This window comes from Malaclemys terrapin, chromosome 6, assembly GCF_027887155.1.
Source record: "Malaclemys terrapin pileata isolate rMalTer1 chromosome 6, rMalTer1.hap1, whole genome shotgun sequence".
NCBI lineage: Eukaryota > Metazoa > Chordata > Testudines > Emydidae > Malaclemys > Malaclemys terrapin.
In genome coordinates this window covers 8,311,511-8,374,767 of record NC_071510.1, presented here as the reverse complement: position 1 = coordinate 8,374,767, position 63,257 = coordinate 8,311,511, and the positions used below count along the sequence as shown (strand labels likewise).

Genomic DNA, 63,257 nt, shown 5'->3' with positions numbered 1-63,257 from the left:
CCTGGGACTTCGAGTAGTATCAGGAGTTGTTAAACAAGCCATGCTCATTCCATGGTACATGAAATCCACCTGGAGCATCAGACAATAAATTGGGAATGTTTGCATTTAATCCTCACATATTATAAAATAGTTTAATGGATGTATTTATGGCAGTGACCAAATTCTATAAAGACAAAACTATGCAAATGCCAAATCACTAAGTGGAGCAACAAGCTATTAATCAGATATTTTTATTGTCCATAATATTACCAGCTCTGGTGACAGTGAATGAACACTTTGAAAATAACTGAACCGTTACAAGAACAAAGCACCACGTGGTGTTTCTTTCTGACGACAAGGAATTCTGCTACTAACCATTTTAGTAGCTTAAAACTGCAGACACATTCAGACATGAAAGCATTGGTTGGAGTCAGATAATAGTTAGGCGTGCAGGAATTCTGCCTGGTCCAGCTCATCTTCCCCTTTCCTTACACAGGTGCTTAGGGAGAGGCCGATTAGCAGACAGAGTAGGGGGAGAAGGTTGCTGCCCCTGGTCCCTCTTCTGTGGGTAAATAGGATGACATTACTCTGAGCTGCCACTGGCACCTACAGAAGCATAAAAAGAAAACATTGTGACAACCTTTTCCCCTGGAAGTCTCCTCCTCTGTCCCCGCTTGTGGATTTATCAGACATTCTGAGAAGTCTGTGTTGTTTTATTTCCTTTTGAAGGGGGAAGATACCTGTTATCTGGATCATTCAATCATACGAAAGGCCCAGTGCGGGAGCTCCACAAAGACTGAGGTCCATGGAAGGGCACAGGCACATTTGTCCCCTGCTTTATCCTCCTCCCTCCAACCCCACAAGACTGCGGTGACTCGGTTTGCATTAACCCTGTCAGGAGTGACTCAGCCACTCCCCTTCTCCAGTGTGGAATCCCCACCAACAGCACCGGCCATATTGCCATGCCAATGGGGGAGGAGCTGCAGGTTACATAAATATGTCACTGGCATGGGGCCTCCACGGATCTCCTGGGCTCTTGCAGATCTCTGGGGCTGAAAGTCCAGCCCATTCTAAGTGAAGGGAGTGAGAGGAAGAGCTCTGCCCACCAGGTGTAACAATCTGGTGGGAAGCCGACGAGTGCAGAATCATTGGGTTCCCAGTCTCCTCCATGGGTGTAACCTATACAGTGGACAGTGAAGCCTGGCAGGGATTAATGCAGCATGATACCTCAGAGACCTCATCTGAGTGCAAGATTAAATAAAAATACAAAATTTGAAAACCAAAAATGTTATGTCCACTGAAAAATGCACTTTGATCACTAGTGTGAAAGTTCATAACCGGTGATTAAATGCAATGTGGCATACAGGCTACTACAATGAAAGGGGCTAATGTAGGGGTGGGCAAACTATGGCCCGGGGGCCACATCCAGCCCTTCACATGTTTTAATCCAGTCCTGGAGCTCCTGCCGGGGAGTGGAGTCCGGGGCTTGCCCCACTCTGGCAGTCCAGCCGGGGGCTTGCCCTGCTCCGCGTGTGCTGTGGCTCCGGGCGGCTCCCAGAAGCAGCGACATGTCCTCCCTCTGGCTCCTATGCATAGGGTTAGCCAAGGGGCTCCGCAGCTCCCATTGGCCGGGAATCATGGCCAATGGGAGTTGCAGGGGTGGACCTGTGGACAGGGCAGCACACAGAGATGCCTGGCTGTGCCTCCGCATAGGAGTCGGAGGGGGGACATGCCATTGCCTCCGGGAACTGCTTGAGGTAAGCGCCGCCCAGAGCCTGCACCCCTGACCCCCTACCATGCCCCAACCCCTTGCCCCAGCCCTGATCCCCCTCCCACCCTCTGAACCCCTTGCTCCCAGCCCAGAGCCCCCTCCTGCACCCCCAACCCCTCATCCCCCCTCCGAACCCCTGTCCCAGCTCGGAGCCCCCTCCCGCACCCTGAACTCCTAATTTCTAGCCTCACCCCAGAGCCTGCACCCCCAGCCAGAGCCCCCACCTCCTCCCGCACCCCAACCCCCAATTCATGAGCATTCATGGCCCACCATACAATTTCCATACCCAAATGTGGCCCTCGGGCCAAAACGTTTGCCCACCCCTGGGCTAATGGCTTGCCATCAAGTGAGTCTTTGATCCAAAGACAATCCCAGACCTCACTGAAGCCAATGGGTGCACCAAGCACCCTTTCAGGCTCAAAAAAAGGAGCAATTAGGCCTCTTCCTACAGACAAAGCTACAAGCAACAAAGGGACTGCCCAGGGCACATGGCAGATCAGAGCTCAGCCGTGTGGGTGATAGGGGTATTGCAGCCTGCAAACTAGGATATTGGGTTTGCAGCTTGTGCGAGAGGCAGAAAGCTGCCCAGCAGAAGCAGTGATAAGCATGCCTGTCACCAAGTACTCCCTGGTGAGCCAGGATGCCCCAGCCACAACAGGAACAGGATGGGAGGAAAGGAAGCCAGAGATGGAGCAGTTCTTGAAAAAGGTGTTGGTAAAATAGACACCAATGCATCTGCACCCATTTACTTTTAGTCCCATTTCCCCCCATAAGATCCAAGCTGAGAATCCTAAATGCAATCAAAGTCTTTGCCCTTGCTGGGAAGTCCGCAGTCTTTATAGGCTGGCCCCAGCTTGTGCCCAAAGGTGGTACTTGCTTTTCCAACGTGTTGTTTCTCCTCAGATGCTGCCCTGGTGCTGCCCTAATGTATAGAATCTTAGGACTGGAAGGGACCTCGGGAGGGCATCTAGTCCAGCCCCCTGCATTCAAGGCAGGACTAAGTATTCTCTAGACCATCCCTGACAGAGGTTTGTCTAACCCGCTCTTAAAAATATTCAATGATGGAGATTCCACAACCTTCCTGGGTCATTTAGTCCAGTGCTTAACCACCCTGACAGTTAGGAAGTTTTTTCTAATGGCCAACCTAAACCTCCCTTGCTGCAATTCAAGGGCACTGCTTCTTGTCCTATCCTCAGAGGTTAAGGATTTTATAGAAATATAAACATTTTCATCCTGAATTGAGACAGAGTCAAAAGTTTGATTTTTTTTGCACAGGAGGAAACGTTATGAAATACTCCATTTAAGGAGAACTAAATGGAATTTTCCAGCTGCTCCCAATTGCCAGACTCCGTGGACAGCTGCTTGACTCCCCAGACCTCCAGCCCAGGGAGGTAGCTGCTCAGGGAATTGGGTAGCCAGAGGAGCCCAGACTTTTAGGAAACCAGGCAGACTGGGACTCTGGTTTCTATTGGAAGTTTCAAGGGAATCAACACGCTCCCACAGAACATTTTGACTCCATCAAATCAGCAGGAGTCTGGGTATAGTCTAAGTGTGACCTATTTTATTGACATGTATCTGCCCATCCTGGAACAGAGGAGGACTAACAACATGTGGGGAAATTGTCCTTTCAGGAACCTCAGCCCAACACCAATCCATGGCTCCCAAGCAGCAACTCTACCTTAAGAACTGACTCAATCAGAGAGAGCCCAAGACAGAGCAAACTGTGCTGTGGTCATGCAGCTCCCACTTCTTCACCACAGCCTCTACCCAGAACCTAACCCATAGCAAAACTACCCCTGCTGCATAGCATGTCTTCTGAAGACTGAAGATTTGCTCGCACACTAAAAAAAGTACTTGGGAAGACAAGTGTAACAGCTCCACATGGTGACGCCTGCCATAATAGCTCTTTTATCTCTCTAATTTATACGGTTCTACAGGAAGTGTAATTTTTTAAATAGCTTCTTCAAAAGAGACTTATAACCGCAACTCACTTTTACATAAGACTTATTTTTAATGAGCCTAGGCTGAACTCCACATCCTGGCCTAAGAGCCTGGCACATTTCATTCAAACAATAGCTATTTTCAGGCCTCCAAAAGATGCATCTAAAACCATCTTTAAAGCTTCTCTCAAGAAGCAGGAGGAGATTTAATTTAAAATGTAGGAAATAAAATTTAAACCAACTTTGCTCCCAGGCTGAGCAACTCCATTGCTAGTTTGATTTAAAAAAACAAGCATTTACACCTGTGATTTAAGTGGTGCAAGGAGGTTTCAAATGTAAACACTCAAAACAACCCTTCTAGCAGCCCTGGGGTAAGCAGGCACAATTCCATCAAGTTGAACCTCAGTTCAACCAGTGGAATTTGGTCCCATGTCGTTAATAAATTGCAATACAGAGTAAGAAAAAGGAAATAAATACTATACCCAAGGTAATGAGCGACATTTAGAAGCCAAGTTCATTTCTTATTTAGAAGACAAGGGTAAGTAACTATTACAACTAGTTTTAAAAACCAACATCGCTTAACTTTGACTAGTAAATGCAGCTCTATTGTCTCTTAGGAATGAAGATCTGTCTAGCCATGATGCTGGGATGTTTGCTATAAAAGCCACAGAATTACCAATAGAGGAGACAACATACTCCTGTCAATGCTCATATGTCTTTCAAGGCCTAGGATGTCTGGAAGGAGTAGGAGCAGATGACATCATGTGCTTAGCTGAATCAAGGCCTAGAACAACTCTAATGATCCATGCATAAAGAACACAGTCATTTCTCCCAACAGATAAAAAGCAGACTTGGGGGAAGTATGGATAAGGTGGCACATGTAAACTGGGTTAATTCCATGGTCATCATCAGGACTACATCCAGGAATTACACCCCCCTCGGTCGCCTTACTCCATGTGGTGCCAGTCCATAAACTCCCTGTGGCCTTGCTCTACTCCTATCTTTGCATCTCTCTCTTGTTGGGTTTTCTGCTTCACTTTCTTCGATCTTCTGCTATTCCTGTGCCCGCATTATATAACATTATATTACTCCCCTTGTGAAACACTCCACCTCAGTCCCCCTTTCTCTCACCCCCCGTACCAAAGGCCACTTCTGCAGCAGGTGGGAGAGGGGCAAGGACAGACAGAGGCCAAAGGGGTGATTCAAACAAAGCCCCCAACATCAACTGTATCTGATGCAGGCTGTTGAACCAGCAGCAGGAAAACTACCAGCAGCAAAACTGTCTGTATTAGACGAAGGACATACAGTTTGGCACGAAAAGTTCACACAAGTCGAGCTCTCAACCGATGACTTTCACTGCCCCCGTTTGGAAATTATTAAGATAAGCAAATCCTTGGTGTGTTTAGTTCTGCTCCTGAGGTATTTAACAGATCACATGGCCTTGACCTTCTAATGACTGATGTTTTAATTTGGGCTACTGACCTGAAAGAGCACAATGAAAGGCCGGGTGGGTTCCTGCTCTCTGCGCAGTTTGTTCAAGATCACACCAACTAAAATATTGGGATAACAAATCACCCCTATTAGACATAAATCGAATACAGATAGCTTAACGCTGAGCCAGCTAAAAGAAAAACAAGCACCATGATTCCCAAATACAGAGTGCGCTGCAGAGTTGTGGGTGGGAGCAGCGAGACCCAATCTGGAAAGTTTCATTCCAGGGTCAAAAAACCTGGAAGGTAACGCCTGGAAAGTGACACAGCCTAGGGCATTGGGAAGCCAAGCAAATGGGAAGTGATCACAGTGTGGTCAGCTCGCACAGTTTTATCACAAGTCCCACAATAGTGATGTTATATCTGTAGATCACAGAATCTAGTGATTACCTGAGAATCTCAAGCTTTCAATTAAAAAAAAAAGGAAGATTCTAACCCTCCCGGTTACAGAGAAAAGCTTGAAAATGTGAACCAAGTGCACTCTAAAAGCTTAGACGTCACAAGGCAATTATGAAATCAACCATATTTTATAGTTCTTTAAAATGTCATGATTTTTAAGCCAATCTTGTGATTTTTGGGAGGGAGGGAGGGAGGGAGGGGTGGAAGAAAGGGTGGTGTTTTTTTTTTTTTAAATGCTTGGGGTTGGCAAGATGGTTATTTCCAACCCACCAGTTTTTAAGTGTTCTACTGTAACTAAGATGGTTACGGAGCCTGGAAGGAGATCTTGTGCATCATGTAACTTGCACATGATGTTTTATTTGTCGGTGAGGGACAGGCTTTTTCCAATTTACGTAAGGCTGAGTTTCATAAGGCCATCGTTTTTCCCACTTACATTTGTGTGTGGCTGGCTCCCAGGTCTACATCCCCTCCTGTTCAAAGCTTTTCATTTTCAAAGGTGCGAACATTAACAATGGTGTCATTGCAAAGAGAGAGAGATCACCATTCCAACAAGCTTGCAGCCGTTGACTTGATCCTAGCTTCCTTTATTGCATTTGTATTCACTGTTCTCAGAATATATAATTATCCAAGGCTGATAAACATCAATCATAGAGAGACAAGGTAGCTGGGGCAATATTTTTATTGGACCAACTTCTGTTGGTGAGAGAGAAGTTGGTCCAATAAAGATATAGCCTCACCTACCTTGTCTCCTCAATATCCTGGAACCAACACAGCTACAACAATACTGCATACAAATATAAATCTTGTACGCATCCTGTCTCCCTTGGAGAATGTCGCCTACATGAATATTGATCCAAATGCTATACAGTTGTGATTTTCTTATGTGCCTAAGTCAGTTAGGAGCACAATTCGTTTTTAAAGTCGGGAAGACTTGCCCACCTAAGTTATTTAGGGTCTGTCTTCACTGCAGAGTTAACTTGGCCTCTTACTCAAGTGTTGCCCCTACCTCCCCTCCTGTCCACACACAGAACCCTATCACCTGAGTTTATTGGTGTTTCAAACCGGGCTGGCTGGCACACCTCTTGGAGTACTTGTGGCACCTTAGAGACTAACAAATTGGAAGAGGACTCTATTAGTGCAAATTAAGGCCCTTTAAGTTTACAGCTGCAGTGTCCACACGGCACTTTGGTGCACACTGCTGTTCATACCCTCTTAGTCCTAACTGTGGTGTGGAAGGTCCTCATCAGTCATAAGGTGTTCTTAATTTTCCTATAGATTTGATTAGAGTAAATAAAGAGGTGGAGAGCAGGATGGAATCACTGTCTCTTTCAGGGAGATAGCGGGAGCCGTTTACGTATTTGGGAGACTCAGCTCCAGTGCTTAAAGTGGGGGTCATGAGAGGTTGTAGACCCAGGGGGGAAAAAATTACATTTCAAGTCAGGGCACCCACTATCCTATTAAAGCTGCCCCATAGGCTGTAGGATTGAGGATTTTTTAGGACATTTTAAAACTCTTTTCCCCTCCTAGCAGGAGAGGCCACTGCTAGGAAAATTACATCGATTCAGAGCAGGAAGCCTCTTACGTTTTCTTTAACCAGAAATTAGTTTTGTCATATATCAAATCTGAGCTGGGGGCCCCAAATGAGTTATCCCAAAGTAGTTCCAAGCCATTTTCACTAAAATATAATGGGACAAACGAGTGGTGTTAGCGTTGTGATTCCCTACTAAGTTTGCAGTTCACCAAAAAGTGAAAAGCTTTCCCGCGACTCATCCAGTCCCTACCAGAACAGTCAGTGGTTCTGAAACTGGGTCTGCAGGCCACAGAGCTAGGAGTCCATGGAGCCATGATGCTACTAACTCTTTTTCCCAGTTGCTGAAGTGTTTTTTCCAAGTCAAGAATGACTGTACTTGCCCTAGAAATGTTCACAATCACCAATGGCAGTCTATGAGAAATCATAATGTGGCCCATACTATAAAAAGTTTGAGAACATTTGATTTAGTAGATTCCTCCTCTCGCTCAGACCTGCCACTTACAAAATAAAGGACAATTCTCTGCAAGGTACATTTCACAACAGAAATTTCCAATTATTTTTTGTTCACTGTTATGTTCCAAACAGCCACTCCATTTTATAATATATTAGTGATTCATACCCTGGTACATATGTTATTCAATTATGTTGTGTTAGATAGTCTTGCGTTTTCTTGATCAACTCTTAGTAATATCCTCTCACTAGAAAGGTTGTCGGCTGTAGAATTAGACCCGGAAGACACCCTTATTTAGCAAAGCACTTAAATAATATGGGACTTCAGCACATGTTTAAGTGCTTTCCCTCAATCAGGGCCTTGGTGATTAGTTTTCTAATGGTTGTTGTCTACATTAAGCTTGATCTTGAACCAAAATAAAGCTGGGTAGGTTTATAGGGCCTTTCACTTCCAAATTAGCATCACCTCATTCATCAAAATGTCCTTAACTTGCAGACTGTGATGTAAATTAATCAGGGGCAGAAGTTGGGAAATCAGAATTCTGGAAGCTTAGGCAGCTGAAGGAACTTGCTGCAGTTTTAAAGTTTAATCCATGTTGGTCATTTAAGTTCCGGAGGGGAAATAACATTCTGGGCTGGGCCAAAGTATGTTTTTTACAGCTGGGATCAGCTCCGTTTGGTGCCCATATGTGCTTGATTTTAGGCATGAAATCTGCAAATCAAAGCCGAGATACTTGCCATTTAGGTGAGCGAAAGAAGCACGATTTTTGCAAGCTATGCTGAAGAAAATCAGGATAGGGTAAAATTGTATACCAAAGCCAAGTTACAAAGAGCTAACGTTATGCCGTCTCCTCTACAGTTCCAATACAAGAGACATCAAAGCTCTGGAGGACACAGTGACAGAAACCTTATTGCCGTATAACACTTTTACATGTAACCCTTGCGCCTGGGCTGGCTGGAGTCAATTATCGTGGACACAATGAGGCTCAGGCTCTGGGAGGAGACATTTTGCTTAAGATAATCAAAAATGGATCGCTGAAATTAGTCTTCTCAACCCATGCTTGAGCATCTCAAACAGCCTGAGGGTCAAGCGTGATGAGACCCAGCAGCTCCCACTGACTTCAAAGGACTGCTCACAAGCACCTCTGTGTGCCAGACTGGGACCATAGCAACTCCCTGGGAGTTCTATATACATCTGCTATATAGAACCATCCTTATACTAGTCCATGCACAAGTAAAGGGGGAAGACGGGAGGAATTCCTCCCCTCCCCCACAACATTTTTGGTACAACCTTGCACCACCACCACCACCACCACCCCCCCACACACACACACAACCTTTGTTAGGTCCCTGTCTGATTTTCAGTGCCAAACATTTGGTGGACGTGGGTGAACAAGATTCCCAATGCCCTTCTGGTCGGTCACCCAGGATTTTAAGGAAACCTGTTCCACTGTGAGAAAACTGAACAGAGCTTGATTTATTACCACTCGAAAGTACCCCCTTGCACTGTGGGAAACTTGCATCTCAGGAGGCAATGAAAGCTTCTGCGGGAATTCATACTGCTTCTGGAGCAGGAAGTACGTGGGCACATTTTGCGTTCTACCAACATTATCCATTTCTCTGAAAGTGCAGGGTTGGTCCTGCTTTGAGCAGGGGGTTGGACTAGATGACCTCCTGAGGCCTCTTCCAACCCTCATCTTCTATGACTCTATGAAAACTAAGCCTCCCCAGGTCTATGAAATGGCTGTGCCTGGGTTATCAATTTACATAAAAAGAAATTGGACCTTACTGATAATCTTTCAGTAGCAAATGAGTTTGTCTAAAAATGCAATTGATGGTATGCTCCTCGTGGAAATGTAGAGCTGGACTTTCAGAGCATTAGTTTAACATCTTAATTGTCTTTCACACAGTTTTTGCTTTTTATTAGTATTATATCAGTATAATGTGGTGAAATACCCGTCTGAATGACTAACTCTGCTGATTTTGCTATTGTAATTTGCATTTGTTTTTACAAACAACCAGTTCCACATCTACCATCTTTGTAGGCCTATACGGTTCAAGATTTATCTCAGATATCTTTTCAGATCAATTTCATAAACCCTCCCTATCAACCGGCAGTAGCTTTGTCATCAGGAGAGCGTCTTTCTCGCCGACATAGCACGATCCACACTGGTGCTTTTGTCAGTGAAACTTTTGTAGGTCAAGGGGTGGTTTTTTCACACTTCTGTGCAAATTTTGCATATACAAAACAGGTCCCTGCAAGCACAATGCCCCTAATAGCACACCATTAAGGTGAACAGGACTCTTAGCACAGAGTAGAGCTGGCTGGAAAATACCATTTTGACAAACCTGAAAATGTTCTCAAAATCTTATAATTTTGACAAAAGTCTGTTTAAAGAAAATTCGAAGTCCCATTTAAATATTTTTGGAATTAAAAGATTTGATTTCTTAGTTTCAAATTTTCTTTTCTTTTATATATTAAGAATTAAGGGTAAAACTCCAAACAAAACATTTCAATTGACCTGAATTTTTTAATTTTGGGGATTTTTTTTTTTTTTTTTTAAGTTTTGGCTTTTCATCCTGATTTGGGACAAAAACATTTTCCAAAATATAAAATTTTCACAAGCCAGCAACTCTGTTTTCTGACCAGGTGTACTTCGGAGCTTTTGTGGGAGCTACTCTGAGGAACTTCAGGGGAAGCAAAATGGGGTTCTTGTTAAATAATTATGCCTTGATATACATCATTTGTTCACAGTAGTGAAAGCTGAGCATTTCCACAAAATAGAGAGTAGTGCAAAGTTTGGCCCCTAGAATACAAATGGTGCTGTATAAAATAAAATTCTAGTCTAATGGGCTCTTAACAAATATTACAAGATGCTATTACATATTTTTTGGCAATTTTCTGGCTCCATGACAAAGCCAACAGTCATTAAGGAGTATAAAGAACCTCAAAAGGGGAGGGAAAAAACCCTAAAAGATTATTTTAACAAATTGGATTGAATCCCTGGTATATTTGATCTCTAGAGTAATAACCATTAAAAAAATATTAGGGCTCCCTTTCCTGCCCCCACCCCCAACAGAAAACTAAATAAATCCCATATAATAAAAGTTTCCTTAGCTGTGAAAAAAGACACAGCAGTTCGAAAGCACAATCCCATGCCACAAAAAATGAACCCCACCAATCAAATCTTTTTTAGCACAAAGCATGCTGGGAAAGGAGCAAAGCCTGCAGTCCTACAACATACAACCTCGTCTGTCTTTCACTTAGTAGTGAAAAAACATTCCTGGGAATTGAAATGCTGGTTGAAGTAGGGAGGAAAATGCTAAGAAATAAGTCCAACCCTCCCTCCCCACAAAACCCTCGGTAAGGCCCTAGAATGCTGCTTTCATTTGAAAAGCTTTAGGTGTATTATAGAGATACTAGTTGTGACTCTGAGTTTCACACTTAAAGCAAGAACTAAATTACTTTACTATCCTGTATAAATACAGCATATCTATTCCAAAGATATAGCACTCCTTGAGGACAGAAAACTTTCAGACTCTATAGGTAAATATTCAGTGAGAGTTAAATTTCATTAAAAAGAGTCACTTCAGAAACTTAGTACCTTGTGGGTTTTAGATTTTTGTCCCAAATGCTCCCTATTTACATTTTGTCTAAATACACAATAGGGAGCAAAATACATCTGGAGTTGACTTTGTAGAGTGGCGTTAAGAATCGCCACTTATTACTTTTCATGGCTGAGAGCTTCTCCTCCAGCAGAGGCTGAGAATGTTTTTGGTGAAACTTGTGCAGATTTGCTTTCACTCAAAACGTCTGCCGTGTCCTGTTTTCAGCGGGAGTGAAGTCAGACACTGCTCTTAGCAAAGATAGCCACCTTACCTCCTCTTTTAAGTGTTCTTTGTCTCCTGAAAGCATAGGGGCTAATACAGGCGTGGGCAAACTACGGCCTGGGGACCACATCCGTCCCTTCAGAGGTTTTAATCTGGCCCTCGAGCTCCCGCCAGGGAGCAGGGTCATGGGCTTGCCCTGTTCTGCGTGTGCCGTGGCTCCTGGAAGCAGCGGCATGTCCCCCCTCCGGCTCCTATGCGTGGGGGCAGCCAGGGGGCTCCGCATGCTGCCCCCGCCCCAAGTGCCAACCCCGCAGCTCCCATTGGCCAGGAACCTTCACTGTTCACTTCTATTCTGTAGCATCTTTGCAGTTCGTTTAAGCTTAACATTAACCTTGAATTTCCTTTATAGTGCTGTATTTTGGGACAGAGGATCCCTGTAATATATTCTATAACACCCAAAATTCCTGAAAAATAAATGCCCAACCTTAATTCCCCATGTAATGTAGTTTTCAGCAGGGGAGAATATGGTAGGCAGCTTGTGAACAGTATCCCTGAGTGTCTTTATATCAGATTGTTGGTGTAACACTTAAAAAAACAAACTGCTCCATGCGTCCTTTGTCGGATGTCAGGGCAGGTATTCTGCTGTGTGTGGGTGAGGGAGGTTGTTGACTTTCTGGGTAGAGCCATGTTCTGGGCTCAGTTATCAGACACAAGGGATCAAATATGCTGATTTGCTGCTTCACTCCAGCCTCGCATGTAAACATGAGTAGAAGAACGATACAAAGACTTGTAACACTCAGAGGCCTCATTGCCAATGTAGCCAGCTGTAAAAGCACCGTCACAACTTCAACAGGCTAGAAAGTGAATTTAAGGACCTATTCAATTGGTCATATACCAAAAAATATAGAATATGATCATTTAGGGAGAACTACATGGTCAGTCTCTATGATCTTTATTGATGCTTTAGTTGAAGGCTGTCATTTATAACCCTGACTGTATTTACAACCCTGCATGTGTATAGCTAGGGCTACCGCATGTGGAACACAATTTTAAGTAAATGCTGGAACTTGTGAAACAAGTTTTACAGCTGCTCATGTTTGTTACAGTCAGGCAATTCTAAGGACGCCCTCTGCTGGTTAACTACAAACAAGAGGAACACTGAGGCCTCTCTCAAATAAAGTTACTAACCTTTAGCATGCAGGACCTAGAAAGTATTCTAGGGCAGTGGGTTTCAACCCTTTTTCATTTGTGGACCCGGACAAAATTTCAAATGGCGGTGCGGCTCACTTTGGAAATCAGATACAGTTGCCAACCCTCCGGGATTGCCCTGGAGTCTCCAGGAATTACAGATTAATCTTTAATTAGAGATGATGTCAGGTGATGAAACCTCCAGGAATACCTCCAACCAAAACTGGCAACCTTATCCGCAGACCACAGGTTAAAAAACACTGTTCTATGGTAACAACAGCCTTTCACAGACCCCTTAGACATAGTTTGTGGACCCCAGGTTGTAAACCACTGCTCTAAGTGTTAATACAGACATTTCTGATGCTCTCAGATAGACCTGAGGATTTATGATATGCCATAGATTAAGCATAGGAACTTACCTTTCAGGGCTGGATTCTCCCCCTGGAGAGATGGTCCTGTTTCCCAGTAGAACGAAACAGCAGGCAGGTTCCTTTAAAATTCCCCACGTCTCCTACTCCAGGGAGTCCTGTGCCCAAGAGTCTCTCTCTCCGTTCCTCTCAGGGTCATATTCACAACTGCTTCTCCAGGTTTTCTGCTCAGCCCACACGGCTTAGCTGTGATCTGCTGTGTGGCTTGGGCAGCCCCTCCATTGGTTGTAGCTTTCTCAACAACATATGCATAGAATCATAGAAGATTAGGGTTGGAAGAGACCTCAGGAGGTCATCTAGTCCAACCCCCTGCTCAAAGCAGGACCAATACCCAACTAGGGCCTTAAAAACCTCTCAGGATGGAGATTCCACCACCACCTCCCTAGGTGCATACTTAGCTGCTCCTTCGCTTGAGTCTGAAAGAGTGGCTGGCACTAGAGAGAGCGCACTGATTTTTTTTTCCAGTTCAGCGCTGAACTGAAAAGTCTGAAAAAATGTTTAGTTTTTGGACCAAAACCAATTGTAGGTTTTTCTTGCTAAAAAGAAATAAATAAAGAAATATTTTGTTGATTCAAAACATTTCCAAAATTTGTTTTCATTTTTTTTTTCTGGCTGAAACTATTCACCAAGTTTGACCCAAACTTGCAAATAGTTTTGATGTAACCAAATCATTTTCTGATAAATGTACTATTTGCCAAAGCTCTAGTTGGCATCCCCCCTGATTTCAAGGAGGTCTGTGATTGCCTCTGGGTCAGACACACCAGACAGTTGACATTAGCACCTTTTAACCTACCAACTGGTTTTTAATATGGCCATGGAAGTCGGTGTAATTCTGCCACCTACCTGGGGGCCTCACTGCATAACTTAGGTCTAAAGTGCCACAGTTGCCTCTCTGACATTGTCACTGCCTCATGCATGCTCCCTATGACACTGAGCCCAGCTACATGGACTCCTTGTCCTGTAGGGAGAAGCCAGCCCCAAGCTCCTCAGTGGAAAGGGGAGAAGAGACAGCTGGGCATGGGTCAGCCTCGCAGTAGAGAGCTGGTGATGACCACGTTCAATCTTGTATTTGCTGAGCTCAGTACCAAAGAGAGGCATAGATAGGGTTTTACCCAGATGGTCCAGTTTTTGGCTTCTGTGTCCGGGTGCCTTTTAGGGTTGCCAGGTGCCTGGTTTTCAGGGACCTGGCAACCCTAAATGGCACCTGAACCAAAAGCCCGGTTACCGTGGGGTGGGGCGAGGCGCCAGGTCATTAACCCACTCCAGCCCCTGCTCAGCCGGGGCCGACTCCTACCTGCAGGCAGGCTCCTGGAGACGATCCAGTGAGTGACGGGCAGTGAGGGGGAGAGGAGCTGGCGGCGGGAGTTCGGGGCTCCGCTTGCCAGCACTTAGAAAGGTGGCAACCCTAGGCCTAGGAGAGCTGCCGTTACCGACTGTAGGAGGACAGCCTTTCTAAATCCTGCCTGCCCTGTCAGCGAGTCAAACCCACTATCACCATGCAGCAGTGGCATGGGAGCAGGGAGGCGAGGCCAGCCAAGAAAGGGGAGGAGTCTGGTAACTGGGCCTATCTCGGGGCAAGGTCTTAGTATCATTTCACATTTATTTTGCAGGGCGGCTATCGGGTCCGGAGGCCGCTGTAGTAGGAGCTGCAAACTCCTTGTTGTCCGTCTGCCAAGCAGCAGCAGATTGCAGGGCCAGTTTCTCACTGGAGGGGGGAGTCAGTGACACGGAATCTAGGTATTCGGGCTCTTATGTACACAAATTGCATTCAGGATGCCCAATCAAACACACGTTAGGAAATGCCAAAAATGAAGACTACCCCTTTCAACCTTATTTTGCCCCACTTGTGCATATGCACGATGATAGTTTTTCATTACAGGATCACATACTTTTTTCGGCCCCATTCATTGCACAGGATGAATGGTGTTGGGGGACGAATCAGGACTGTGTAGTGATGTAAACCGTGGTCTGTCGGACTCCTGGCCCTCTTGTTGCAGAAGCTGGAATGTGTGTAATATAGGAGGGTTAAATCCTGTGGCACCTCATTGATCCCCCCAGCTTGGGTCATCAGCAGGGTTTGGAACGCCACCTTTAGAGCACAGATGCTCTCCACGTGAGCTAACAGAGTCACTAGTAGAAGTTGGGGGAAGGATAGCTCAGTGGTTTGAGCATTGGCCTGCTAAACCCAGGGTGGTGAGTTCAATCCTTGAGGGGGCCACTTAGGGATCAGGGGCAAAATCAGTACTTGGTCCTGCTAGTGAAGGCAGGGGGCTGGACTCTATGACCTTTCAGGGTCCCTTCCAGCTCTATGAGATAAGTCTCTCTCTCTCTCTCTATTTATATATATATAAAAGCCGGGTGTGAGGCTCAGGCACTAGGGGGAGATGAGACACACTTTGCCAGTGGGTTCCACAGCTGTTTGCTGAGAGCAGAGGAGTGTTGAGACTATGGACTCCCGGGTCCCATTTGCGTTCTGAGGGGTGTGCTGCAGAGGCCACAGACCTTTCTGTCCCTGTCCCTTCCAGCCTGTCAGACCCCACTACCCTCACAGTCACTGCAGTCAGGCTGCAGCCTCCTCCACGCTGCCCAGGGGCCAGCAGGGGGCACTGAGAGAACAGGAGAGACATCTCCCTGCTTGTAGTTTCTGTGTCTAGGAACAGCGTAGGCCACTAGCACTGGGAGCAGCAATTGCAGGGTAAGCCTTGCTCAGCCTCTGCGCCCCTGGGATGGAGCATGATCACTTAGGTAGGATCCTCAGAGAATGTAGCTGCCATATTCTGACTAGTCTCCACTGAGCACGTGCAAACCGAGAGGTTTCAGTGACACACAAGTTGGGCAAATTTTCCCAGGGCTGGCAAGAGGCACTTCCCTAACTCCAGAGTGGCCCCCGGCCAAATACCTGGGTCCACAGCCTGGAGACTCCAGAGCTTGCCCACAAAACAGCTAAGCATCCTTAACACGAGCAAACAACCTCTTTTTCTCCAGGCAGGTTCTGAGAAACGACTGAACCATTTTTGCGGAATCTTTCCCAAAAAAATTCAGCCAGACGCAGACACTCAACACGGACTATTTCCGCCCAAACCAATCCAGAAAATGGATGTCTAAAAAAAGCTAAAACAGTGTCTGCAAGCAGCTTGCTAAAGCAGTATCCAGCAGGAGATTTACACAGCAGTGGAGGGAAGTTCCTCTGTTTCCCCTGCAATGTTACTGTGGATCAGAAAAGGGTCTCTAGACAGGCATCTATCATCGGGTATTCACCAGACAAGAGAGATGGAAATACACAGCAGTATAGCAACTGCTTTACTTGTGACGAAACAAAAAACGGTGACTTCTTGTTTCACTATGCCACTGAAAACCATGAAGCACATCGCTCCCTACATTTTGACCAGACAGGCCTTTAATTGCACAAATATCCCTCCTGAAAAACTGGACAATCGAAAGCAAAGGGAATTCTTCAGATGGGATGCAGCAAATGGAGCGATTCCTTCATCAACCCAGCAGAGATCGGTTTTTACCTAACGCCACCAAGTGTCACAAGCAGGAGATTGTGGAATGAGTGAAGCAGTCAGGTTGCTTGTCTGATCACTGACTAATCAACTGATGCCCGTGATCAGAAGCTGTAATCAGGTGCCTGGATGGGCCACACTGAGAATGCCACACTCGGGACAGACTGCAAGAATTAGGACAGACAATCCCCAAATAATGATATTCACCAAGCCAGTAACAAGAGAGCTTCTACAGTACCACTCTGGTTAACCAGAAGCCAAACACAGTCCCTGTTAGGCATTCCAGCTCCCATCCCAACAAACAGGTCTAATATAGTGAGAGGCTAGTGAAAACCCATTTCACCATATGCAAGGTTCTACTAATCCCAAAGGATCAGACACGTATCCCCAGGTCAATATGAAGCGCAGATCTTACCCAAATATCACACTGTCAGCCAATCCTTAGTAAACTCACTAAAGGTTTCTTAAAAACAGAAAAGAAGAGAGTTCTAAATGGCTAATAGATCATGTACATACAAATGATTGCAAAATCCTTATATCAGGTGCGTAGCAGTGATGGAATAGAGAGCTGGCTTGTAAAGTTTCTCTGGTGACTTCTACAAGATTGGAAAGGTCCTCAGTCCATAGTTCAAGATGCTCCTTTTTGTTGTAAATCCACATTCCAGAGAATTAGAGAAATGGAGTGTCTCTGTGATCTTTTAAAAAGCAACAAAGAGTCCTGTGGTACCTTATAGACCAGGGGTGCCCAACACGGTGCTTGCGGGTGCCGTGGCGCTCGCCCATGTACTGGCCGGTGGACGAGCATCCGCCGAAATGCCGCCGAGAAGCAGCGTCATCCAGAGGTGTCGCCGCCGAAATGCCACCGATCTGTGATCTTTTATATCCTCTGTCCTGTGCATGGAAATGTACTGTCCCAAACAAAGCCCACAGCCCCTGTACATGGAACGTCACTGGCCCAAGGTGGAGTCCAGGGTTACAGGAGCATCTCACCTGCCCCAACATGTTTTGCTGAATCACAGGGGGCGGCCATTGGCTCCTCGCTGTTTGAGGCATCCCCAGGAAGAGCTATCAAGGTGGGATGAGTTTTTTCAATGGCCCATTGTGAGAGTGGAATGTCCTTGATGGGCCATCAACACGTAGCTGTCTAGCCCTAACGTAAATGTAGCTGGGGGGTGTCACCCAGGAATACGACACACGTTTAAGATACCAGTAGCCAATATTCATAACTTCAGCTACAAAGATGATACATGCATATAAACAAGATAATCATACTTAGCAAATCATAAGTTTTCTATTGACACCTTACATGACATGCTTTGTACAAGATTTGTTGCAATTGTATAACAGTGGTAGCGACAATGATACAAATGGTCATCTTTCTTATACACAGCATCACAGTAGGTATTACATATTTTGTTTGTTTTTCAAGGCCTAAATGGTGAAAATGCATCTGACTTGGAACTGAAAGCTGTCCTCACTTATACAGTTTACCTAAAGAAAGGGCCCTACCAAATTCATGGCCATGAAAAACGTGTCATGAACCATGACATCTGGTCTCCCCCCCCATGAAATCTGGTCTTTTGTGTGCTTTTGCCCTATGCTATACAGATTTCATGGGGGAGACCAGCGTTTCTCAAATTGGGGGTCCTGACTCAAAAGGGCATTGCAGAGAGGTCACAAGGTTATTTTAGTGGGGGTCACAGTATTGCCAAACTTACTTCTGCACTGCCTTCAGATCTGGGCAGCTGGTGAGCAGAGGCTATTAGCTTGGCACCCAGCTCTGAAGGCAGAGCCCTGCCATCAGCAGCCCAGAAGTACGGGGGCAGTACCATGCCATCCACCCTTACTTCTGCACCATCCTTACTTCTGCACTGCTGCTGGCGGCAACGCTGCCTTCAGAGCTGGGCTCCCGGCCAGCAGCTGCCCCTCTCCAGCTATCCAGCTCTGAAGGCAACACCGCCACCATTAGCAGTGCAGAAGTAAGAGTAGCAGTACCGCAACCACCCCTCCCACAACTCCTTTTTGGGCCAGGGCCCCTACAATTACAACACCGTGAAATTTCAGACTTAAATAGCTGAAATCATTAAATTTATGATTTTTAAAATCCTAGGACCGTGAAATTGACCAACATGGACCGTGAATTTGGTAGGGCCATACCTATAGGCGTAACGAGTGGGGTACCGCAGGGGTCTGTTTTGGGACCGGCTCTGTTCAATATCTTCATCAACGACTTAGATATTGGCATAGAAAGTACGCTTATTAAGTTTGCGGATGATACCAAACTGGGAGGGATTGCAACTACTTTGGAGGACAGGGTCATAATTCAAAATGATCTGGACAAATTGGAGAAATGGTCTGAGTTAAACAGGATGAAGTTTAACAAAGACAAATGCAAAGTGCTCCACTTAGGAAGGAAAAATCAATTTCACACATACAGAATGGGAAAAGACTGTCTAGGAAGGAGTACGGCAGAAAGGGATCTAGGGGTTATAGTGGACCACAAGCTAAATATGAGTCAACAGTGTGATGCTGTTGCAAAAAAAGCAAACATGATTCTGGGATGCATTAACAGGTGTGTTGTGAGCAAGACACGAGAAGTCATTCTTCCGCTCTACTCTGCTCTGGTTAGGCCTCAGCTGGAGTATTGTGTCCAGTTCTGGGCGCCGCATTTTAAAAAAGATGTGGAGAAACTGGAAAGGGTCCAAAGAAGAGCGACAAGAATGATTAAAGGTCTTGAGAACATGACCTATGAAGGAAGGCTGAAAGAATTGGGTTTGTTTAGTTTGGAAAAGAGAAGACTGAGAGGGGACATGATAGCAGTTTTCAGGTATATAAAAGGGTGTCATAAGGAGGAGGGAGAGAACTTGTTCACCTTAGCCTCTAAGGATAGAACCAGAAACAATGGGTTTAAACTGCAGCAAGGGAGGTCTAGATTGGACATTAGGAAAAAGTTCCTAACTGTCAGGGTGGTTAGACACTGGAACAAATTGCCTAGGGAGGTTGTGGAATCTCCGTCTCTGGAGATATTTAAGAGTAGGTTAGATAAATGTCTATTAGGGATGGTCTAGGCAGTATTTGGTCCTGCCATGCGGGCAGGGGACTGGACTCGATGACCTCTCGAGGTCCCTTCCAGTCCTAGAATCTATGAATCTATGAATTACCCCACCGTTCCACAAGCTATTGCAAAGAGCTTGAATACTTTTGGGGGTGGATTTTGATGATAGTGCATTTATCACTGACAATCTATCCTACACGTCTAAAGCTTACCTTCAAGCGCTTCAGGGATTCCTGCCTAATTCATTTATTTTACCTTTAGCCTTCACATAGCAGATAGCCCTGCCTAGTGACATCTGGAGGCCCAATTTCCCAGACATTTAAGACGCTAACAGGCAAAAGTTTTTAAAAACCGTCTCAGCAGAAAACTGCATTTTAAAGAACATCCACAAAGGGCAGTGCAAGCCGGGGGTTCAAATCTTCCTCTGAAATCACCCTCTGAACCATCCCAGCAGAGCTGAGTCCTCATTGAATAGATAGTAGTCCTGCCTTACCAATCCGAGCCTCCAGCGGGAATGCTAGCTCTAGGGTATAGCGCCCTGTGAAAGCGTGGCTAGAGCTGCAGGTCGCCGCGCTGCGTGTTTCCAAAATCACGCCATGCCACGCCAGGCAAGCAGCCGTTGCCCTTGTGGAATGTGATCTATTGCTCTGACCGGGGGATTTCTAGGTTTGTTTGTAGGTTTCTTCTTTGCACAACGGATAAGCCCCTTTGGTCACCCTATGCGTGTCTGACAGCAAATGTGAAAAATCTAGCCGGGGGTGGGGGGGTAATAGGAGCCTATATAAGAAAAAGACCCAAAAATCGGGACTGTCCCTATAAGATTGGGACATCTGGTCACCCTAGATACGCATAACGACTGGATGTCGGGAATCAGGGCCTGCAGCAGAGGCAGTTTCCAGGCAAGGGTGCTGGAGCTTTCCCAAAAGCGGGGTGGGCCCTGCCCCCTGAGGCCCCGCCCCCACCCCTCCTCTTCCTCTGGAGACCCCAGGGCAGGTGGAGGGACCCGGGCTCCCCCCAACCTGGCTCCGGCCAGGGACCCTCAGCCCAGCCTTAAGAGCCATGCGGGCAGCGGTGGGGAACCACGGTGGACCCTCCACCTGCCTGCGGTGCGGGGGGTCCAAGAGCAGCCCCCGGACCCCCCCGCCCAGGGCAAGTGGAGGGTCCACGGCTCCCGCGCAGCTCTTACCACGGCCAGACTGCAGCTCCAAGGGCCCTCCAGCCAGAGCCGGGTCAGTTTCAGAGCCGCGCAAGCAGCTGTCGTCACCCGGCATGGAGTCGCGGCCCCTCCACCTGCTCAGGGTGGGACACGGGCTGGGGACTGCTTCCAGCCCCCCCGCACCGCAGGCAGGTGGAGGGTCCGTGCGGCTGGCCTGGTTGGAGGGTGGGGCCTCGGGGGGAAGGGGGTGGGGTCCACCCCGGGCAAAAATTGGACAGGCCACATCCATCCACTTTCAAAAAGCGGGAGGGCTATGGCTCCCCCTGGCCTCTCCAGTTCCGGCGCCACTGTCTCCCGGCTACTTAAGGAGCACTGCGGGCCTATAGTTGGCTCCAGTGTCTGATTGGTTGGAAGAGTCACCAGAGCCGCTCTCAAACCCAGTGGCTGCTCCAAGCACTCACCCATGGCTGCAACAGCTCCTCTGCTTGCTTGTTCCCAGCCACGCTCCTGCTGTGCCTCGCCGCAGGTAACCTGGTCCTGATCCTCGGCTCCGATTCCTGACTCCTGGCTTCAGCGCTGACCCTTGGCTCTGGCATCTGGCCTCTGGCATCAGCTGCGACTCCTCAGCTCCGAGTCCTGCTCTGACCACTAGGCACGACCGCCCATGTGCCGGTCACTGACGCCGGGAAACTCTGGGAGGGGATTCTCTTTTACTTTCCCAGTGGAGAAGTGGGATAACCTGAGCCCTCAGTTTTCCTTAGACCCTTGACGTTTTTCCCCTGAGGATCCCTGACCAGCGGTGCTTTCAAATCCATGTACAGACCCACCTCTGGAGCCGACGGATGTACTTGGGCCACTGCTGGAAAGGGGGAAGCGGACAGTGCCAGGGAGTCTGAAGTTGTCTCCAGCCTCTTTTTCGGCCACCATTTCTGGAACCGATATGCTTGTTCCATTTGGGGTATGACCCGCCGTTGGGGCTTTGCTATCACAGACCCTTTGGTTTGGGGGAAGAAGAAGGTTTCAGCTTGGAGCCCATGGGATCTGAGGGTGTCCAGGTGTGCAGATGGGCTCTGCTAACAGAGGCCGCTCCCTGCAGGTTCCTGCCATGCTAAGCAATCAGCGCTGATGGCTGCGGATCCAGCAGTACCATGATCTTGGCCTTTTCCCTGCTAACGGAGCTCAGTACCTTGCGTGATCTCTTGCACTGTTTTTTAGCTCCCGAAGGAGCTGGGCAGTGCTGAAGAACGTGAGAGAGGCTCTCACATGCACAGGGGCAGCTTTAATAGGCTAAAGGACAGGAGTACTTGTGGCATCTTAGAGACTAACAAATTTATTTGAGCATAAGCTTTCATGGGCTAAAACCCACTTCATCGGATGCATGCAGTGGAAAATACAGTACGAAGTTATATATATATATATATATATATATACACACATACACACACACACACACACACAGAGAACATGAAACAATGGGTGTTATCATACAAACTAGAACGAGAGTGACACAAATGGACACAAATCAGACGTCAAGAATTATAACATTAAAAAACCAGTTGGAGAACACTTCAATCTCCCTGGTAACTCGATTACAGACCTAAAAGTTGCAATATTACAACAAAAAAAACTTCAAAAACAGACTCCAATGAGAAACTGCTGAATTGGAATTAATTTGCAAATTGGACACCATTAAATTAGGCTTGAATAAAGACTGGGAGTAGATGGGTCACTACACAAAGTAAAACTATTTCCCCAGGTTTATTTCTCCCCCCCCCCCCACCTTCTTATCAGCTGCTGGAAATGGGCCACTTTGATTACCACTACAAAAAGGTTTTTTTTCTCTCCTGCTGGTAATAGCTCACCTTAACTGATCACTCTCGTTATAGTGTGTATGGTAACACCCATTGTTTCATGGTCTCTGTGTGTTTGTGTGTATATATTATACACACACACACGTACTGTATTTTCCACTACATGCATCCAATGAAGTGGGTTTTAGCCCCCGAAAGTTTATGCTCAAATAAATTTGTTAGTCTCTAATGTGCCACAAGGACTCCTGTTCTTTTTGCGGATACAGACTAACACGGCAGCTACTCTGAAACCTTTAATAGGATAGTGGGTGCCCTGATCTGATTTGTAATTTTTTTTTTTTACTAGGTCTACAACCTCTCGTGACCCGCACTTTAAGCACTGGAGCGGAGGCTGCGACAGGCTTATCCATACGCTCAGATCCTTTAGCTTGGCAGCTAAAGCTGGAGAAGCAAGGCTTGGAGCAGGTTTTAATGGCCCTTAGGAGCTCTTGGGGTGGAGGTGCTGTGAGTCTGGGTGTGGCGCAGCAAGCTGGATAAACTCTCCCCACTTCCCAAGCAAACCAGGCACCTAACATGGGCGTCTGAAGCGGGGCATACAGCAGGACAAGAGGCCCGCCTCTTAAATCCTGGCCGATTCCCTTCTGGATCCGTGGATGCGGGCTGGGACAGGTATAAACATAAAACCCTCTGCAATGAATCAGAGCCACCCAGCGAGGTATCTGATCCATCTGCAGCAGCAGCAGCAGGAAGGGGCCCAGGTGGGCAGAGCAGCACGCTCCCTTTTCTAGCCCCGCCCTGAGGCTGTTCAGGGGCAGTATAGGGAAGGCCAGTAGGGGGCGGGAGAGGAGGCCCACAGGCACTGCCATGAAACCCACCGCTGTCAGCAGCCCCACCAGCGAGCACACCCTGTGAGCGGGACTGTGCAGAGCCCCCCACCTACAAATCAATCCGCTGGGGCGGATGAGTAGGGTGACCAGACAGCAAGTGTGAAAAATCGGGATGGGGGGTAATAGGAGCCTATATAAGAAAAAGACCCAAAAATCGGGACCGTCCCTATAAAATCAGGACATCTGGTCACGCTAGGGATGAGGGGGAGCGATGCTTAGCTTGCAGTGTTGATGTGGCGCATGTCGAAGGCCTGCGTTACCCCCACCACCTGCAGGCCTCGCTCCCTTGCACTGCAGCTGAGGAGTGCAGCGCTCTGTTTGCTTGGCTTTGCAGACTTTGCCCGACAGAACTTGCTGTGCTGGCTCCAGGCTGCAGTGTTGCAGCCAGGCCAGCACTAGGACCCTGTGGGGTGTGGAGGAGGGAGTGGTTGTGGGAGCAGAAAAAGGAACTCCTTTATAAGCCGTCAGGCACTCCTCCTGCTGCACCAGGCAGGAAGGGAAAGGCAGGGACAGGCTTGCCCAAGTGCAGCTGTTGCACCCAGGAGAAAGCAGCCAGCATTCAGAGCGCCTGACAGGAGAGTGGGTGCTGTGCACTGAACAATGTGCCCAGGGTCTGCCATTCACACCCTGTTGCTTCCTGGCCTCCCCGCAGAGACCCACCACCACAGCTTCTAGAGACAGGCAGAGCTCTGACTGTCCTGAGGAGGGGAAGATGGATGAGGAAACAACAGGCGACTCTGAGACCTTGCTGGAAAGGCCAGGGCCGGCTGAGCTGAGGAAACCGGTGCTCTTCAGAACTTACAGGCGGCGATGGTTCCTGCTGGTGGTGATCTGCCTGCTGAACTGCTCCAATGCCATGGTGAGTACCGGTGACACTACCCTCAGCGCTTAAACCTGTTTTCTTGTGGAAACCTGACATTCTGGTCTGGAACAAGCCTGCCTTTCTGTGACCCTGGTGGGGAGAGAACAGCTCTGTCCCAACTAGCCTCTGCAGCAGACGAGCTTCTAAGAAACAAAGATTTGTCTTAATGCATTACCTGTGACAATACACGGTGTCCTAAGCATCTCTCTAGGCGGCAGCCACTTGTGATTTGAAAAGAGATTGGTCAGAGCAGAAACTTTACTCAGTGCGATGAGCTAAAAGGTGTGGCAACCTTAACCCGGGCTGAGAGATTTCACAGCAAAACTAAAATATGGAGAACGCTAACTTCAAATGGATTTAACGAGGAGGAAAAAAATCCATCTAAGCAGCCTGCAGAGGATTCCTTTGGGAACTTCCCTTGTCTCGTGTATTTACATAGTTTGTTTGGGAAGTTACAAAGAACTATTTTCCCTGGCAACATAACAGCAGCAAGCGTTAGACAAAACCGAGCTGGAAAATACACAAACACAGCTGGTATACATGTAACACCGTGCTTGGTTAATCATTCCTGGGTTTTGTAGGCTGCTTTTATTACTTTAAAGTGTTTGGAGAGCTTGGATGAGTTATTTGAATTGGAATCCTGCTACACAGGCCTAGTTCACACGCGGAAATGCTGGTCAGTACAGCTATACATGTAGCCTAGAGGCAGCTTGTACCAGCAAAAGGGTGTTTTGCCAGCATGGTTGATTCCAGATCCCCAAATAAAATAAGCTATACCACCAATATAACTGCAGCTACACTAGGGCTTTTGCTGGTATAAATCATAGAATCACAGGGTTGGAAGAGACCTCAGGAGATCATCTAGTCCAACCCCCTGCTCAAAGCAGGACTGTACAAGTGTTTGCCAGGGCTCGACCCTCTCCAGGGTGGCGGGGAGCCACACCGACTCACTACCCACTGGGGCTAGGGTACTCTGTCTGGCTGCAGGGTCTCCCCCGGCAGCCCTTGCAATCCAGACAAGATGCAGGCACCAATGTTATGTCCGGGCTCAGACCCTCAGTCAGGGTTGAGCGATAGTAAACACAGTATCTACGTCCAGACCCTAGGTCAGGGCGGGGCAACAAACATTGAGTCAAGAGCTCAGGCCCTCAGTCAGGGCTGAGCAACAATATAAACTAGTCTCAACAGGCCTGGGAGAGGGGGAGACTGCTACCCACGGGTTGGGTGGCAGAGGGGACGCAGGCCCTCCCACTCCACTGCGTCCCAGCCCGGGGCCCTAGCAGCGGCGGAAACTCACTGCTGTCAGTGGGGATCCTGGCCGCAACACACTGACATCAGCTCTGGCAGTGCCGCAGCCAGACTGGGGTCGGCTGCCCCCGGACTACTTCCACACTCCCCCTCGGGGCCTACCTGGGGGCCGGTGTCGGTCTCGGGGGGATCCTGGACCAGGGGTTCGTCCGGCCAGGCGGCTCCTCGGGGTAGCGGGTGCAGGGCAGGCCCGGCGGCTCCTGGGGGTAGCGGGTGCAGGGCAGGCCCGGCGGCTCCCGACGGCCGCCCCGGGCTATAGCGGTTTCCCAGCCCCGAGCTAGGCTGGAGACGTCTGGTCTCTTCGGCGGCTGGGGCCTGACTGGGTTCTGAGGGCCAGCCTTTATACTGCTGGGTCGCCACCTGACCCCGGGAGGGGCGGACTCAGAGCTCCCTGGCTCCGCCCACTGCGGCCTTCGGATGGGCTCTTCCCCCTCTGGGGCGCCGGGGAGCCACACCGCCTCACTACAAGGACCAATCCCCAACTAAATCATCCCAGCCAGGGCTTTGTCAAGCCTGACCTTAAAAACCTCTAAGGAAGGAGATTCCACCACCTCCCCAGGTAACCCATTCCAGTGCTTCACCACCCTCCTAGTGAAAAAGTTTTTCCTAATATCCAACCTAAACCTCCCCCACTGCAACGTGAGACCATTGCTCCTTGTTCTGTCATCTGCCACCACTGAGAACAGCAGAGCTCCATCCTCTTTGGAACCCCCCTTCAGGCAGTCTTCCCTCACTCTTCTCTTCTGCAGACTAAATAACCCCAGTTCCCTCAGCCTCTCCTCATAAGTCTTGTGCTCCAACCCCCTAATCATTTTTCCAGCCCCCATATGATTTAAATTTAAAAAAAATATTAAAAAAAAAAAATCACATCCCTAACCAACATTACCACACTGGCAAAAGTTTTAGTGTAGACCTGGCCAAAACCTTGTACCTTGGTCCAGGACTGGCTTTAGCAGACCAGTGGGGGGAAGCCAGGACTCTGTGTCCTTGGCTCACAGCAATGTTTCTTTCTTTGATAAATTTCAGTCACATTGCAAGAAGAAATGAAAAACCTTAAATCATTTTAAAGTCCAACATCCTTGCCAATGTCTTGTCTGGAGTGATGTGAACATGGATGGCATCTTACTTCATACAACTAAAATACTGGACATTTTAAATGTAAGAACATAAGAATTGCCATATTGGGCCAGACCAATGGTCCATCAAGGCCAGTATCCTGTCTGCCGACAGCGCCCCATACCCAAACTTTGGGGGTTGTGTACAGAACAGAGCCGTTGGAGTGATCAACCTCTGTCTTCCCCTCCTACCTTCTGGCAGTCAGAAGTTTAGGGTCACTTAACCCGTGGCCCTGCCCCTTCCACACAAGGCCCCACCCTCTGCAGCGGGAGCCCTGAGCCCCCTCCCGTGGCCAGAGAAGTCTTGGGCCAGCTGGCTGGACCCCGGAGCCTCCCCTCCCCCACTGCTGCCAGAGCAACCCCAGGCCAGTGTTCCACGGCAGAGCCTTCCTTGGCCTATTATACCCGCCGCCCGTGGGGTCACCCAGAGCATGGGGTTGCATCCCTGACAATCTTAGCTAACAGCCAGTGATGGACCTATCCTCCATGAACGTATCTAGGTCTGTTTTGTAGAGTCAAAGCTCTTCAGCAAGGAACTCGAAAGTAAGAACTGAGCACACTAGAAGACCTAAACTTGCCACCAACCAAGTGCAAGTAATGAGCATCTTCTCATCTTGAGCATGCTATTTCCTTGCTGCTTTTCCAATCTGCATCACAACACTTCCTTTCTCACCAGCAAAATACAATATGGGATCCCCCCGGAGAGCTGCCTGCCAAAAAGCAAAGTGGCTAGCAACAGGAATGACAAATTCACACCAGACTGAAATGGTGCAAATTCTATTAAACGGCATGAATGACCCTTGCTGCTTAAAGGCGCGGGTGTTCCCGAGGTACACTGAGTAGCTCCTCAGTCTGCTAAGAGCTAGCCGGGCTAGTCACAGAGGACGGTGCTATTCAGCAGGAACAAGGGTGGCACAATCTAGCCCAGAGTGTTTGAAAGACAGAGTTGGAAATCGCTTGGCATCGGTGAGTGGGCATTAGCTTGGTTTCCTCACTGATGTAAAGCCACAGACTCATCTAATGCTCAGAAAATGGACCAAATGTGCTTCCTTTAGAGCCTCTTATGAGCCGTTTATGATCCGGGTTTAGAAAAATTGGATTTATCGGACAAAGCCGGCGTCTTTTCTGTGAGGGTTTGCCTGCCCTACAAGCACAATGCAGTTATTGTGAGTGCTTCAACGCTCTGATCTAATCCTGCCTTCACACGGGATTGAATTGTGCCCGGGCAGCAGTTCTCCACAGCTGTCCGCTCATGTGCGCTCACTCCCACCTCCCTGCCCAAATCCTGCAAACAGCGGTGCACATGAGCAATCCCAAGGGGCTACTCGTGGGCCTGTGTTTACAGGATTGGGGACCCTGTTTGTATAAGTTCCTTCTCTGCATAGCTCTCCTATACTGCCTCAGCCAGGAATCAAGTGGCTTTTGACATGCCCGCAGAATGGCACCAATAGGAACACCGTGCTAATACCTGGGAGAATGAGCTGAACTGAGTCGCACAGGTCCTGGGGCCCTGTTCACAGGGCAAAACCAGTGTCATGAACAGATTACAGGAACACAAGCAGGCAGGCCGGGGAGCTCAGAGAATAGCAAGAGCTGGAGAAAGGATGAACATTCCTTTTGAATGTTTTATTCTAAAAGTTTTGCAAGACTTGTAATATTTGAAAACGGCTGCCCAGTCCTACTAAGCTGGCAAATAAAGAACTAAGCTTTAATCAATGAACAGGTGCAAATTTTATTCAACCAGTGCCAGCAACAAACAATTGAGGTGCAGCAGGAAAGACAAAGGCCTGGTCTACAGTGGGGGGGCGGGGGTTCGATGTAAGATGCGCAACTTCAGCTACGGGAATAGCGTAGCTGAAGTCGACGTATCTTATTTCAACTTACCTCCCGTCCTCACGGCAAGGGATCGACGGCTGCGGCTCCCCCATCAACTCCGCTACCGTCGCTTGCCCTGGTCGAGTTCCGGAGTCGACGGGAGCGCGTTCAGGGATCGATATATCGCGTCTCATCTAGATATTGATCCCCAATAGATCGATCGCTACCTGCCGATCCAGTGGGTAGTCTGGACGTACCCTTAGAGCCTAACCTTATTGCCCAAAGTCAGTAGGAATATTTGCATTGGACTTTGGTGGGCACTGGGTCAGGTTCTAAAAGTGAGGGGCCTGAAAAGTCACTTGTATGCTTAAGTGCTTGCAGAACCAAGCTATAAACACCCAGATGTTGGCTAACTGACAGCTAAGGGTGGGCATGAGAAACATTCACAAATATTAGAAGGGCTTAAATAGGATATAAGAAGAGAGTGATTCAGAGAAATAGGATGAAATTAAGAAAGGGAAACTCTAGGTTAAATATCTTGAAAAAATCTGACTCTGTTAGCTCTAAGAAACAATCTCTGCAGGGAAGTGATGGAAGCCCTGTTTTTTGAGATCACAGCTCTAGCAAATACATGGCAGGAAAGGGGATGGAGTAGATGTAAGGATGGAAGGTTTCTGGCCAATGGGAGCTGCAGAGCCAGCGCTCGGGGAGGGGGCAGCGTGTGGAGCTTCCCTGGCCGCCCCTGCACTTAGGGGCCGAAGGGACATGCTGGCCACTTCTGGGAGCCACGCAGAGCTAGGGCAGGCGGGGAGCCTGCCTTAGCCCTGCTGTGCTGCTGACCGGACTTTTAACGGCCTGGTCAGCAGTGCTGACCGGAGCCACCAGGGTCCCTTTTCAACCGGGCATTCCAGCTGAATACCGGACGCCTGGCAACCCTACCTCATGGGTATATAAGGGGCAGGGCATTGCCAGTCAGTCTTATATGACAGAGCTAAATCGTGCATGCAAATCGTGCATCCAAGTTATGAAACGGGCTACAAATGCAATAAAAAATAAGGTATTCAAAGGTTTAACATATGGGGGGTGGGGCGCCGAAGATGTTCCTCACCTGGAGCGTCTTTTGGTCTAGAACCGGCCCTGATCAAAACTGTATGAATAATGGACACTTAAAATGGGTCCCCTCCACAGTATGCAGATAGAAGTCTGTGCTGGCTTTCTTCTTGGTCTCTTTCCCAGCCCCAGAGATTCTAACCCTCCTGCTGCCCAGTCAGCCTTTTTGCCACCCTCCTGACACTGGCCGTGGTGTGGGTGAAACTCTCTCACACAGTATGGCCCCACGCCAAAGATTGAAACATGGTAAAATGTGTGTTTTAATAAATCCATAAGTGTAGAAACGCTGCGATCTTAAAACAGAAATAAAACCAATGAGAAGGGAAAGCACACACACACTGCCAGTTCAGTCCCATTCGGTGCCAGTCTCAGATTGTCCTGCAGTGCCTACGTACCAATGACTACAACCTTGAAAAATCAAGATAGAATTATTGACCTTCTCAGATTTAAGAGAGTCAAAGTATACAGAGGTGTTCTCTCTGCTCCAGCTGTGGTTTCCAACGTGACAGAAAAAAAAAGAAAAGAAAGGCACTTAGGTATATGATGTAATAAAGTGCCCATGCAGCTAAACACTGGCCCCAATGCCCACTGCTCTGCACCTTGTCACGTACAGCCGTGCACAGTGGCTGTGTGACGCTGACATTCTGCTCTCGTTGTGCTTTGCGCCCATTGTATGGGTGTGCAGAGTGGTGGGGAATCGGACCCACAACGCTGACTTAGAACCTAGGCATAAGGAAAACTCTTCTAACAAAATGTCACAGGTCTTATTACCCACGTCTGTATGTGGTATCTCATTAAACTTAAGCCATAATACTTGGTACTCTGCAAACTTGAAAATGTAGACACTGACCCAGTACGTTTGGGAATTTTTAACGTAAAACTACAATAATTTCTATAAGGCCAATATACTGTAGGAAACAATTGGCTTTTAAAACGCCTTCCTTACTTAGACAATGCAATAAATTGGCCTTAATTAAATTCCTTGCCCCACAAAAGCTTGTGGCTGAAACAGCCACACTTGTAGCCAGGCAACAAGCAAAAATGTATTAGGGAGGGCTCAGGGGAGGGAGGTTGTGGGGGGGGGGGGACATTCTGGCTTCAAGAAAGGTTGTATAGAAAAAAAGCTGGAGTGAAGCTAGCTACGTCTAGTGAGCTAACGCCTTTAAAAGGAACGACCCAACTCTCTGCCCTACTCCCAACTGACTCTTAAATCAAAAGATCCCATAAGACGTTTCACCTAGAACTCAAGCAGCAAACAGAAAAAGGGAGGTCAAAGCCAGAGTAGAAAGTCCATCCCCTGAGCCCTTGCAGGTCCTTGTGTCCGAGCTGTCGTTGCTCAGTTGAGGCCAGTATTGCTGACAGATGATCGTAGGAGGAACATGAAACTCAGAGGTTAGCAGTGTGTCTCCGGAGGCTGGTCTGATTTCCACACACACGGGTGTGGCCAGACCTCCTGATGAGATCCGACTCACGAGCCTGGAGCAGGAGGAAGTTCCCACAGTGCTGTACAATACTCCATAGCTGGACATAACGCCCCAAAGGGTCCACGCACTCCTCCTCCGGGTTATTCTGCACAACACCACACACTTGCTACGTGGCTCTGACCCTGACCTCTGCAGAAAGACAGATCAGGGTTGATTCGCCCCGGGGGGTGGGGGTGAGCATCCACCCCCTTAACCCCAAGAGAGGGACAGATGATAGTGCTGGTTCCACCAGGGGTTGTGGGGGGGCAGTTCTAAATTCCAGCCAGGGCTCCATAGCACCCCTGCTGGTAGCAGGCGGCAGTTCTCTGTACCTTTGTACCTGGAGCACTTCACTCACTTTCTGGGCTGCTTCAGCCAGCTCCGGCCTCCCAGTGCGGCTAGGGGTCACGGAGCCCATGCTGGGAGGACGTCCTGCCGACGGCAGAAGGCAAGGAGTGAATCTGCACTGCAGAGACTCAAAGTGCCCCAGGGTTAAGCTACTTGTTCGCAGCAGGCTAGGGGCCAAATTCTACTCCCAGTGCATGGTGCAAGTCTCACTGACTCCGCTGGGATTGCACTTGCGTAACTGAGCAGAATCTGGCCCTCAGCCTCCGGTGAGAGAGACAGTCTCTCGCTGTTAGCCAATGACCTCATCATACTAGTGAGGGAGGGAGGAGCAAGTTGGATTCATGCAGAAGGACTATGCGTGCATGACTGAGTAAAACAAGGCAGCCAGCCCTGCCCGGCTGGCTTTGACGTCAGAACAGGTTACTGTAAGGCCAAGCCCTGACTCTGGTGCACAGCACGCTGTTAGCGTTTGAAAAAACAAACCACGGCAGCTGTACAGGCTTCACAAACACATTGCTGCCTCGTGCAATGATACCTCAGCCAGACAGCGTCAAGCTGATTTGCCTGGAGGCTTTATTCCAGCAATCACCTACACTAGGGGGCCCCTCTAATTAATGTTGTAAAATGGCTTCGCGTCTAACGCCCGGATTTTGGCAGGCTCACTACTGTACAAATCAGTTCACATTTTTGACTGACTCTCCCGGCTGCCTGATGTTTGGGTGTCTCGGAGTTGGCTGAAAATGCTGCCCCTGTTGCAAAAGAAACATCCGGGTAATGTTTTTGGTGGGGCTATAGCTAAATGTAAGTGTGAACCATCAGCATGTGAGCAGTCCTCACTGACAGGTCTTGGGAAGCACAGAGATGGGTGTATTAGACCAATTGCTACAGGGAAGTGCCAGAACTCCCGTTGGAAGCAGGCAGGGAAGAGAAAAGATGGCCCCTCAACCAGGGAGCTGCCTGGGTGGGGAAAGGAAGCGTGAGAGGAAGGGAAAAGATAGCCAAAGGTGGGATTTCAGGCTACCTCAGAATGGATGGAGAGAAGGTGAGTTCTGAGTATGAAGTGGGGATTGCCAAGAAGATAGGGAGCCTACAGGGGAAACAAGGCAAGTCAAGAGCCTTGGGGGTGGAGGGAGCAGAGACCTGCGGTTGCAGGAATGGGGGAGCTCCAGCGGGGGAAGGGTCCTCGGGTGGGGGGCGGGGCCAGCCAGGAGCTAGCCTCCCCTAGCCGGCAGTTCACCCGCCGCCCATGCTTTGGTCTGACCCAGTATGGCCGTTCTTATGTTCAGAGCATAGAGAAGGCAACGAGGAAAGCTTACGTCACAAACATTTTGAGTGTAAGATTAGCCTGATTGGGGTTGAGTAGAAATCCAGGACTTTCCTTGCTCAAAAGTGAACACTGCACATGCAAATATGAACTCAGCTTGGACTCCCTGTTTCAGATCTTCTTGTACTTTTCTGTAGAATAGAGGGGCCCAAACTGGACCATGCGGTTAGAATCCCTCTAATGCCGGGACTTTCCAATCTCAGTCCAAACTCTTCTGGGCTCAGGGACGTCCATACGATTGATCCAAACACAAGACCCCAACAACTCAAATTGTGGACAGAGTGTGGTTCTGGATTTCATCTAATTTGTTAGGCAGATATGATTTCCTACGAGAATCCAAGGGCCACAGAGTTACACTCTTGGGATTGGGGCAGGATATTCCCGGCTGCGAGGAAGAGGCAGGCGGATCCAAATTCCTAACAGCGTTGTTTTCCTGATGTGAATCATCTCACACAAGCCTAAAAGTGTTAATTCTCCCAAACACTGCAAAATATTTCCCTGTTTGTACCATCACAGTCTAGTTATAATTAAACATTTATCTTGGCTAGTGAAGCAGCAGTTCTGGCCTCTTGACACTTGGCACTTTCTTGAAGTGAGTCCCTCTAATCTAGCTGGCAATTTTAGCAATCACACTTCCACTGAGGCGGGAGTCCTTTGCACAATTACTTTGATTATCCAACGCGTAGAGCCATCTCAAACTCTCAGTTGTACAAAACAAAATTCCACCACACACATTTGTAGACCACAGTACTTCTCATCTTCTGAGGCAGTTGCTGCTGGCACTTTGTTTCCCATACATCAGAAGCACTTTCTAAAGACTGAGTTGAATGCAGTGCCGTACTGAGAAGCGATTCTTTAAGTAACAAGTTTTAAGGACAGGATGCGCATACTGGGGCAACTTCAGAACATCTTATTATCTCCTTTAAAGCCATAGCCATCCTAGATGTTTGTCTGATCGTCCTCCTCCAGAAAAGATGGAGAGATGGATGCACACCCAAGCAATGTTGCTGTACTGCACATTTAAAAACCTTTTGATCTTTCTGGTTCTGCAGGTTCCCGCAAATTATCTTCTATTCGAAGTTTTTACATATCGTCATTTTTAAATTGTGTCAATGTTTCTATTGCAGCGGTACTAGCAGCTCTTATAAGAAAGCTAGAATAAGATCTTATCTGCAGGGTCTTTCTTGCAGAAAAATAACTTGTTTTGGGCCTATGTCTCTAGTCCTATGCCTGATGTGAACATCAGTTCCGCTGTTTGAGTTAGTGCATGTCAGGGGAGAAAAGTCCCCGCCTTTAAAAATACTTGCCTTGCATTTAAGAATATACTTTCAGGTTCCCCCTTTTAAATATAGAAACCTCTGGTTCTTCAAGCATCAGGGCACAGGGGAGAGACGGCACATTTTGACCTGTAGGCAAGAGAGTCTTTTAATTAGTTTATTGCTAGTGTCAACAATGAATGAGAAGCAACACACTCTGGGCGACCAAGCATGGATGGGACTAAGAGAGGAACTCTTGAGTTCAAGCTCTGGCTTAGACACTAGCAGCGTACCCTTGAGCTACACTCTAAAAGACAGATTTTATGCCTTGTCCGCTAGTTCTGGGTGCCGTGGTGTTTGGTCTCATCGTGCACAGCGAGCACCTGATGTTGAGATGGATGAAAGCAGCGGGGTTCTCAACATGTTTGAACAATCCGGCCCCTTAAAGCATCAAGCTGAGCGCTCAGATGAGGCACCCAAAGCTCGTGGACCCTTCTGGAAGCGTTGGCTTTCACCTCTGTCCATTTCAATATGGAAATCACACTCCTGATCTCATGGGGTGCTTGGGAAGGTCAGGTCCCCCACATCACCAGTGCTTAGGGGAATAGGCTACTCCGGTGCGGGAGGCAGGTGTAATGTGGCTTTTTGCAGTTGGTGTAAGGGCGGGGCAAGCTCCTGCTTTCAGCAGTGCTGACTGCTCCGGCGGGAATGCGTCTATGACTTCACTCACCAGTCAGTGGCTACAGGGGTGTGCTGGGGAATAGGAGGTTGCACCTCTCCCAGGGGCCTGGAAACAGTGGCTGAAGTTAGCTCTGACTGAGACGGCTCTTCAAGAACCTGCCAAAGAAGGAAAACACGAATCTGTGCTCAAACCTGCTTATCAAATGTATCCAGCGCATACTGCACCGAAAGCTGAAGATTATCTTTAAGAGCTGCAATAGCTTCAATCAAATTAAAGGTTGTGACCCCCCCGATTAACGGGACAAAGGCCTGAGATTGAGAGAGTTCTATGCATTTATAATCTGTCTTGGTCCTGTCTCAGCTCAGGGGGCTGGACTTGACATCTCCAGCTCCCTTCCAGCCCGACATGTCTATGATTCTGTGCAATCTCCAGGTAAAATAGGCTCTGAATTGAAATGTTACGTGGGATGAATTCTCAGTGTTGACCCACTGGTCTTGAAAAACGTTGAAACAAAGTCTACACCGGCATTTTGAAACTCAGACAATGCCCCCGTTTTTTCAACACGGTTGGATGCTCTCAGGGAAAAATTGCCTGACATTGAAAGGTGCCGAGCACCTGATTGCAACAGGAATTCTGGACACTCAGCAAAGCAAGCTGATGATGCAGGTGCCACAAAGTCCGATTTAGGTGAAGAACTGGAGGCACCAAGTTTGGAGAAATAGATCAACGTGCCCTTAACATTTCCCTTCGTGGGAACGGAGGCGGAAATGGACTGACACGCTGGATGTCATGAACCCCATTATCCTGATAGTGTGTAGTTACTCTTCAACTCTTAGCCATCTCACGTGGGTAAACATTTTAAACTGTAAGCTACCAGAACTGTCTCTCACTAGCAGGAAAAACGCTGTGCGAGACAAGCTCCTCTCTGGCAGGAGAAGACCTCCATTTAAACCAGTTGTTGACACCGTGCAAATTACGCGAGGAAAAAAAGCTCTCTTTTTAGGGCTTTGTAGAGACACCTGTCTTTAAAATTCACAAGACATTGTACTCTGAATGCAAACAAGCTGATGGGATCAAAAGGCACAGCAGGAGCTCTCCGTTAGCCTAACTAATAAAACAGGATTCATATAAATTGCCTAACGAACTATGTTGTAGCTGCCCAAAGAATCTTCAGGCTACCTCTACTTTTGGCGACGTGTAGCTACACGCTGCAGTGGAAAAAAAGGCTGCATCCACACTGTGGTGTGTAGCTACAAGTGTCGGTAATAAGCTGTGGAAGGAGGAAGGCAGCAGGACACGACACGGTTAAAAACACCAGTGTAGACAGGCAGGCAAGGCTTGGGCAAGAAGAGAACCATATACATGTATTCGCATACGTACCCACACCCTTCCGGTGCGTCTGTACTCACCTAAGGTGTGCCTTGCCGTCTACATCGCTACTTAAACCACGCTGGGGGGAGTAGCGGGGGTCCCACCCGAGTGTATATTCTACATGCCACCAGAAGAAGCGTGCAGTATACACGGAGCTTTAGAAACCACTTCAAAGGGCATATTTTGACGTCATTTGGAAGGAAACGTTAAATCTCAAAATTGGGGTTTTTAAGAAGGATCTTGTATTATCCCAGTGGGGAATACAGATAATTCCATCCGTTCGGGATAACTGCAGATATCTGCTACTGACATAGCAGGGAAGATCCTGTAGCTTGGTACAGTGCTTGGCCTATGCCACCGGCTAGACTTGCAGCTCTGGGTAAATGGTCCCATTGTGAAGATGGGATGTCTGAAAGGCTCTCATTCCTTTAACATTCCTGCATCACAAGGGAGTGCAGGAATTACTTGGTGAAATCATACGATGTGTGCTACACAGGACGTCAGACTAGGATGATGATAGTAGTGTCCCTTATGGCCTTAAATTTGGCATTCTAATCAACAGCATTTTGCATTTTTAAAGGGGACGATGGTAGCGAAGAGCAGACTATAAATGCCTCTGCCCTCATAATGGCTGGGTGCGTAGAGTACAACATCCACGTAACATTCTTTGTAGCCAACTCTAGAGACTCTCTCAACTTGTAGCTGTAATAACTGGTTAAGGGCCAAATTCAGTCATGACATAACTCAACGGGGGTGTAACGGACATGTCAGTCTAACTGACTGTAAGGCAATCTAATGGGGCCAGCTCAGCTTTCTTACTCAGTGGGGTTACTCTGGGCTTACACCAGGGTAAATGACAAAACTTGGCCCAGCAAGTCCTAAGCTGGTGATGTACATACCGTAGAAAATGGGAAGGCTCCCTACCATCACCTCTGAATCTGACCCAAATGGTGATCGTCACCATGGTGGGACACCTGCACTGAAGAAGACTCACTGAGGGACATGGTGGGGGCGCTGGCAGACTGGCCCTGCAGGGGAGCTTCTGCCATTCATGTGCCATCCAGAGGCCGTGCTCCCCCCCATGCCACCCCCCGACACTGGGGAGTGGGCTAGGAGCCAAGAAAATGCTGATCACTGTGACAACAGCAGCAATGGAGATTCTGGCCTTTGCACTGGACTAGCAGATGGATGGGGGCTGATTTCCAATGGGGGCGAAACTACACCACCACCTGGTGTCCCTCCAAAGCACAATCATGCAGGGATTGTATGGGGCAAAGCTCACCCTGGCCGACCAAGTGTTAACTCTTAACCTCTCTGTTCCGTTTTTGACAGCTATGGCTGACGTTTGCTCCAGTGGCTGACAAAACAGCAGCCTACTTCCACATCTCCATGGATACGATTAACTGGCTGTCCCTGGTGTACCTTCTCATATCTATCCCGTTTGGACTGGTGGCCACCTGGATTCTCGACACCGTGGGACTCAAGTGTGCTGTAAGTTTGATTGAGAAGCTGCATTAACTAACTAAAGTTGTGTATTTTTGTATCTGCAAGCGTAATCTTTACTAACTAATACTCTGAATGTATGGAGCAGCCCAAGTCATGACATTCTGACTAAACGTTGTGTGAGATGAATGTATTTAAAACTATCCTTCCTACCTTGCAATGAATAGAATCTGGTCCAAGGGGAAATGAAGTGGGGAACAACAAGAAAAGAAAACACAAAGGAGAGTGGGAATGACTGTCTGATACCTTCCCCTTTCTCTCTTTAGGGCCACTCATTTACATTTCTCCCTGAACTTCACTTGTTTGTATTTTCCACAAAGTCTTTCCTGATAACTTGAAACTTCATCAAGTTACCATGAAGCACTTAGAGATGGTCTCTGCCCCATACCAAACAAACTTTAGTCAAATGTGAACTTGATCAGAGTATTGAGAACAGATGCATTATGGAACTTGAATGTCTGTCTTTATTTCAGTCATCCAACTGGGATTGGTTTTGTTGCTCATTTACCAGTGTCTTTTGAGGTCATAAGCTTCCTAAGTTAGCCAGGACTAAACTTGCTTGTCATGTGATAAAAGGTGGCTTCACGCTACCTCAGGCTCAGCAGACCTGAGTGCATCTTTCAACCTATGCAAGCCCCAGTCAGTTGATGGCCCTGGTGAGACTGTATGGAATGAAAGATGAAAATGAAACAAGGGAGTATTTCTGATGGAACCACGATGCTGCCCGCACCTCTGCACACGTCTGAAGGACAGGGAAGGGATTAGGAGCCTGGGACATGCCAGATTGGTCACCTACAGTCATGCCACATCCTAGAACTTAATTCAGTCTGCAGCTAAGTCAGCAAGTGACTCCAGTTCCTCTTTACTTGTTGTAGGTGATACTTAGTGCCTGGCTGAACATGGTTGGGAGCGTCATCCGGACTTTCAGCGTCATCAGCTTCCTGAGTTTGGGATCCCTGACCTACACGTACCTGTTCATAGGACAGTGCCTCTGTGCTCTGGCTCAGCCACTTGTCATTTTTTCTCCCACAAAACTAGCAGCCCTGTGGTTCCCAGACCACCAGAGAGCTACAGCAAACATGATCTCTTCAATGTGTAAGTAACAGCTACAACCATGCCGAGCTGGAGCGAGGTCACTCCATAGCAGACCCTGCCTGTGGTGTACGTGGCCTGTGGAGCTGTATTATAGGGACTGCGTTGGTCAGTTGATCACTAAAATCTTTACGTCAGCTATTCACACTCAATACTTCACAATTACAGCCCTTCCTGGGGACCTCTCAGCAACGTGTAAGTGAACTAAAGCTTCACAAAACCCCGTGAAGTAGACAGGTATCTCCGCATTGCAGATGGAGACCAAGTCACATCATTTACTCATCACATGGAAAGTCTGGAGTAAAAACCCCAGACCTCCCAGTCTCTTCCCTCTGCCTTAGCCACAAGACCATTTTCCTCCTGCAAATCCCATGCAGACTGCTAATAGCTCAGAATAGTCACCAAACCTTAACCCATCACTTGAACCCAGCTCCTCAAGTCAGCAGGTGTCCAAATCACAACTGACTTGAGCGGCTAGCTGCTTTGGCAGTGTAAGGGCTTGTCTACACGGCACCACAGTCTGGACTACAGGGCTGTGAATTGTAGAGCGCTCTGAAGTGTTGACCTCTAACTGCCCCCTGTAGACCCTGCTGGTGTGAACAGGGTCCTCCCACCTTGTAATGAATACACATTGGTCCTGTAAAGGAGGAAGATTAACTGCAGGACAGGGAAAATAAAAATCAAGAACACAGAAGAAAGGAAACCTGATAACTTAATTTTCTCCCTAAATTTGAATAGTTAGTTTCCAAGGTGTTCAAAAAGGCTGTGAACAGAAACTAGTTCATCATAAAACATTGCACCTAGAAACCATCCTTCGCTGTGGGGTTTTGCCATTTGCAGAGCTAGCTTCTCTCCCGGCACAGCATTGCTGTTGACAGCTCTCTCCATTGCATGCAACAGCTAGTTAAAATCCATAAAAATCAAAAGCATCCCTGCTATTCTCCTGTTGAATAAATGTGCACTGGAAAGGGACGTGCTACAATGAATATTGACTACCTAGCTGATAAATGTCAACATTCCTTAAAATCTCTGAGCATCTTTAAAATGTGGGATATAATCTGTATAGTGTGTGATGAGTTCCTGTTATTTTTAATGGAATGTCACTTGGAAAGTTGCTTTGTGACAGCTTGAAAAATAAATGGTGGTGTCAGATCTAGGTATTGTTCATTACTGATAAGTATGAGAACAGTAAGTGTGTCGTGCAAACACACTAGAATATGGTCCAAGATAGCTTGCCCAACACCTGCTATTTCTGTTGGCTCCCCAGTGGCCCTAATTAACCAGTCTAAACAGAATCCACTGTCGTCATGGGAAAAACTGAAACGGAATCAGAGGTAGCCTGGATTGTCTGGCTGAGCTGCAAGGTGCTTATAGAAGTCTACAAATTGTTCAAGTTTGCAATGAAAAACCCTCTCTGATCTGGTTCTGAAATCTGCTAGCTGTGTAGTTGGATAATTGCATTACAACAGTGAGATGAAAGTGCAAGCGGTGTAAAGAACTATTAGATGTTCACTTAGTGGCAACGACTGCGTTTGAACGGTACGTTTGAAAGTGGGTCAGCTAGTAATGAGGTATGTTGTATTTTACTTGAACTTGGCAAAGGATACGCGAGTCTGTCCTGCATAGCGTCAGGGCCTGTACTATAACTGCAGGCAGATAGCATTTGGACTGACAACTAGAGTTGTTCCATCTTCATTTTTGTTCCTTCCATAAGCTATTTACTGGGACAGCTTGGTGAGAAGGGATGAAGAATTATTCAAAAAGAGGACGGATGTGTTTTTACCATGCTTTGGGGGGAACAATTACATCAAAAAGTGAAGGCAACACAAGAACAAATGGCGGTAAAGTGGCCGGGAATACATTTAAGCTGGAAATTAGAAGGAGGTTTCTAACCATCAGAGGAGTGAGGTTCTGCAAGGCCAAACACCCCAACTAGCTTGAAGAGGGAAAGCTTGACAAATTTATAAACAGGATGGTAAGACAGGATTGCCTGGACTTAATGACCCAGGAGATCCTGCCTAGTCTTATGTCCCTAGTGGAATTCCAGGTAAAATTTCCAGAAAAGGCTAAGACACTTAAGTATTTTTGTGAGTTTTACCCTCCAGATGTAACCTTACAGATGTCTTGTTCCTGATCCCCCTCCCACCCAGCCATGGCTTCATTTAAGCTGAGGATGCTGTGAAATGGATGTCTCGTGACATTTTGGTAAATGTGTAACATTCTCTCAATTTGTATAGAAAAACATTGTCTTTTTTATTTCAATCTAGCTAATCCCTTGGGAATTCTTATCGCTAACTTGCTGTCCCCTACACTTGTGTCTGAAGAAAAAGATATACCACGGATGGTAAGCGAAAGCTGATTAATTAGTATGCAATGTCATTTGGGTTTATATATTCAGTAGCATTGGAGACGGGCAACCTGGTTACGTGTCTTTGCTTCGGGTTTCATAGCTTGGACTGTACACCATCCCTGCAGTTACAGCCTGCATCCTAGCCACAGTTGGTGTTCACGACAAGGTCCCTCCAACTCCACCATCAGCAAGCGCCACTCATTCTACCTCGCAGCCATTTTTCAAAGGCTTGAAAATGGTAAGTGTCCTACAGTGCAGAAAGGTAAACCCCGGAATCAAACATAGCATCCTGGAGAGAGCACCAAGTCCAGCCCCCTACGTTGAGGGGGGACCACGTGTACATACTGCCTGGCCTGCGTGGTGTCATTGTCACCCTCAGCGATCCTGTTGTTGTGAGCAGGCCAGCAGGTGGGCGGGTGCTGAGATTTGCTGCCCAAGTAACTCGAACCTATTTTTTTTAAACCTACGTTCTGAACTTTGCAGCTTCTGAGAAATAAACCATACGTCATCCTGATGGTCTGTTTTGGAGCAGGGATTGGGATGTTCACCTGCTTTTCGGCTCTTCTGGAACAGATCCTGTGTGTAAGGGGATATTCAAATGTAAGGCCTTTTTGCATCTTGAGCATTATTTGTTATACGATTGAAATGAACCTCCACTAATTACCGTGATCAAAACAAGATGAAGCCACTTGATGTGGTGCACTTGTCTAAACTAGGTTATCAGTATTTGAGATATGCTAACTAGCATACTAGTCTGGTACATCATCAGTCTTTCAATACGATATATTATCTGACGTTTAATTTGTATCCTTGGCTGGGTCACCATTTGTGAATGAAACTCTTCTCTTGCTGGATTTTACTTGGTAAAATAAAGGCTTTTAATAGATTTTATAGGCGTTAAATGCAGCTAAATGCAGTCCCTTATGCACCTCTCCCAATGTGCAAATATGGGGCAGAGACTCAGACAGAGGTGAGAGGGAACTGGAAACTCAAAGCAAGGTGGACTGGGTTATTTCATTGCCATATGTGTCCTTAGCCAAATGCACATAAGCAGAGGTGGTCACCTCTCGGCTACATTAATACTCTCCAATAAACATCTCCCCCAAGGCCCTCTCTTGTGGCTCAGCCTTGCATTGGTCTCCAGCATCAGTTTGTGTGGCATGCAGTCTCCAACCCAGCATGGTCACAGCAAAACTCAGCCGTGCTCCCTCCACTGCAGTAGGTGATCCCAAGGCAACGGGAGGAGGATGTGAGCTATGAATTCTTCTCCCTCAATTCCAGACGTGTTCAAAGGGAAGTTCGGGAGGCTGTGCATGGAAGGCCATACTGGGCCCTGCTGGCTAAGGCAGCCAGACGGAGAATAAACAATGGTGTTCTGCATGGCTAGGCAAGTCACGACAAAGCACAAGAGGAATGAGATGAGGAAAATCCGAAGGGAGATAAGGTTGAGGAGCACACCAAACACATGGGTACCACTGCACGTGGTTCTCTGTATTCATGAAACTTTGCCATTCAAGTCGCTCTCTATTAAAAACAGAGTAATATCAAAAATGGGTTTTTGCCCTTTGAGGTACATGACTACCACTTAAAGAGGCTCCTACCACATTCACTTAGAAAGCAATGGTACATGGGGACTGCTTAAGAGTAACAGTTGTTTGCTTTGGGGGAAAATCAGCTCCACTATTCCATGTATACCATGTTAAAATGACCAGCATAGATGCACTTACCCAGTCTGCTTTTATCTGCGTAGGGTCTTACACCACTCCCGTCTCTATGGGATCTGAACTCTTCCTCTGGACACCTTTTGGGACTGTCATCACCCGGGTCAATTGCTTGCTATTCTAAATGCGTGTCCTGGGGAGGTTTTGAATATTGTGATGGCTACAATGGAAAAGCATGTTAAATAGACTATGGTGGCCTACAACCTACTGTTCATAAACCTGTCCGTGTAGTTAAATATCGGTAATGTAACAAACTCCCACCTCCTAATTCTAGTTTCTCAGACACTCATTTATCTTCCCCTGTAGTTCTTTGCAGGCCTGAATGGTGCGTTGTTCACGGTGTTTGGGTTACTTGGCGCTTTCCTTCTGGGACTGTACGTCGACAAGACCAGAAAATTTATAGAATCCACCAAGGTCTGTTTCTGCCTGACTGCGCTAGCCAGCATCGCATTTGCAGTCGTAAGTTCTGCGTCACACTTCATCGGGTCTGTGAAGATGAAATTAAAGCCCGTTTCTTCAGCTGTCTGATAAAACATTCAGTAACTCAAAAAAAAGAACAGGAGTACTTGTGGCACCTTAGAGTCTAACACATTTATTTGAGCATAAGCTTTCGTGGGCTACAGCCCACTTCATGGGATGTATAGAATGGAACATATAGTGAGGAGATATATATACATACAGAGAACATAAAAAGGTGGGAGTTGCCATACCAACTCTAAGAGGCTAATTAATGAAGATGAGCAATTATCAGCAGGAGAAAAAAAACTTTTGTAGAGATAATCAAGATGGCCCATTTCAGACAGTTTGACAAGAAGATGTGAGGATACTTAACATGGGGAAATAGATTCAATGTGTGTAATGGCTCAGCCATTCCCAGTCTCTATTCAAGCCTAAATTGATGGTATCTAGTTTGCATATTAATTCAAGTTCAGCAGTTTCTCGTTGGAGTCTGTTTTTGAAGCTTTTCTGTTGCAAGATTGCCACCTTTAAGTCTGTTACTGAGTGACCAGAGAGGTTGAATTGTTCTCCGACTGGTTTTTGAATGTTATGATTCCTGATGTCAGATTTGTGTCCATTTATTCTTTTGTGTAGAGACTGTGACTTCAATCCGCTACTAATATCACAGACTAGCTGTGCTAGTCTGTATCCACAAAAACAACAGGGAGTCCAGTGGCACCTTAAAGACTAAAAGATTTGCAAATTTAACACCATTAATCTGGGCTTGAATAGGGACTGGGAGTGGCTGGCTCATTACAAAAGCAGCTTTGCCTCTCCTCATCTATTATTGGGAGTGGACTACATCCACCCTGATTGAATTGGCCCTGTCAACACTGGTTCTCCACTGGTGAGGTAACTCCCTTCTCTTCATGTGGTGTTATATAATCCCTGCATCTGTAATTTTCACTCCATGCATCTGAAGAAGTGAGTTTTTTTACCCACGAAAGCTTATGCCCAAATAAATCTGTTAGTCTTTAAGGTGCCACCGGAATCTGCTGCTAGGTTGCTTTCACTGACGATGATGCTGTTTATGAGATTTGGGATTCTTTGTTACAGTATAACTTGAGGGATTGTTCCCCGTGGATTGGGACATTTCAATGAACACCATTTCCAGCATCTGCCACTAAATCACTGCGCAACCTTGGAACAGTTGCCTCATCTTCTTTCAATCTGGAGCAATGGGGTTAATTTATTTAAATTCCCAGGAACGTTGTGAGCATTAATTAACATTGGGGCAGTGCCTTGGGAGCATAAAGCATTTGAATTGCTAAGTATAATTAAACACCTAATCCTGCTTGCTGGCTCTGACAGTGGCCAATACCAGATGACCAAGGAAGGCAGGGAACCCGTGTAATGCATCTATCCCATAGAGGCCAGGGTTAGGAGAAGTCATCTCCTGAACTCAGCTAGAGATCAGTTTAGGCCCTGACACATGAGTCTTGATGGCTTTTATCCCAGGTAGCGCACAAGACCATACGTACAAAGATGATGGAAATGTTTGCCGGAGACAGCGAAACCCTCCTAAATGTGGGACTGCTCCATGGGAAATCGAGCACAGGACTGTAAAGTAGACGTGGCAAGCGTCAGGCCCACAGGACGGCCATTTTTGTGGGTAGGGCAGGTGGCAGGCTCTTCGTTCCTCGATGGACTGATACTAGAGCACTAGATCCATAGCATTTTCTGTCTCTAAAATCTCAACAGGCTCCACAAACATGACTGAAATATGCCTCACGATAGGCCTGTGAGTCGAGTACCGTTAGCACCCCACTATAAAGAGCAGGAAAGAAAGGCACAGTGACTCACCCGACGTAGGACAAAATGTCGGTGGGCAAGCTGCATTAGACCCTGGATCTCTCAGTTCATGCCATCTCCACAGGCAGATCCCTCCTTCCCTGAGGAGGTGATGAACACAGCCTCCATCTGCACTAAGGCAGTAGAACCTCAGAGTTACAAACAAACTGACCAGTCAACCCCACACCCTGTTTGGAACCAGAAGCGTGTAATCAAGCAGCAGCAGAGACCAAAAGAAAAATAGGCAGATACTGTGTTAAACGTAAACTACTAAAAATAAAATAAAGGGAAAGTAGCATTTTTCTTCTGCATAGTAAAGTTTCAGAGCTGTGTTGAGTCACTGTTCAGTTGTCAACTTTTGAAACAACAGCCATAAGATTTTGCTCAGAGTTACGAACAACTTCCATTCCGGAGGGGTTCTACTGGATAGATACAGAACGGAAGTGATGCTGATCCAGAAGAAACAAAAAACCACTTTCTAATATTGTACTAAAATATTGAGGAGGGAGAGCTACTTAAGTGACTTAGAGCCGGGTTAGGTCTTTTTGCCACGTGTTTGTACAGCACCTCGCCCAGTGGGGCCCTGGTCCAAGGCTGATGCTGTGACAATACAGATACTCCTGTTAAAATATTGCCATCCAAATCCCTTGGGTACTTTGACAGTTTTGAACATGGATATTGCAGATGCAGAGTCTTGGCAGGTCCCTGTCTGCCCCGTGCTTATAAATCAGCATGTCTTGGTGGGGAGGACAGGCCATGTGTGTGGAGCATTCTGGCTACAGACATGCCAAAGAGCTCACCTAGTGTCCTTCTCTGCCTCAGAAAACACTGCACAGCACTGTCTCAAGTAGCCTCTGGAGAGAAATGAGACGTGTCAGGACCAACTGTGCAGAGAGGAGAGAAGGCCCTCGCCCCTGGAACCGCCTGACTTACCAGTTTAGCTCTTCTTTCCCGGGCTGGACTGGGCTCTGCTTTTCACCACTAGCTCTGACCCGGGGTGAGCTTGGGCCACGCTGAATTCATCAGGGCAGTCAATGCAATTGGTTTGGGGGTTTTGCAAATGCCCCAGGGACACAGACATAAAGAAACTGAACTTAAACACTGGGAGTTGTCTGAGCTCCCACCTCTCTGGAGGCCAAACTGAGCCCCCGTTGGGGCATTACCTCTGCATGAAACAAAAGCCTGGCTTTCCAAAGTGCTGATTTCCGCCCCCCCCCCCCCCCACACACACCTGCCCCAGTCCCACTGAAGTCAATAGGAGTTGCTGGGGTCAAGCACACAAGACAACGAACGTCTCCATCCCCTAAGACGCAGTTCCATGCAAATAGGCCACACTTGAGAGCTTTACAGAAGGTGGGGAGGCCTCCAACCGCAATGGTAAATACCGCGGACTTCATATTGAGGACTGCCTGATGTCGACTCAAAGCACCCTGCAGACTTGCCAGGCTGCTGTGCCGATGTAACGCCTGGCCACTCTCTCTCTCTCCCTGCAGATGTCTCGGTTCAGGAACCAGGCCTTTCCACTAGCTCTGATCAGCTCGCTGTTTGGGTTCTTTGGATTTTCTATCTACCCTGTTGCTATGGAGCTAGCGGTAGAATGCTCCTACCCGGTGGGAGAGGGAACATCCACAGGCCTCATTTTTGTTTCAAGGTAAGTCGCCAAGTCAGACGCAGCTGGAATGTAGCTCAGCCACGGGCAGCAGCGTCTTGCAGATAAAGAACAGCGGAGCGCTATGTTTCTTTTATCTCCATTACCTACGGCAATGAGTGACGTCAGTGCTGGTAGCCGCCAGCTGTCAGTACGTGGGCTGAAGGGGAAGGTAAAAGGATAGCAGCCGCCCTGTGAATGCTGGGTGATGCTGTACAGCTGACAGTGATCATTTCATGTTGCCGGAGGGAGCTATTCAAAGGAGTCGCTGCAAAAGAAAACTAGCTAGACGTAAAGAGAGCTGTGGGATTGGTGTATGGGAGGGGACCAAGAGAAAGTCAAATGGGAGCCCAGGATCTATCCCGCTCTGTGTGACATTGGGAGACAGCCTCTCTTAACAGCTAGCTTTGAAACTGTAGAGACCATGCTGCCCCATGCTTCAGCTTCCAGCCACTGGATCATGTTATACCTCTCTCCGTCTAGCAGGGAAAGGCCTAACACGACCCAATGGCTGGAAGTGGAAGCTAGACAAATTCAGACTGGAAATATGTCCGACATTTGTAACAGTTTGGAACAATTTACCAAGGGTTGTGGTAGATTCTCCATCACTGGCCCTTTTAAAATCAGGACTGTATGTTCTTTTAAAAAACTCTGCTCTAGGAATTATTTCGGGGAAGTTCTCTGGCCGGTCATGCAGGAGGTCAGACTAGACAACCACTTCTGGCCTTGCAATCTATGGAGCTATGAAAACCTATGTCCCCAGCAAAAAAAACAGAAGGTCCCTAAACAGTGGGGAGAACTTCAAGGTGAAGCATAGACGATGTTGCATACTGCTCTCCCACTGGCCCAGATTTGGTCAAAATGCTCCTCTGGGACAGACAGAAGTATGGTAGCATCCGTCGCAGGTCAATCACACTTGGTCTTCCACTGGCTTAGATACCTGTTCGCTCAGCTAATGGGATTGGAACACTTCCTTCAACAGTTGCCTGGCTGTGCCTTGGGCAACGTGCTTTAGAGATAGGTTCTCCTTTAACGGGATGCAGTAGTGCTGAATTTACAATGGAGATTCTGACATTACTGCTCTGTGCTCTAACCAGGGGTGCACTGGCTCAGGGGCCAGGAGAAAGATTCAGGAAAACAATAAACACTGGGCACCCTGCAGAGTCTAAAGAAGGGATTACCAGACCTTGTCACAATTGGTTTCTCGGTTTGATTGGTCGTGTGGTTTGTTATGGCCCCACTCCAAGATAAGCAGGGTGGCAGCAAGGTTTTTTCTGCTAATTGGAGCAGCGAGGAAGAGAATTTTAAGGCTCTACCACTGGCCAAGCCATCACTCCGAACAGTCCAAAAGGGTGTGGTTTGATAGGCAGTGTGGTGGTAGCCGTAGCATCCTGTTATTCGTACTCTAGTGCACATCTCTGGGATGCAATCCTCCACACACCAGAAGCACTGCCATTCGCGTAGGCTTGTGTGCTTGGTTAAGTGCTCGTGGTCGCTGCCTAGTGTACATCTGTGTATACAATTTTCAAAAGTGCTACATTACTGGATGTTTGTTAATTGTATTCTTGTCTACACACGAAACAAAGGCTTAACCTAGTAACTGCCTTTGGGTAGCGTATCTACAAGAGGATAAAAGGCCCTTGGAGAATTAATCATAAAGTCCCCGTCCCCGCTTACAGATGAGAAGCTAGCTGTGCAAGGAGAGACTCCATCTGTCCGAGGGGTTTGGCTATGGGACTGATGAATCCAGACTAGGAGATTAGCTCAATGATGGTTTCTCTCTGTGCAGTCAGATCCAAGGAGTGATCTTAATGCTGCTATTGCAAGCCCTCACGGTGCAGATTTCCTCAGCTCCATTCTCCACCTGTGACATTGAGGAAGGTGGAGCATTAGACTGGACAGGTAAGTGCCCCCTTTTCTTAAAACATATTGATGTGTATAACTGAGGGGTGTCCTATCCGATCCCCACACAGTCTATGACCAGAGTTCTTTACTGTGCCACAGAACGGATTCCTGGTGGAATGTGCTTCATTACCATCCCTTGGGCTGATGCTGTGCTGGCCGACTGGGAGCCAGCAGCTATTCCTCACACCCCACCTGTTGGTGCTTTTACAGCACTTTACGGGTGGGAGGGTGGAATGAAAAGCCACCTCGGATGCCAATAATGCTGCTAAATAATCCAGTTTAAAAGGTTCCCTTCCACCCACCCTGGAGAAGCCTGACCCCTTTTTGGAGCTTAATGTAACTGGCTTGCAGTGCGTGCATGTCTCCAAATACCGCATGTTTCATGGGATCTCCAGCAGAATGATGCAGTTGCACAACTTGACAAGGCAGCAAGACCAGGCACTACAAAACCGGGCAGTACAACACAGCCGTAACATGGTAGAGTCAGGGGGACAGCAATGGAGGCAGCACTGGGGATACTGTGAGCAATGCAATGCATGCCTAGAGTTCAGTCCTTGAGTGCAAATGAAGGCAGCTAAATACGTAGCATGACTGCCAAATGGCCGAGGATCCCGTTCCCACTGACTTCCTTGAGATTGGTTACCTTGAACTAGAAACGGTCAATACAATTGATAGGGTCCTGTGCTCCAGCAAGTGCTGCTTCCCCAGGGGCCCAAAGGACCAACGTGCAAGGAACAGCGATACTCTATTCTGTACAAGTAGCACTACCAACAGGTTGCCAGACTTTCTGATTTGCCAAGACACCCTTGCTGATCCTGAGAGCACTGGTCAGTGTGTCTTCATTGGTCTGATTCGGAAAGGAGTGTCAAGAGCTCTGAAAGCAAATCGCATGCTGGCTACTGCTTTAACACAGCCCACCCCTGAATTCCCAGCCATTGTGAACATCTCCAGGATCCATCAGTGATCAGCTGTAGCAATGGCCTGAAAATTCTGTAATGCAGTGGTTTTCAACCCCCCTTCCAAATAATACAGTCTACGTGTACCCCTATCTAAGATAGAGTCATAATATACCTATGAAAATAGGGGGGGGGGAGAAGGTCTGTAAGGGATAAGTCCACCATTACAAGATTTTTCTTGCATACTCCCTGACAAAAGCTTGTGTACTCCCAAGTTTGAAAACCACTTCATTAAGTTAATGAAACTACCTGTCAGTCGAGTGAGGCCAAAATATCCTGCTACTTCCCGTCAAAAGGGTGGAAGCTGAATTCATGGACCAAAGTATAGAAGAAACTGCGGCTGCTGATGTCAGGGAGGGAAAATTGGTCCAGTGAAAAGGATCAATTATTAAACATTTAATCCGTTTAAAAGTTGCATCTGGTCTGACTCTAGGGATAGCATCCACCTCCACATTCTCCCGAGTAGAAGCACGGTGGAGATTTTCTGAAACCTCATTTACATGTGAGCAGGCGAGAACAGGCAAATATTACAACTGATCCTTTCTATGGCAGAGGGGAATTAAATAATTAACCTGAGGGTGAAAGTCAGACACTTGACTAGCTGGCAGAAAGGAGGACTGTTTCTGATAGATACAATGCAACTTTCCCTTGCAATTCAATGAGTACAAAACACTCAACTTCGCATTGAAATGACACTGCAGTTCTGACGAGTCCCTGGCAGTGTCCAGCATTAATTAAGTGTAACAGAACATGGTGCATTGTGTTCAAAGAATTTTCACACCACCGCTGAAATATGGCACAACAGGTGATATTGCCCCAGGTAAAGACAGGTAAACGGAGCAAGAGTCACCCAAGGAAGCACATCAAGTAAAATCACAGCGAAGACATGGCAATTTGGCTCTTGCTTTGGGTTAGTAGCTTGCATCCAACCCTGTAGGCTTTAATTTGATGTGCTAACCCAAGCTAAAACCCAGTTGCTGTGTCTTCATTTCTATTTGAACCTGAGTCAGCTAACAGAAGTTAACACTTGTTTTATTGCAGCGTCAACATACCTTTAATCTGCTAAAGTTTAGAAAGCTTTAGACGTTGCCTTGTTTGGATGCAGAGCAGAACATAAACATGCCAGTCTCAAGGCTAATGGCTACCTATGCAAGACCAAGCAGTAACTGCCCACTTGTTCACTGCAGCAATGGTGCTGGTGAAAGCATCTGAGCAAGGCAGATGTCACCTCCAGTGAATCTCCAGTCTACCTAAATAGTTTGGACTAGAGCTGACTGAAATATAAACATGATGGAGAAATTCTGAAGCTCTTTTCATTTGGCAAGGTTCAGAACAGACCCGGTTTGTCTTATTGACGTTTAACTGTTGATTTACTGAAATTTCAATTACTCCAAAACTTGAAGTTTTGGCAATTTAATTAAAAACGTTTAAAAAAAAAAAGTCATCACATTTTTATGGAACTTCTTTTTAAAAAAGGCTATTTTTGGAACAACTTCATGTGGAAATTTTCTACCAGCTCAGAGTTCCCTTGTCCTTTTTAATCTTTGCGGTTAAAACAGCTCTGCACTGTATGTAATGGAGAGATGGGTGACCATCCCTACCTTCCATTTGGATTAGCACCCAGATTCAACTTCAGATTTCCAAAAATGCAAGTTTGTTTCTGACTGAGCTAGTAAAAATAAGACGTTCATGAGATCTGGACACTCCAGAATGGGGTCAGGGGGGTGAGAAGCTCTGGTTATGTTCAAGCCAATTATTGAACATAAGAACGGCCATACTAGGTCAGACAAATGTCCATCTAGCCCAGTATCCGGTCTTCTGACAGTGGCCAATGCCAGAACAGGTAATCATCAAGTGACCCATCCCCAGCTTCTGACACTGTATTCAGTCACTTTGCAGATTCCCAGAAGAATGCATTTAAAGATTGACCCCTTTTGTTCCAGAATTCATAACCATCAGGAAAGGGGAACAAACTAGTGGTGAGGGATGAAGTTCCAGGGGTGGGGGAGCAGGGAAGCGGGACTAGTGGAGTGAGGAGTGGCAAGGGAACGAGATGGGCTGACCATGGGCCATCAGAGCAGGAGCTAGCTGTCACGCTATTAGGGCATGGCTACACTTGCAGATGTAGAAGCGCTGTGAGTTAAACCCGCCTTCGCAGAGCGCAGTAGGGAAAGCGCTGCAGTCTGTCCACACTGACAGCTGACAGCGCACTGGCGTGGCCACATTTCTGGCACTTGCAGCGGCACTGGGAGCGGTGCATTATGGGCAGCTATCCCACAGAGCACCTCTTCCCATTCTGGCGCTGTGGCTTGTGGGAAGGGGGCAGGAGGTGTGGAGCATTCTGGGGCCTGTCCCAACACCCCATGATGCATCGGTTCACATCCCAGCAATCCCTGTGCTTCCATCCACATTTGGCACCATCTTTTAACATTTCACGCTTGTGCGCTCTGTCTTCCCTTTCGGTCTGCGGGAATGGATCCTGAAGTACTGAGAAATATGCTAACGAGTCTCGCCAGCACGTCACGTTTGGCAGTCGAGTTACTCCTTAAGATCCAAACTGACAGTGAGGACTCCGATGAGGATATCGACTCGAGTAATGCATATGACACGAGATTGCTTGTGGCATTCACGGACATGCTCACCACCGTGGAACGCCGCTTTCAGGCTTGGGAAACAAGCACTGAGTGGTGGGATCACATCGTCCTGCAAGTCTGGGATGATGAGCAGTGGCTGCAGAACTTTCGGATGAGAAAAGCCACTTTCATGGGACTGTGTGAGGAGCTTGCCCCCACCCTGCGGCGCAAGGACACGAGATTGAGAGCTGCCCTGATGGTGGAGAAGCGGGTGGCTATTGCAGTCTGGAAGCTGGCAACTCCAGACAGCTACCGATCGGTCGCTAACCAGTTTGGAGTGGGAAAGTCGACCGTTGGAATCGTGTTGATGCAAGTGTGCAGGGCTATTAATCGCGTCCTGCTCAGAAGAACCGTGACTCTGGGCAAAGTGTGTGACATTGTGGATGGCTTTGCACAAATGGGTTTCCCTAACTGCGGAGGGACAATAGATGGGACGCATATTCCAATTCTGGCACCAGCCCACCTAGCCTCTGAGTACATAAACCAGAAGGGATATTTCTCTATGGTTCTCCAGGCGCTTGTGGATCACTGACAAGCGTTTCATTGACATTAACGCCCGGAAAGGTGCATGACGCACGCATCTTTCGGAACACTGGCCTGTTCAGGAAGCTCCAAGCCAGGACTTTTTCCCCAGACCAGAAGATCACCGTAGGGGAAGTCGAAATGCCCATTGTGCTCCTTGGAGATCTCACTTACCCTTTAATGCCGTGGCTCATGAAACCCTACACAGGGAGCCTTGACAGCAGCAAGGAGCGGTTCAACAACAGGCTGAGTCGGTGCAGAAGGACTGTGGAGTGTGCTTTTGGCTGTTTAAAGGGCCGCTGGCCGATAACAGCATTCCCATGGTTATATCCGCGTGCTGTACCCTCCATAACATTTGTGAAGGGAAGGGTGAAAGCTTCACTCAGGCATGGAACTCGGGGGTTCAACCCTGGAGGCTGAATTTGAACAGCCAGAGAGCAGGGCTATTAGAGGGGCCCAGCGCGGGGCTGCAAGGATTAGGGATGCCTTGAGGGAGCAATTTGATGCTGAAAGCCACCAATAATGTTTGGTGCCCTGCACGGGAGTGAAGTGCAGTGGTTCCAATGTTAGTAGGAATCTCTGTTTGCTACACTGACTTGCAGTGCCTGTTGCTTTCCTGGGCTAAAGTATCTTTTAGTTTATGCAATAATAAAGAATGTTTTCAAAGCCAAAAAATCCATTTATTGAAAAGGAACACAACTGCTTGGGAAACAGAAAGGGCAAGGGGTTGGGGTGGGGAACGGTACAATCACAGATGTGCGTATGTCCTGTTATCATACTCAGCCTTCCTGTCTGGAATGCTGTGCAATGAGTGTTGCACTTCAGGTTGGCTAAAATGCATGGTGATGGGGGTTGAGTGCAGAGGGTAAGGGTCGTAGTTTTCAGGGCTGGGTGGTGAAGCTACAGGTGTTGGAGGCAGCTGGTGGCGATAAGAACCCGGATGTTGGGGAAAGTGGGTTGGCAGTGACATGGGGACACAAGGGAAAGAGTTAAGGGCTGCAGGGCGGGGTGGGCGCGGTAGTGCTCCGCCTGCATGGTTACGAGCGCCTGGATCAAGTCCGCTTGGCGCTCCATGATGCTAAATCAGCTTATCTGTGCTTTGCTGCCGGAGCTCCGTGCTTTTGTGCCGGCGCTCCTCATTCTACTGGCGGATCCTCCTTTCACTCTCCCACCACTCTTCACTTTTAGATTCCCGTTAAGTGACTGCTACATTACTTCATGCAGCAGGTCCTCTTTGCTTCTACGTGGCCTCTTCCTAATTCTTTGCAGCCTTTCGGCCGTTGATAACAAGGATCTCAAGGTTGCATCTGTAAAGGCAAAATGCAACACTTAACAGAGGCAGCATTGTTCCCACCAGACAGAGCAATAATTTGGCTATACTTAAAGACAAGCACAGTCTACACAATAGCAGAAATTGCTCGTCCCAAAGCGAGCGCACATAACCCACCGGAGCCCCAAAATGGTGAGTAAGCACAGGGGCAAGGGGGACTGATTGTTTCAGGGCCGTGCTGTCCTCTGGGGTCCTGTGCCATGGGGAGAGCCAACAGCTGCAGGGGGCCCCTATACTCAACACTGTCCCCACATTTTCCACAGGACTTGGTCCTGGAAGATATCTCGCTGCTGAGGGTGACCTGGGAAGCAAGGGAGGGTCTTCTACTACAATGCGGCTTCCGCCTTGGCCCATATGCAGCTTGCCTGTGTGCAGCAATGGTCCCCCCGCCCCTCACGGCACAGTGGCGCGGACATGTTAGCCTGACTGGGACAAGGAGCACAGTGGCTCTCCCAAGGAACCTGCGCAAGCGCATTGCCCAAGTTCTGGATGAGACCTTTGAAGAGATCGCTGAGGCCGATTACCGCGATGTGAGAGAGCACATCAACGCCCTATTCCGCATCTAGGCATGCATGCAGCCCTAACCCTGCTCGCCCCAAGAGCCCACACCAAATAACTTCCTTCCCAAAATAAAAGCCACTTACCGGGAACCTCCTCTTGTGTTTGTCCTTCCCCAAGCACCAGCCGCTGCGACTGGTTACCTTCCTCCTGGCTGCATGCATCTAGGGATGCAGGGGTGTCTTCCTTCTCCTCAGCACCCTCACTCCCGCTTTCCTCCTCCTCCTCCTGCCTTGTTGAACTGGGCTCTGAAGTGTCCATGGTGGTACTCGAAGTGGAGGTGGGGTCATCCCCCAGTTTTGTGTCCAGCTCTTTGTAGAAACGGTAGGCCGTGGGGACAGCACCGGAGCGGCTATTTGCCTCACGGGCTTTGCGGTAGGCATTCCGCAGCTCCTTCACTTTAACCCTGCACTGCAGTCATCCCGGTCATGGCCCCTTTCCATCATGGCCCTTGATATCTGCCCGAAGGTATCGTAATTCCTACGGCTGGAGCGCAGCTGGGACTGGACAGCTTCCTCCCTCCAAACACTGATGAGGTCCAGCACCTCGCCATTGCTCCATACTGGGGATCACCAGGCGCGTGGAGGCATGGTCACCTGGAAAGATGCGCTGAGAGCACTCCACGCCTGGCTGAGCAAACAGGAAGGGGATTTTCAAAATTCCCAGAGAATTTAAAGGATGGGTCTGACGGTTGGTCACTTGAGGGCAGGGCAGTAGAGTTCAAAGTGATGACCAGAGTGGCTAGAACAGGCATTGTGGGACACTTCTGGAGGCTGATCAGAGTGCATCAACAGAGGAGGGTGTCCACACTGGCACCGCGGCGCTCCAACCAGGGCGCACGAAGTGTTATGCCTCTCGCCGAGGTGGATTACCAGGAGCGCTGTAGCCACAGAGTCAGAGAGCTCTACGTGCTTTGCCAGTGCGGTCGGGTCATGAGTTAGAGCACACAGGGCCGCTTTAATGTGCTCTAACTCGCAAGTGTAGCCATGCCCTTAGGAACAGTAGCTGAGGGAGCTTCCTGAGAAGAAGAGCGATGGCGGTGTAGTCTGCCGTGCTGCAATGTGGGGTGAGCTCGATTAGGAGCTGCAGAGCAGCTTAGGGAACCCGGGTCTATGAAACCTTAACCCTGCAACCCCTTTAGCTGATGCTGTTCCCAGTGTGCCACTAACTCGGTCTTCATAATCTACTAGGATAGATAAACTCCACATCCCCCAGTGCTGCAGCTGCATGCTTGTCATGACAACTTCATAAAGAAACATGTGGGACCCTAGTGTCCCTCACCAGCTAGAAGTAGACAGGCCGGGAGAAGGAAAACCTGAAGCAGATACTGGACCTGCCAGCAGTCCTACAGCGATGACACAAACTAGTGTTAACCCCAGAGCAGACAACAAAATCATCCGGGTCTTTTGTTCACAAGTGAATGGCATCTCCTCAAATCTAATGCACCCAGTAAAAGAGTCGGTGCTGTTCCATCTCTGCCCTGCAATGTATCAGTCCATTCATGTTAGAGCAAAGGGAGATTTCATGCTGAGAACGCCTGAGCCCAATCGATCCTAGAGCTTTTATACAGGCGGGAGGAGCTGCAGAAAAAGCAGGTAAGTATTTGCTCAGTGTGGCAGCCTCCTAAGGGCAATACGGTCATTTTGTTTCCAGGGCCAATCAATTTTAGACAGCGTATTTAATGGTCATTTTTGTGGGGTGGGGGCCGAGCTGGTCAGGAGATCCCAAAGAGATGATTGCATGTGCACCCTGAGCTATGTCTCTTGTGATCAGTTAGAAACAATGCATATGCCCAGGTTTTTCTGCGGTGAGATACAGCTTTTCTACAACATTACACACACACACACACACACACACACACACACACACACCATTCCTTGACACGTGCTATATTCAGCATAATGGGCAGTTATGTCTCAATGAAAACTGGTTTGGCTGTGATGGAGGTAGGAACCGTTCCAGAGTGCCCTCCGGCTGTGCACTGGGTATTTTTCATTCCTTGCATTGTGCCCCTCTGCTCTTTAATCCATTGCTGTACAGAAAGATGAATCCCTTTGGAATTCTTCTAGTTTTTCACCAGGGTGCCAGGGCACAAGCTAGCTCTAGTCTTCCTCAAAATGGCTGCCGACTGACAAATGAATAGATTTTGTTCTTCCATCCCAGCATCGCCTTCCTGAGGTGAAAGTTGGGCATACGGCTGATAGCTACAAAGTGCATTTAGTTGAAAGCATAGTTGGCCTGTATATGCCAGCAAACTGTCCCTTTGTGTTATAGAACAAACTGCATTAAAGGAGTGTTTGGGTTGCAAAGTCAAGCAGGCCAAAGGTGGGGAACGCTAGATTTAATTGCCTGTGTAACCTTAATTCTGCCGATTGGATATCCATCCTGTGCACTAAATGAGGCAGGGGTCCTGTGGGAAAAAGTGTGATCATGTAATTAGACTATCATAATGCATACACACAAGAGGCAGAATTAAGATTGCACAGGCAACCTTGATTCTGGTATTTCCTAATTTTTTAGTGCTTTAAATGCACCCTAATCAACTCCTTTCTTATAACAGTTTTTCTGATGCAATTTCCTAATTTATTTTTAAAAAGTAAACATTCTACGAAGTGCAGCAGTTTTGCATTCCTGCCCATCCTGGCTAATAGCCATTGATGGACCTATCCTCCATTAACTTATCTAGTTCTTTTTTGAACCCTGATATAGTCTTGGCCTTCACAACATCCTCTGGCAAAGAGTTCCACAGGTTGACTGTGCGTTGTGTGAAGAAATACTTCCTTCTGTTTGTCTGAAACCTGCTGCCTAGTAATTTCATTTGGTGACCCCTAGTTCTTGTGTTATGAGAAGGAGTAAATAACACTTCCTTATTTACTTTCTCCACTCCAGTCATGATTGTAACACACACTAACAGCCCCATCAGGAGGGTAAATAACCACTGGAATAACTTACTGAGGGTCATGGTGGATTCTCTCTCACTGGCAATTTTTGAATCAAGACAGGATGTTTTTCTAAAAGCTCCGCTCGAGTAGCTTCATCATTTTGTGGAAGTTCTATGGCAGCAGGAAGTCAGACTAGCCGATCGCAGGGGGCTCTTGAATCTGAGAGCAGAGTTGGACCCCGGAATCTTCAGCACAAAATTCTGCTGCTGGAACTACCGAACGTATTGCCTTAGCAGGTAACAGAAGAAAGCAGTTATCCTAGGGAGAGAGGAAGTGGGGTTACTGGCACCAAGTGCTGGGTCCTGGTGGTGGTCGGAAGAATCATGCCTCACCCCGGTTGTCCACCCCCCACCCCCACATACAGTACAGGAGATGACTAGCACCTTCCCCATGTGATGCTTCCAGAGCAAGGCATGAGATGATGGAGGCATATGCTAGGTCCACATCTTAACACCCCATCTTAAAAGTTATCATTTCCAAATGGAAGGGAATTAGGCATTGGATATTGTCAGATTTCACAAACGAAACGTCGAGGCTTTGGTGAAAGTTGTTCCAATGGTTAATTACCCTCACGATGGGGATGTTACACACAGCATAGAATGTTTTACATCTTAAAAATGAACTAGGAAATTACCTTTAAAAAAAGAGTTATAAGAACAGGGAGTTGTTTAGGATCCAGTCCAAGGTTTTAAAATCATCTGAAATGTGGCTATTGCATTTTGAACATTTTCCAGGCTTTCCCCATTGTAAAATATGCTATAAGCACATTGTGGAAAGGCAGTTATACTGAAAGGCTCTCACATAGTACAGAACCTATACATGGGAGGTAGAATTATGAAGGTCCCAATTAGAAGGGAGAGCACCTTAATATGGTGTATTATATGCCAACATCCAGAAGAATCGCAAAGCACTGTATTGTGTGTGTGTATGGATGACTCACCCACTACTGAAATGCAGCTGTCTCTGGGGTGGAAGGCACAAACCTTTCTGTATCAACAGTGTTGACAGGGGAGGTGAAGACTTTCTGAAAATGGGAGGGAGAATCTTACCCACTTGTAAATTTGAGCAAGATATGTGACTTAGCATTCCTATATTGTTGGTGTCATAGGATTTTAGAGGATATAGTTGAGGACTTGATTCTGCATCTCTTCTGGAAAACCACCACCTAGATCCAGAGCAGAAAGAGTTTGAAGTGGGCATTCACTTTCTAATGTGCTTATTTCTTTGTATATAGTTCCCACACTGGTGATGGCTGGAGCATGCAGTGTTGTAGCCTGCTTCTATGTCATCTTCTTCCACACCGACTACAAGAGACTCCGTGCCGAAGCATCGAATGCCGCCTCAATCAACAAAATTGGAACTGAAGCAACAGCTCCTGAACCCTAAAATGTCTTATTTACAACTGTACACTAGCACGCTGGGGAAAACGGACTAATCTCTGTGGGAAAAGGCCCGTCACACCTGTGCGTTCAGCTCACACGCTGGGGCCCTGAGCCTGGTATGGATCTTATAGGTGCTAGCACAATACAAGTGCTACTCCAAGTTTGATGACAGAGGGGCTGGAACGTCGTCTGGTCTTGCGGTTCTCCACCAGAGCCCGAGCTGGACTTTTAGGACAAGATTCAAGGGAGAGGTATTTGTGCTATTTGGATCTTGCTAAAGTGATTAAAAGAACCAAAGACAGATTGGACATCTACAGAGATAAGAATATTCAGTTGCAACAGTAATGCTGAAGTATTGCAATGGAGATAAACCTCATGTTTCAGGAGTTAAGGCCATTTTTTAAGTACTAGAGGTTGGGGTGAGATAATCGGGGGGGGGGGGGGGGCAGTTTGTCCATACCTATCCTGCATCTTCCTCTGAGGTATCTGGTGCTGCCCACTGGCCTCGAAGGACCACGGTTCTGATCAGTATGGCAATTCTGATGGCTGGGGTGACCTTTCTTCAAGGGATGGGGGTGGTAAAAACTGGGCAGGTGGGTTTTATCTTTGCCTGTGCTGGTTTGTTCAATGTTCTGTAAGCCCCCATGGTGGGCACAGCACACGCTTCTAAAAATCACCTGCAGCATCTTTACCTGTAGACATGCGAGGGGAAGCCCTGATATTTAAGCACCAAATGTAAAGGAGAATTGACCCCTACCCCCGAAGGAGAGATTAAGAGCCAGCACAGGTTAAGAGACTGGGTTTTATAACACCCTCCCTCCACCCACTCACCTGCCATACGGTCAGCGATGCGGAATTCATTTCTAGCCTGTTGCTACTTCTGCCTTAACACAAACCCTTGACCCATTTCTAATAGTTACAATTTAATAAGCAAAGGAACCCGCTGACCCTGGAGCAGGCCTGTGCTCACTGCCCAGGAGAGGGTGAGGTTAAAGGTGAAGCACTAGCACTGTTGGACATGGCAGGAAAATGATGGTTTAGCTCCTTCCCTCAGCAGGTGCTGCCCAGGACACACCTAAGAACCCCAGGCAGGGGCAAAGGCCAATCCTCAATGGGAACCTGCTGGAGGCCAGTAATGGTAACACGGGGGCGATTCACCCCTCGGGGGCCTAGACTAATGCATAGTATCCCGGGCTAGTGCAGGGAGGTGTAACAGACCTGTAGGTGCTGCCGGGAATGATTGGGGCCCAAGGACTAAAACTCCACTTGTGGGAAATTGACATTTCCAGCATGGGGATCAGTCCAAACTGAAACAAAACTTAAAATTTTCAGTCTTTCCAGGGGAGAGGAAATTCCTAGGCATTTTTGCTGTGGGACTAGGGACAGGAGGTGTTTCCAAGAGGAAATATACTCCTGGGCCTGGTCAGCTGCTGAGTGAAATTAACATGTTTCGCGGCTGCCCATCACCAACCAGCAGCTGTGAAATCATGTCAGTTTTACTCAGCAGCTCCCTGGCTTTGCAGGGTCTGCACTTCTGGGGCCGCAGGGCGTGGACCCTGCAAGCCCAACTCTAGGGCTCCCAGCTCCAGGGAGGAAGTTGGAAGCCTCGCAAACCCAAGTCCAGGCGTGGGTCTCAGCGCCACCAAGCTCCCAGCCCAGCAGCAGGGAGTTTGGAGGCCCTACAGTCCCCAACTCTGGTGCAGCCTTGGAGCTGCAGACCCTGGACGCCCTGGATGTCGAGCAGCCTGCCGGGTGAGCTGGCAGGGAACCAGGGAGGTTTCATGCCAAACCGCACCTGTGCTGTGATGAATGTTAACTGAACCTGCCACGTGTCTGTGAAACATTTTGGGCTAGACAAATCAGCATTTGCAACCCTGTTCTGGTGGACAATTCCTGACCAGTTCTACCGAATCCATAAGTAGCTGTCCAAGGGACACTAATGGCTCCGTCCCTGCCCCCCGCCATCTCTCCATTATAGCTTTCTACAACCCAGGTACTATTTGCACTTTGGAAACTGCTAAGAAGTGGCTGGGAAAACTTTCACTTGCCGTAAAACTGCAGCCTCTTGGGAACGAGTTACGTGGTGTGTTGGCTGTCTCTCACACACACACACACACACACACACACACACACACACACACACATTTCAGATTCCTTCTAGGAGGCAGCAGGGGTGTCTTAAAGTGACGTTTGGGTTGTCTCCCAAGAGCCATGCACAGATGTTCTCATACCTGCATAGAAAGGGGGCCTGCTGCCTTTAAGACCCCGCCTCGCTCTCCCCACAACCAGGAGAGGTGATCCGCAGAGTAAAAATGATGGACAGGAGCAGAAGATTAGCTTCAAGCAGCATTAACTCCCTGCACGGTCCTTATTAAGAGTAAGAGAACAGCCAAAGGGGAACCCAGCCAATAGCAACCAGGCGACTGCTGGATCCACGCTGCCAGGACGTGGGAAGAGGGGTCCAGAGGAGCCAGGAGTCATCTGTGATTTATAAACTAAATGACTGTAATGACTGCGGTGGAGAGAAAACAGATTCCTACTTCTCTGCAGCGAACAGCAAGCAAAATGGTTGGTATCCAAGATACCTCCACAGCAACACTGCAGTGCAGTTCTTTGGCAAGGAGTTAAACTGTCCAAGTCGGGATACTCGTTCCCACGTATGGCCTTTCAGTGCTAACAGGCCATTTGCGATGGTGCTTGTAAAAAGCTACTGGATAAAGAGCTGTAAATGACACTTGCAACTATTCGGATCAGTTTGTCCTGCTCTCCAGTCCACTTACAGGAAGAAGGGACTTGAGGTCCTTCAGGACTTAGAATTAAGTGAGTTTTAGCACTGCAGATTGTGTACAGCCCTTTCTCCTACTGGAGGGAGCTAATTGTTCAAAAGAGTGAATTATTTCACTCTCAGTACACTGCAAACTAGATCAAACACATTTGCAACTCAGTCTTTCCTCCTGCCTTCCTGAATTTAAGGCATGTGCTATCAAGAGAAATCTGACTGCCTCTGCAGTTGAGTTTCTCCCTGGTGGGCTATAGTCTGTGTGAGTGAGGGGCACACTTCAGGCAGTCCAGTGTAGTTCAGTGTGTGAACTGATCAAGCCTGAGATTCATTGGAGGATTTAGGCTACACTGACACTCGTTGAGGACCAGGTGCACTGGTCACCTTCACAATCTCTCTTGCTAGTTGATCACCATTTGTTAGTTTGTACACCTACCCATTGGGCTCTGTCTACACTGTAGATCTTACAGCAGCACAATTGTAGCACTGCAACCACGCCGCTGTAAGGTCTCCTGTGTAGCCGCTCTATGCCAGCAGGACCCACCTCTCCTGCTGGCATAATTAAACCACCCCCAATGAGCAGTGGTAGCTACGTCGGCGGGAGACGCTCTCCCAGCGAAATACCACTGTCCAAATCCATGCTTTTGTTGATGAAACTTATGTCCATCAGGGAGGTGTTTTTTCACACCCCCGAGTGACAAAAATGTTGCCGACAAAAGTGCTAACCTAGACAAAGCCTATTAGACTCTAAAATTCACAGAATGAAGGGGAGGAATTGTCTAAAGTAGAGGCTTTAGATAACAGATTAAGATTCAAGGAGATAAATTTAAAGTGCTTCAGAAGAACAGACTGAAGTTATCTGAGAAGCAGATTTTAGTTTGTCAACTCTGCAACTGTGGCACTAAATGCCTAATAAAGTATGACTTAAAACTTGTCAGCCATTCCTCAGTCCTGATCAAAATGCTCTTGGTACGTGATTGTTTTGTATCGCTGCAAACTGTCCAATTTAATAAATGGTGCTTTTTAAAAATGACAACTTTGGCACCACTTATATGTATTTTATCCATGTGAGGGTGCACAAAATAAACTAATCAGAATAATTTTGTTACACTAGAGACGTATAATGAGTATAGTGTGCCAAACATGCATTTCAGGCTGTCTCTCAAATGATAGCAAATTAGTCCCAGGTAGACACCTGACTTTAACTGGTTTCAGCAGTGGGGAGAAATGCCGTGCTAGCCGGCGTATCCAGAATCAGCCGTCACACTGCGGCCTGTGGGCCTGCATTAGACTGAGCCAGAAAGCGTCAGCTTGATTTCCGTAGAGTGTTTTATAGAAGACTAGCAAGAGCAGACAGGTGGCTTTTGCACTAACTTCCCGATGTGAAAGTAAAAAGAAGAACAGGAGTACTTGTGGCACCTTAGAGACTAACAAATTTATTAGAGCATAAGCTTTCGTGGACTACAGCCCACTTCTTCGGATGCATAAAATGTGAAAGTGTGACCCAAGCCAATCAAGGATGCATTTGGCCTGTTTAAACGGTAAGCGTGAACATTCTAAATGTGGGACAG

General features: G+C 47.7%; 1 protein-coding gene across 1 annotated transcript; it reads left to right on the top strand.

Annotated features, from left to right (window-relative positions):
* Positions 1-23,894: 23,894 nt before the first annotated feature.
* On the top strand, positions 23,895-59,293 carry SLC49A3 (solute carrier family 49 member 3). The gene is made up of 10 exons (XM_054032901.1): positions 23,895-24,281; positions 37,409-37,567; positions 38,455-38,674; positions 40,939-41,015; positions 41,122-41,259; positions 41,505-41,621; positions 43,049-43,201; positions 46,525-46,682; positions 48,469-48,581; positions 58,760-59,293. Exons 1-10 carry the CDS (start codon positions 24,135-24,137, stop codon positions 58,909-58,911), a joined length of 1,434 nt encoding a protein of 477 aa, XP_053888876.1. The 5' UTR covers positions 23,895-24,134; the 3' UTR covers positions 58,912-59,293.
* Positions 59,294-63,257: the final 3,964 nt, after the last annotated feature.

Bases quoted from the DNA above. Each gene is read 5' to 3' on its own strand.
- SLC49A3 (XM_054032901.1), top strand. From the start codon at position 24,135: ATGGATGAGGAAACAACAGGCGACTCTGAGACCTTGCTGGAAAGGCCA. The intron at 37,568-38,454 runs GTAAGTTTGATT...TACTTGTTGTAG, and splicing joins CCGTGGGACTCAAGTGTGCT to GTGATACTTAGTGCCTGGCT. The intron at 46,683-48,468 runs GTAAGTCGCCAA...CTCTCTGTGCAG, and splicing joins GGCCTCATTTTTGTTTCAAG to TCAGATCCAAGGAGTGATCT.